Consider the following 71857-nt stretch of genomic DNA (forward strand, 5'->3'; position numbering starts at 1 on the left):
TGCTTCCAGGAACAATGGGAAATCACCAAGATAATAGTGTGTTTCTTTGGATTAGGATCACTTCTGAAATGTGAAGCGTTTGCCAATTCAAAGCCGCTTTGCTGTCTTTGTACAACTGAATTTCCTGAAAAGTTCTGAAATATTAAGAAGAGTTGACTAAGTAGACAAGAAGACAGAAAACGAGAACACTAATGGGCAGCCTGTGAGTGGCCCGGGCAGAGGAGAATTTCATATAGGCTACTTCCAAATAAGGGAAAACTTGGCAGCGTGGGCTTGGAATCCTTTCCAGTTTGTCTCTCTTCACAGAGCCCGGTATTATTTTTACTATTATTGCCTCTTGGCCTCATGGCCATCAACTGGAATATTTCCAAGGATGATATATTTTTGGGTGGGAAAGGCATCGTTTCCTTCAAAACGAGCTCATAAAGCGCACTGTAGTCCCAGCACTGGAAGCAGGCGTGTGCCCGTGGCCGTCACTTGCTCTGACTTTGGATGTTAACTCGAATCTAACACCACGGAGACATCGCTGGGCCAACCAAGGAAAGCTCTGTGCTCCATGGAGAGTAACTAATAGTGAGGGTGACGATTAGTTCAACACCAGGCATGGCAGTATATGCTTTGGGTGCATTATATTATTATTATTATTTAAGAATAATCAAAAAAAGATGTCTATGAGGTCGATTGTATTATTGCTCCTAATTTACAGAGAGCAAGCCTAAGGCTAAAGAGGGAAATGCAGGATCTAAATTCACATCACCCTGGATTCATGCTTTAAAATTTTGTTTTAATATGACCATTCATTTATTTTTCCTATCTCTTTTCTTCTCATAAGATCTTGTTTCCTGTTTTCTAAGTATCCAGGAATGTCCAAGTTTTGCAGTGGTCCCCTGTGGCCATCCATGCTCTAAAAATACTAAATGGAAAATTCCAGAAATAAACAATACATACATTTTAAATAACTTTTATCACAGTATATTGTTATAATTGTTCTATTTTATTACTAGCTATCATTGTTAATCTCTTATTGTGCCTAATTTGTTAATTAACCTTATCATCAGTTCATACAAATAGGGAAAATCAGAATATTTATAGGGTTCAGCATGAGGCTTCAGGCATCCAGTGGGGGTCTTGGAATGTGTTCCCTGCAGAGGAAGAGGCTACTGGTAAGGATGAGCTGGTTGGGGTTTCAAGCCAGAATTTGGAACTTTATCTTGGTGTCTCTCCAATGCATGGTCACACGCTGCTGTTCTCCGTGAAGTAGGTCAGGGCGGTGGGTATCCAGAGATGTTCCTAAATAAGTGAGGTATCAAATTCAAGACAAATGTGTTGTAGGCAGATCACCAAGGATCTCCCACTGGCCATTCAGTCCAGCTAACTTAACATTGAGCAGTTCAGATGGACGCCCTGTCTTGGCATTGTGCCAGGATGGTATTAGACAATCAACCAATGTCTGTGGACCTGCCATCCTAGCTGCACGGCCCAGTATACATATACCTACTGGTGGATTTTATTTCAGATCTTATTTTTTGAACATTTTATGATTTTCTTCGCTTATTTTTCATATTTATCCTTGACAGACCCTGCCTGAGCAGCTTTGAGCTTGCTATGGAACTGTTTCACCATTATGTTCATGGTAATGTTAACCACAGGTGTGTGCAATTTAAGTAGTAAAAATAAAATTATTAGATTTGCCCCAATAGTAGCATCTACTTGCCGTGTTTCATGAGCTATAATCCTTTCATTCAATTTTCTCTGCAAGAGGTTTTTAATAAAATTCATTCTCAATGATAAAATTCTCAAAATGAAATTCTCACTTTGACTGTTTTTATGGGACTTCGGAAACTGGGACACTGTCTCCTTTGGAACAGATGTGGCTTGGATGCATCACACTTGGACAAGCGCCATCTTTCAGTCTGGTGACCCTTGGGTTCCATTAATAGAAATTCACCCAATCTAGAAGAAAAACAGGAAAGTGTTTTACAAATCAGAACCAGAGCGAAGTGGGCATGTCAGTGAACCAGAAAGTTCAGCGATTCAGAATGTTCTTCCTCAAAATGTTCTAGCTCATCAAGTCCCATGCTGGCCCTGCAGGTACAGAGATGGGGGACCAGGGGCTTGAGCTTCAGGGAGCCTCGTCTATGCCTTTGGGTGGGCCTGCCTTCCGAGTATCTCGGTGTGTGCCACTGAATAATAGGGCAAAGATAGCAGTGACTGAGACAAAGCCTCCAAGGGGTCACTCACTCTTCAGTTTGTTAAAGATTAACTTCGGGTGGTTGGCTAGTCTAATCGCTGATTTTAAAGCAACTAACTTTCAATGGCCTCCACCACCAAAAAAAGGAATGCAGTAAGTCACTGAGACCGATGCCCACTTCCCTTCCCTGGGACTTAAGGCTCTGGTAGAACTCTTGTGGTCTCCCTGCTCTTATCAGCTTTTCCCCTGCCCAACTTGGTCTCCATCCTCCTAGTCCCCTGGAAGCCTGGTGAAAGTCCAAATAGCCCTGATTTCTGATTCTTCAGGTCCTGGCTGGGGCCTGGGGATCTGCATTACTAACAAGTTCCCAGGTGCTACTGGTCCAGGGACCACCCATTGAGAAACACCGGTCTTTGCATATGCTACTCAAAGTGCCAACGGCAGATATGAACTGGTTGTTCCTGCTCTGTGACAAGGGAAGAACAAGAAGCCACAGAGAGCTTGAGTGGCCCTGTTTGCTAAGCCATCAGGCTGTACTGCCTCATTGTTTAAAAAAAAAAAAAAAGGTCAATACACAAATAGTGAGGCTCATTCCTTCTCATGTAGTGTGGGGCAGACGGGAGAATGCAAAGGGCTGGGTCTTCACCAGGCACCACTTTCCTCTAAGACCCATGGGCAACTGACAGATCTGCAAAGACCAGGCTTGGTGTGACACCACACACAGGTCGGGTGGCAGGCCTGGGGTCCAAGGATCTCGGACTTCTTGGAGGTTGTAGAACTGGATGAAGAAACTGACCAGTCAGAATCTGAGATGTCCAATTCTGTGTGAGGATCAAACTGGGACAGCAGGGGTTGGAGAGGCTGCCCTGTGACATCAGCCTGGGTCTCTCAGTTACGGGCAGTCAAAGAGATCTGAAAACTGGAGGAGGCAGCTTGCCATTCCTCTCTTCACAAAAGGACCGAGGAAGCCTAACTTTACAAAGACAGAAGTTTTATTTGGGCACGCGATTCTGGAAGTTCATAGTCCAATGTTGGGTGGCCCCATTAAGCCTGGCCTCTGATGATGGTGTTCTGTGCTGCTAGAGTTTCAAGACAGTCTAGAGCTTCATGAGGTGACAGACAGGGAGTGGCATGTCTGCCTGTATCTCTCTGGTCTCTGTCCCTTCCCTTATTAATCCAACAGGACTTAGTGGTGGGGGCCCCACCCAATCCAATGCAATCACTTCCTAAAAGCCCCACCTCTACACACCAGAAAAATGGGTCAAGTTTGCACTCTCTTAGGACCATTAACCATTAACTCCTGATTTTTGTGAAGTGGGAATAGACATTCAACACAGAAGGTGTCACCTGAACCCCAGGTCTAGGCAACTGACTCAATGCTGGGCTTGGAAGCCTGGGCATGACTCAACCTGCAGGTGGAGGCCGGAGAGAAGGCAGGGCCTAAGCAAAGGCAGGGCTACACATTATTCCCTGGACCTTAGGCACTTGGGCTGGCGTTTTCTTTGATTGCTTTGAACATTTTTATGAAAATTCCCAATGACTTGATTCCTAATTATCAGATTCAGCTGTTCCCTGCCTTCCATTGTAGGGGCCTCCTGGGCTGGCTGGCAGGAAGCCCATGTGAACGGAGCCTCCTCCAAGATTCCAAAGCTTGATGAATGTGCCTCAAATTGACTTTGCTAACTGTCTCTTCAAATGGATCTCTTGATAGCGCTACGAGTTTACTAGCGGTGATTTATTTTTTAATATTTTGCACTTCAAGCTCTGATAAATTCCGTGTTCTTTCTAAGCACTTGTGCAAATTAGATTGCAGTCGGAGGAGTTTAGCATTTTTCCATGTTCAATACATCAAGGCCTGATAAGCAGCCATCGCTGCTGTCTGTTTACTCCTCTGGTCCCTGCTGAAGTCTGCCCTTTTCCACAACTTTTCCTGGAAGGAGACATCTCGGGAAGAGGATCCCGTTGCCGCATGCAGTAGCCCCCCTCCCACCCTTTTCCGTGCTTTTGTTTCCTGCAGCTTCGTTTACCTGCTGTCATCTGTGGTCTAAAACTATGAAATAGAAAATTCCATACGTAAATAATTCGTAAGTTTTGGATCACAGTTCTTCTGAGTAGTGTGATGAAATCCCACCTCATCTCACCTGGGATGGCAACCAGCCCTCTGCCAGCGTACCCACACTGTGTACACTGCCCACCCGTCAGTCATGCAGTCGACTTCTCAGTGATTGGATCGACTGTCTGAATAGCACAGTGCTTGTGTTCAGGCCGCCCTTAGTTAACGTAACAATGGCCCGGGCACAGGCGGGGTGGCACAGAGGGGTAAGCCGCTGCTTGGGACCCCTGCATCCCACGTCAGAGTGCCTGGGACTGAGTCCAGCCTCTGCTTCCAACCCAGCTTCCTGTGAATGCTCCTGGGGACAATGGATAATGGCCCAATTGCTTGAGTTAAAACCTTGCACATGGCACACCTGGATGGAGTTCCTGGCTCCGGGCTTTGAGCTGCTGGCCCAGTCCTGGCTGTAGTGGGTGTTCAGGAGTGAGTGAGCAGGTGGAAGATCTCACTCTTTCCCTCTTTGTGTCATGTCAGTGTGTGTCCCCTGTCTCTGTCACTCTGCCTTTCAAATAAATAAATAAATATGAACAAATAAATTAATTTTTAAAAATGGCCACAAACACAAGGATAAAGATTCTAGCCAGTCAGCTATGCCAGAGGAAGCGTGCTTCCTTTACGTGAAAAGCAGAAGTTCTTGACTTCATACAGAAACAGGGCATATAGTACGCGAAGGTTGCTGAGATCTACAGTACGATGAGCTATTTTGAGAGAAACCACATTCATGTAGCTTTTATTACAGTCTACTGTTATAATTGTGCTAGCTCTGACTTCTCTAATCTATAAATTAAATTTTGTCATAAAGAAGAAAATATAGTACGTACTTGTATAAAGTTGGATTCTGCCTGCGGTTTCAGACATCCATGGGGTCTTGGGCTGTATCCCCAAGGATATGGGAGGAAATGACAATCAGCCTCTTCTGATGACCTCCTGTCATTTGATCATTTGTTTGGTTTACTTGAGAGATGAAGAGACACAGAGACAGATCTCTCATTTTCTGCTCCGCTTCCCAAATGTCTGCGGCAGCCTCATGTTGGGGGCCAAAGCCAGGTGGGGCCTAGAACTCAGTTCAGGTCTCTTACATGAGTGACAGAGATCCGAGTACTTAGACCATCACCTAGAGCCTCCCTTAATACACATTAGCAGGAAGCTGGAATTGGAAGCAAAACTAGGGTGTGGGTGCCCCAACCAGCAGCCTAACCACTGGGCTAGACCCTGACCTTCTCCAGTCAGTAAATTGAAAGAGCGCATTTAAAGGCCCCCCAGCCATCGCTGGACCTCAACCTCCCACTCAGAGAATGAGCTGCCCCAGAAGGGCTGCGAAGTGGCCAGACGCAACTGACAAAGGGTCCATTTGAAAGCCACCAGCAAAGGAAGCCGACGGCATGACATGGGGACTTTGCACTGGGATCACACGGATCTGAGTCTGAATCTCACAGTATTACTTAGAATGCTTGTGATCACATGAAACAGAAAACCAAACTGGTTTCATAGTAGAGGGAGTTTAGCAGCTCCCCTGGAGCCAGAGCAGAGGAGGCTCCTGGGTTGACTGTTTCTCTGGGTTAATGAAGTCCGGGGCGCTTCTCTCTTGGCTGCTGCTTCAGCTGCACCCTCAGGCTGATTCCCCGAGTCCCTTCAAGGCCGTCCTCTTCCTCATTAGGAGGCAGTAGAGGAAAGAGAGGGACAACTGCTCTCGTTCAACCAGTGCAGGAGAGTCGCTCACCGCGATATGACTGGTCGGAAGAATGCCAGGTGATGACTGGCTAAGCTCTCGTTTCTCTGAACCAATCACCATCCAGGGGGGATAAGGTCACCATGACTGCTTGAAACCAAGGAGCCGCTCACCACAGCTGGGGTGAAGTTGACCGCACTACAACCAGAAGTGTGTCAAGCCTGAGGGGACAAGGGACGGATGCTGAGAGGAGGGGTACAGTGTGACGCTGCCTCTCCTGCTTGCATTCCCTCGCCCGGGTACTGACCTGCTCTGACCCTCAGCTTTCTCCTCCATAAAAGAAGATGCGTTTGCTGTCGATCGCCCCCGCTGCTGTAGACATTGGGAATAAGATCGGGACAATCAGGGGCTTGCATGGATGAGCACTCAATGCACATTATTGCAGAGAAGTTGAGGGAGGCACCTGTAGACGCCACATTCCTTCACAGATTGGTTTCAAGGAGATGTTTCTCCTTCTTGAATGCAAGTTCAATGACTGCAAAAGTCTTCATTCAGAGAGCTTTTATATGATGATGTATCAGGACATTATTTAGGTGAAAAAACTTGGGCTCGGTTGTCTTAACACAGACAAAGAGTATCTCTGAGTATCATGTTTAAAAAAATAATACTAAAGCCAAGATGAAATGCGGGCAGGCATTTGGTCTGGAAGTTAAGACATTCATGTGGCACATCAGAGTGCCTGGGTTAGATAGCTGCATCCAGCGCCTGACTCCAGCTCCCTGCTGATACAGACCCTGAGAGGCGGTGGATGATGGCTCCAGTGTTGGGTTCTTGCTACCTACGTGGGAGACCTCGATTGAGTTTCTGGCTCCCAGTTTCAGCCAGGGTGGGCATTTAGGGAATGAACCAGCAGATGGGAGCAGATCGGCGCATCTCTGACTGCTGCAGCCAACTAGGGAGTGAACCAGCAGATGGAAGACCTCTCTCTTTCTCTGCCTCTGCCTCTATGTAATAATGCTTTTCAAATAAATAAATAATTCTTAAATAAATAAATAAACAAACAAAACTCAGTGACGACTTCAGGAACTGCACAGCGTCGCGGTCCCAGGCTGACCTGAATTCCTCAGCTTTGTGTGGAGCAGGACTTTGCACTCTCTGCTCCGTCGGATGAGAACTGTGGAGCCACTAATGCCAGGGGAGGCCCTCAGCTGCAGGCAGAGCATGCTCCAAGGCCTGCAAGACGTGGAGGCTTACGCGCTGCCCCCTGCGCCCTCCGCCATCTGCACTTCTCAATGCCACAGTTTAATCAGGAGATGTCTCGGAGCAAAGGAGGCCAGACCGCCAGAGGTCACCTTCACCCTCCACAGCTCTACTCCAAAGCAATTGTTTCAGGGGTAAATGGCCGTGGGCAGTCAGAATCAGGAGTAAGCAGCATGAGTGGGTGTCAACGTTTACATTCTCCATTCTGTTCCATTCAACCAACCGCGCAGGGCAGCCTCTGCGCTGTGGGGATGCTGGGTGCTGGGGATGTGCCAGTGGGCAGGTGTCACAGTGCCCCTGGGGTCTGGTACCCAGGCCGGCAGAGCGGGCAGCTCCATACCGAGTACAGGCCTGTCTGGTCTGCCCAGGGATGTCTGAACATGGAGCTAAAATGTGTGTTAAATGTTACGTTTCAGCTGCGTGATGAACACTGGCTACCCCTCCATCCTGCCCCCCCCCCACCGTGTCCTTCTCCTACTCTCTGTCCTCTAATTACCCTCAAAAATTGCCTCTTCCCTCATGGATACCCCAGCTCCTCCACGATCCCAGAACGGGGACCACCACGTGCCTGCCCCAGCACCAAGTAGCCACCTGTTCTGCTTGGTCTGCATCATCCAGGCCCTAAAGTTGTAAGATAGTCTGAATGTCACACCTGAATAAAGGCACTCCCCTTGTACCCCCCGGAACTAGGAGAGTAGGGAGGGAAAGTCTGGACGCGCAGACGGGAGAGAGCCTCAGGGAAGCGCAGTGCTGGGACTCTGGGTGCTGCCTGCACTTCCCCAAAGAGTTCTCCCTGCACCCCTGCACCTGATCCTGCAGCCATCCTGCTCTGAGTGCCCCCCTCCCCCAAGGCTGTGACTTAGTACTGGAGTCAGCCAGCCGAGGGGGGCATAAATATGGGGCTCAAGAAGTCGGGAGCTACCTCCAGTGTCTTCTGTGTATGCTTTCGTTTTTGTAGAAATAAAGGACAGCAGAGACCTGGAGTCCTCTTAACTGACATCTGGAACTCCACCCTTCGGGATGCTTTTGGCTGCATGTAAAAGAACAAAGATCCAACCCGGCTTCACCAAAGGGAAAGGCAGGAAAGTCCAGGCCTCTTGTGTGACTCCCAGTGGTCACCCAGGTCCCGTGTTTCTCCCATGTCCATGCTGCGCCATCCTCAGCATTAGCTTCAGCCTCCAGCCCTGATTGGTGCAAGACAGTGAGCAGCATACAGACTCAGAAAAGAAAACCCCCGTGTGCTGGTGATACTCTCCTTAGAACGAGGAAATCTCGCCCTGGTTTCCCCCGCTGGTCTCGGAGTCAGAAATGGGCCACACGCTCACCCCTGGGCAGTGCCAGTGAAGGGACTGCAGCCTCACTGCTGGCTTTCTCTGTCGACGTGTGCTGGGTGAGGGATCCCACTCATGTCACAGAGGATTCTGCCCGCAAGCAACTGTCATGGACAAGCAGCAGTGACTGTTGCCAGAACCTGCTGCAGAGCAAGGTGGCATCCGAGTTGATGGAGAGCAAGATGGGGCACCGAGGCGTGTGCCTCTGGCCACCAGAGATGGAAAGGCAGAGGGCTATGGGGTGAGGAAAGCTAGTTCAGAATGCTAGTCCCACCTTGTGCCAGCTGTTTATTATTATTAATGTCTAAATGTCTAATTATTTAGACATTTATTAATGTCTAAACGCTGTTTGAAAATTTGGTATCTTAAAATCACTATCACCTATTTTTATTTATTTGAAAGGCAGAGGGACACAGACAGAAACACACACACACCCAGAGAGAGAGAGAGAGAGAGAGAGGAGAAAGAGATCTTCTACCCATTAGTTCACTGCCCAAATGGCCAGAACAGCCAGTTCTGGGCCAGACTGCAGCCAGGAGACCGGAGCTCCATCCTGGTTTCCCACATGGGTGGCAGGAAGCCAAGCACCTGTACCATCTGCTACCTTCCCAGGTGCATCAGTATGGAGCTGGATCAGAAGCCGGCCAGCTGGGACTCACAATGGCCCTCTAATATGGGATGCCAGCATTGTAGGTCAGCAGATTAGTCAGGCGGTGCCACCAATCTGGGCCAGGTCATCTGAGCTCATCTGGGCCTTCCAGTGTCTGCAGGAGCTGCTGGCCTAGGCTGGTGCCCACAGCTTCTCTCTGCTCCACGTGGTCTCTCATCCAGGCTGATCCATCTGGCAGCCAAGCACAGTTCTATGAAAAAGTGACAGTGTAGGAGGACCCTAAGGCTCAGGATAGCACATGGTGGGCAGATTCACGCCACTGACCCAGGGCAAGCCCTCAGGCCATTAGAAAGCAGCAAAGTCCCACCGTGGGCTATAGCTCCCAGGGAGGCCTCTTGGCTAATTAATATTTCCCCAATGACTCTGGGGATGTCTTACTTGAGAATTAAATGAGAGAATACAGGTGAAGCATTTCCCACCGAGTAGGTTATGTACGAGGGAGTTTCCCAAAGTGCATGGCAACTGAAATGAAAATTATCTTGGTGCTACAGAAAATTTGAAATCCATGCATAGCTTTTTCCTGGCATATTTTCCATGGATTTTTTGAAGACCTCACAGTAGGCATGAGCTTTTACGATGCTTGTATTCATGATCCTAACTGGTATTGCTATCATCAGCCTCATTTTTATCATAATGATTAAGATGATGTTGAGTGTGTGTCTGTTGGGTTATGACTCCCCCTGGGATACAACTATGAAACAGCTTCCCACACTGCAGACATGGTAGAATGCTCTGTGGCTGGTGATAGGGCTGCTGATCCAAGCAGGGTGAGCTTCGTGAGCTCCCATCTGCCTTCCCGTACTGTTTGATGAGCGTCATGTCCTCTGGGGTTTTCCATGCTGGCTGCTTGGAGCTCCCCAAGCTCCTGGCCTGTCCATCAAGTGGAACCTCCAAGAACCAGGGTTTCATTGGCCTTCCAGCGGGAACTACTCTTTTGGACGGCAGCGCCCCTTGGAGGAGAGGAGCCGTCTGCATTCCCGGAACCGCGGAATCTCTGCTCCTTTCCCAGCTCCAAACGTGCCCAGGACGGAGCTCTCTGGAGGGGCTTGTGGCCAGCTGGCGAGGACAGGAGAAGTCGCCCAGTCTCCTCTCCCACAGCAGAAGTCACCCCAGTTGGCAGTCTCTCGGAGAGCAGAACTGGCGTCTCCAGCCCGCAGCGGAGAAAGGGGCGTTTTGTTTTTCTTGGGTTTATCTTTAAACGGCTGTTTTGTTCACGGGGTCCCTGCTGTTTGCACCCCGTGAAGAGTCTAGGACCAAGCAGCCTGCTAATTTCATTTGCCGCCACTGGTTTCCCATCTGCTAGGGGACGCGCCCGGACAATTCTCCATGTATAATTCACCGTGCTTTGTAATTTAGGCTTACACACAATCAACAGCTTGATCAAGGCACCATGGCAAGGATTTCAAGGGCAACAGTTCCATTTTCTGCCCTTGCTTGAAATCAAAGCTGGCTGTTCTTTTGGGTGTACATCCTCTCTCTGTCTGTCTCTCGGTCTCTTTCTCTTCCAGCCTTGTTTCCTCCCCCCCCCCCCTCACCCCGGGGCACGCACACAATTCTTTGTCCTTCCCATTATCGAACACTGTATTTCTAACTTGCAAATGTGCTGGTCTAACCCGCGCGCCCCCACCCCACTCCCCGGCCCCGTGGATGACGGTTGTCTGGCGCCACCAGCTAATTGCAGCCACCACCCCCATCTCATCTGGCCAGGGCTGCATCATTTACCTCTTTCTCTCTGTGTTTGGTGATGCACTTTTGCATAACAGATGCACATTTTGCTGACAGTGAGAATTAATTTGGCTTGGGATGCTCAAAAGAGTTGGGGGCAAGGGGGCCTGGTTTATGTAAATTTAAAAGCCATCAGACAAATTTGCTCTCATCTGTTTCTGAGGAAAAATGGTGCAGGGGGTCGGCGCTGTGGCCCAGCAGGTTCAGCCACCAGCTGCCATGATGCCCCTGCTCCAAATGCTTGATTCGTGTCCTGACTGCTGTCACTCATCCAGTTTTCCGCCAATGCACATCCTGAGAGGCAACAGGTGATGGCTCAAATGCTGGGGCCCCTGCCACTCACAGGGGAGAGCCAGAGGGAGTCTGGTGCCTCGCTTCAGCCTGGCCTGGCCCTGGCTGTCGCATGCATTTGGGGAGTGAACCAGTGGATGGACGATCTCTTTCTCTCCATGTCTCTCTCTCTCTCTTTGTCATTCTGCTGTTCAAGTAGATGGAAATAAATTTAAAATAAACATTAAAGAAAATAACAAGTGGGCATTTGCTCCCAGCATTGGGGGGAGGCATTTCCTGAGAGTTGTTTGGATGACGAGTTCTTTTGCCTACAAAGCTTCTGTTCCCATTCCTTCAAAAGACAGGACAAGGGGCCAACGTCCATTTCAGAGTCCACTCATAAGCCTTTTGCTACGTTGCAACTATGGCTGAAGAGTATCAGAGCAGGGCGACGTTAGAGAGCGTCTGACTTCATCTCCCCACTGTGTAGAGAAAGACAGCGGGGCTCAGAAACAAGATGTGGCTTCCCCAGGCCAGAGCACTGCCTGCAGCTGGTTACAGGACACAGCGTCTTACCTGGCCCTTCCATTCCAGCCAGTGAAACAACATGTCTACAAGGAGCCACTATTCTAAGCTCTTTACATATGCTACCTCATTTAACTCTCATAGACTACCCATTCGTAAGACTCAGCGATACATCTTCACCTCACAGAGAGGTTGAATAACTTGCCTCAAGTCACACGACCCAAGGTAACAGAGCTGGGATCCAATGCCAGGTAGCCTGGCTCAAGAGTCCCTGAGCTAACCACCCTGCTCAACAGCCTCGTAGAGCTGCCCACTCTCACAGGGCAATGCCCAAGCTCCATGTTTTGCAACCCGAAGTCTTTAATGATTTTGCACCCTCCTGACTTTCTCAACTTTACTTCTGCTTCTTTCCCAACAGTCGGTGTGGGCAGTCTCCCGGCCCTTGCTCACCCACACAGGACTGTGTCCTGGGCCTTCCCAAGAGGTGGGAGCCACACACAGCCTGTGCTGGGCTGGTTGCATTGCACGGGAATGGTCTTTCCCTGTTCCAGGCTCAGGGAGTGCTCCCTAACCCTAACCCTAACCCTTACCCTAACCCTTACCCTAACCCTAACCCTAACCCTAACTCTAACATGATAGTGACCTCCTGGCAGTCCCCGGCTTCCTATAACCCAGGCCTGCAGGTTCTACCAAGTGAAGCGTGCGCAGCCACATTGCCTTTGTCTATACCAGAGTACATTCGCTTGGCCAGGGGGGAGTCTGACGCACTGCCGGAGGCTGGATCCCATGCGCACGCTCTCCTTGGTTGTTAGAGGGAATCTCTATAGCACTTCAGCCTGGTGTGCATGCGGTCGGTCTTAGCAGCCTCAAACCAGGCCTGGGCAGCACTGTTCCTTTTAGCCTTGCCCACACAGCCTCATCACCAGTGAATGGTAAATCGGTCTTGGCGTACTGGGGAGTCTCTTCGGCTGCTTCCTTCTCCTTTGGGCATGGTGCTGATATTCTTCTGGGGAGATGCTCTTGGCTCTAGGAGAAGGCACACAACTCCGGATTGGCCATATCCTGTTCCCAGGCCATATCCTGTTAAGAGCTGGGCATGCGATCCCATTAGAGCCATAAGCTGGATAAAAACTTTTGCTTTATTATTGAGAGAGAAAGCAAAACCCTGTGTTTTCCAGGAGAGGACCCAGAGGGAAGGAGCTGAGAGGTGTTGCCAGCCATCACGTGAGCTGGGGACGCCACGAGCAAGATCCCAGAGGTGAGACACATGGGGTCTTTTGGATACCGATCGCCTCAACTCCTGGGTCAAGCTGTGCCTGAAGCCACCACACTCTTGGTTGCTAAACATCATGAGATGTGCGTTTCCTTTGCTTATACTGCTTTGATTTGGGCTCTGTATCTTGCCATGGAAACTCCTGAGTGTTGGGCTTCAGCCGACCCAGCTGCTTACTCTCCCACCTGTGCAAGGCCGTCTCAAGCTGTCTGATCCTTGAACTTTCCCTTTTCCAAGCTGAAGTGCCAAGAAGAAGACACACATCAACCGCCCTGTTTCTTGTACCTTTCTCCCTCGTCTAGGATGTCAGCAAAAGGCCCCACGCGGCTTATTCTCAGCACCTTGAATCAGCCGCGGGACTTCATCGGTGAACAACAAATGCTGCCAAGTAAATAAAGGAACCCTACCCTCATTCTGCCAAGCAGCGCGGTTCCTTCCCCCATCTCTGCCTCGTGCTAAGGTCCCTGCTCCTGATCACACAGCCTGGCACTGCCCAGCTCACATACTCTCTTTCCGAAATGAGAAATTCCTTACAGAGCTGATCTTTCCTCTTTGAATTCCCTGTGCCTTGTCGAGTTCCAGGAATAAAGTAAGGGCCTTAAGCGAGGGTCGATAGGGGAATGAGTTAAGTCAGCAACCTACTTCCCTCCCTGGTTGAGGTGTGTCCTATCCCAGTCTCTGATGCCATTCGTCATCACCATATAGCATCCAGGTGACGGACAAGGGCGCAACCGACACCCTTGTGGTCAAGACGGGAACCTGCCTCCTTAGTGGATCACAGCAAGAGGGAAGGTCACAAAGCCGGAGCCAGCTACCAGTCCCCGGGTAGCCCTCATATTAGCAGCACTGGCTGTTACGCGGAACACCTGAAAAGTAACCACAGGAGGTCAAATGCAGATGTTTAATCTGCGTGACCGTGGCCTTATGCAGGAGCCCCTCTTGGTTCCCCAGTGAGCTCCAGTGCAGTATAGTTGATGCTGCTGCGTTCTCTTCCTGTCACCTTATTGCTCCTGTCGCTCATTTTCCCTCATTTCCTTTGTAACCCACGTCTCATCCCAGTCTTCATTCTTTATCTTTCTCTTGCTACGAAACACTTTATCCAAGCACGGGAAACATCCACACCTTGATAGGATCGCTCCTGCGACTGGGTGATGGGTATTCAACTAGACTTCTTCAGATGCTTCTCTCTTTTTTTTAATTTTTAATTTTATTTATTTATTTTTTTTGACAGGCAGAGTGGACAGTGAGAGAGAGAGACAGAGAGAAAGGTCTTCCTTTGCCGTTGGTTCACCCTCCAATGACCGCCACGGCTGGCATGCTGCGGCTGGCGCACTGCGCTGATCCGATGGCAGGAGCCAGGTACTTCTCCTGGTCTCCCATGGGGTGCAGGGCCCAAGGACCTGGGCCATCCTCCACTGCACTTCCGGGCCACAGCAGAGAGCTGGCCTGGAAGAGGGGCAACCGGGACAAAATCCGGTACTCCGACCGGGACTAGAACCCGGTGTACTGGCGCCGCAAGGCAGAGGATTAGCCTAGTGAGCCACGGCGCCCGCCGGCCCAGATGCTTCTCTTGCAAATGAGTGGCGAACAAGGGCTGCAGAAGAGGAAGGCTGCATGGAGAGAGGCCAGGAAGGAAATGCGCAGCCTGCTGCAGGGGGCCCAGGGAGGCAGGCACGCCTGGCCAATCACAGCTCAGGACATCTTCGTGCTCCGCTTCCTGGGTCTGGGCTGTTCCCTCTGAGGGACCCAGTGCTTGTGGTGGGAGGGAGTGCATTCAGGACACAGGCGCGCCTGGAGCTTAACCTGTGGGGGAGACCCGTGGAGATGAACCCATGCCCACCCGGATACATCTCATGCGTCTCCACTCAGCAGTGCTGCCCTACTTCCCCGGGGCTCGGCAGTAGCCATCATTCGTGGTGCTGCTGGAGGTCCTGCTCTGCATCTGAGCGTCTCAGGCTGAGACACTGAGAGAAGCCACCGAGAGGCTTCTCCCGTGGTTCCCACGTCTGCAGCCATCAGCTGGGCGACCAACAACTGCAGCTGCCTGCTTCCACCTGCTACTGCCTCCCCTCCCCACTGCCAGTGGCTCAGCTGTGCAGATTCTTTGTCTGATTGGATGGAGCAGTGGGTTGATGGCAGTGCCCTCCTAGCACAGCCATCACTGGAAAGTACTAAGAGGGGCAGGCATTTGGCACAGTAATTAAGATACCACTTGGGATGCCTGCATCCCAAATCATAGTACCTGAAGTCCTGTCCCAGCTCCACTCCTGATTCCAGCTGCCTGCTAGTGTACACCCTAGGAGGCAGCAGATGATGGCCCAAGAACTTGAGACTCCAGCTCTTGGCTTTGGACACACCCAACCCAAGCTGTTGTGGGCATTTGGAGAGTGAACCAGCAGGTGGGAGATCTCTGTCTCTAGCTCTGTCCTTGTCTCTTTCTCTCTGACTCTCCCTGTTTCAAATAAAATAAATAAATAGTAAATAGAAATGAGCAAAGAATATAAAAGAATATTTCAAAAGACGTCAGTGTTCCCAAACTACAATTCTCCTCTTAGCTGGAAGGACTCCTGGATTCTCTTACACCACCTCTGAAAACAGAGGCTGAAGCCATTTTGCAAGGAGCTCAGTGTCAGAGTCCCCTCGTGAGTGTTGATGGCGAAAGGAAGCAAGCTCGGGCAGGACAGGCTGCGAGGTGGCATCAATATTCCAGCTCTGTCACTCTGGGCCCCTGGGCCTTGCCGTTGCTGTGAAGGTGACATGCACACGGAGTTCCAATCTGCAGGCTGATTTACCTGCTGTGGTCTGCCCAGCTCTGTGGAACAGAGTCAGCTATATTTTTGGGGGCTTAGACGATGACGTTAATATTGCCTATATTTATCACTGAGAGGCGAGACAGACTTGCGAGCTGCGATTCTGAGATCTGTAGGTACAGAGTGGCAAGAGTGTGCTGTGTTCTGATGGTGAGTGATGCATGTGTTGAACTCAGGAAGCTTCGTGTTAAAGACTGCTTTACTCTCTGTTCTGTATTCCACCTTCCTTAACCTACTCACACTCACACACTCCAGCGTGACTCTTGCACAGAACTATTGCTTCTTTGTCTAGAGAAACGTCCCCGTTGGCTCAGAGAAACTCACGATTCCTCCCTGAACAGTACCCCAGGCTTGGCTTCTCTGGGGGGTGTGTTGGCAGGATGCCGTACTGGAAACTACTGCTTTGTTTGTTTGTGTTTGGTTTGCTTTGGAGCAATGGAGAGCAGCCCCTGCCCTTTCGCTTAGTGGAGACCCACAGCCTCAAGAAGAGATCTGGCCCACTGTTCCCAGGGTCTGACTCTCGCCGTGGAACCAGGGAGTCTTGCTTGTCATCTTTATGCACTCACTCATTCAGCAAAAAATATATGGTGTGCAAAGCCCAGGGCCCAGCATTAGGGAGAATTAGCTGTGTTTCATAGATCTTAAAACACTCGTGTTTCTGCCTTTTAATGCCTCTGAATTTGGAATATTTCCATGGCGATGTTTTGTTTCTTTCCTAGTGGCATGTAAAACGACTCTGTGTCTTACAGTCAAAGTCCTCTTAGATTTAATGAAAAAAAAAAAAAGCTACATTTCCAATGACACCTCTGCTGCCACCAAGAGAGGGACTGCACACGGAAGAGGAGATAAAACTGAAAATCAGCAGGCTTTTCATGCATTACCAACATTTGGAGCAAGACAAGTCTTTGAGCTTCTATGCTAGCGTGAGGAAGATCTGCGTGTTTCATTGCCCGAGAAGCACATCCTAACTGGGTGGATTGTCTGTGGTCATCCTCACCACAAATGACATTCTTTAACTGATATGGAGTGTGCATGTGTGCGTATGTGTGGTGTATGAGAGAGAGCTTCCCACAAAAATCTCATTGGGAAACTGATTTCTGATCATTGTTGAGGAGACTCTTCCTTGGGATATATCTATAATGTGTCGATAGAAACTGGTTAAAAATATTTTTATTAAGCAAAAGAAAGTCATTGTTTCCCTGTTTTCAACCAAACATTTATTGAGTCCTTGCGATGGATCCAATAGCACTGTTTGGTGCTATTAGGAGATAGAGTCTTCAAGGGACTTAGAATTAGAAAGCAGGTATACCTGTAGACCAAGTCTGCTTTTCTAAGTCCAGAATCAGGATCCATGGATATCTGCCTGAGCTCCGTGTTGTTTCGCAGCATCTACCTTTAATGTAAAAACTATCTTTAAATATATATTAGAACAAAGGCCACTCTCCCCTAGCCTTGGAAATGACTGCCCGGGAGAAGGCTGCGAGTAGAACGCAGGAGAGGGGCTTCACACAGCCTTCCCACGGCTGCTCTGAAGGCCAGCTGCTGTGCCCTGGGGCACAGCAAGGTCTGCACACTTGGACCACTTGACAGCCGGTTCCAAGCTCCCTCCCACCGCTGTCTTTGGTTCCCCGGGGTCTCCTGTCCTGGAAGTATCTGACAGCAACGAATCTGAATCTGATTTTTTTCCCCAGTACGTGTAATAGTTGATATTCCCACGAATGACAGATTGTTATGGGAATGGTCAATGTACCTGGAATTTTCAGAGCCTTGAGCTTCAAGCTACTTCCTCTTCTCCTGGTTTCCAGGTGACCAGTCAACCTCATTGAAGAGATGAGCATGAATGTGCTGTAAGGAATGGGAGGGAAGAGTCAGTCCTTTGCAAACTGACTAGTTTATTTTTAGTAATAGATTTCTTGGGACAAATCAGTTGGTGGATGCCCACTCCCCCAGTTTGCCCTCATGGGAGCTTCCTGGCCACTTAACCACTCCCACAGCAGACTCACACATAAGGATCTGAATCCAAACCAGCAGGAACTCTCCCTTCATCTAGGACCAGAAATGGCCCTGACTCACCCACGACCCACAAGACCTGTAAGGAAAGGCAAAAGCATTACCCACATAGGAAAACATCACCTGGGACCAGCGGGGAAAGCTGCCACCTGCAACGCTGGCATTCCATATGGGGGCTGCTTCATGTCCTGGCTGCTCCACTTCTGATCTAGCTCCCAGCTAATGTGCCTGGGAAAGCAGAAGATGGCCCAACTGCTCAGGCTCCTGCCACCCATGTGGAAGACCTGGAAGGAACTCCTGGCTCCTGGACCAGCCCTGGACCTTGCAGCCATTTGGAGAGTGAACAGGAGGATGGAAGATCTCTCTACCTCTACACTTCTCTCTCTGTAACGCTGCCTTTCAAATAAATTAAAAAAAAACTTTTTTAAAAGATCACCCACTCTAAATAGTTCTATTCACTTAAAAACAAAGCATATAAACAAAAAGCTTTATTTCTAGTACCCCAGGTTGCTGTTGCCTAATTTTTCCACCATCCAGTCTTGAGGACCAAACTTTGCTAACATTTTCTGGATACAGAGATGTGGACATGTCTGTGGGCTCTCTGGAATCCTGACGGAACAGGACATTTGTATTCTATCCGGCAATCTTCCCCCTGGGGACTGTTGCTTAGGGTTCACCAAACACTTGATACCCACTACTTCTTCTGATCAAAGGGATTTGAAGAAATAAGTACCCAGTGATGGAAGCAGTTCAAGTTCTGGGCAGTCTATCCAAGAGAGGGATGGGAGGGGAGGGCTTAGCATCTCAGAACATCGCAGTGCAGGCAGAGGGTCTCCCTGCCTCAAGAAAGGACATCGGTGCAGCTATAGAGAGGAAGACAAATGCCAGCAACAAAGCTAAAGATCCAGAGGGCAGGGGCATCTCCCCAGAGGGCAGTGGACACGAGGTGCAGGGCCCCCATGCTGAGTCATCCCAGAGAGAGCTGTATCTCTTCCATGCCCTTCCTCCTGAGCCTGTGGGAGAGTAGACATTGAGGCCGTAGCGTGGACACTCTGGAAACCACAATAACAAGCAGAGGCCCAGCTTGCTCTCCACTTTCTTCCCTCTGCCTCTCAGCCAGAACTTTCATGCAAGTTCTCGTAAAGCCGAGGCCAGGACTGACTGGTGGGAAACGGTACTAGGTGCCTTGATAAGCTCAAAGCAAAAGTGAAATGTGTGTGTGGATCATTTAATCACGGTATCTGGAATATATAAACATGGCACATATTATCTCCCCCCGCTTTTTTTTTTTCCTGTGGCTTCAAAATTTGATCCAAGTCTGGGAGTTAAGAAGTCCCATTTTGTGTAATCAGGTTCTGGTTGAACATGATTGCTGAATTATTTTAAATTGAAGACACATGTCTGGGGGTTGAGCCATACGTATTATTTCAGGATGGTGTCCATTAGGTCTTATCCACAGGGGCTATCTTCAACTTTTGCCACATTCAGTGCATTCTTTATACATCAGTATTTGCAAAATGGTGAATCTACGTAAGGAAAATTGGGGAGGGGGAATATGGTACTCGTTAAAGGGTGATTTTTTTGAAATTATCTCAAATGCATTATTCAGATCTGTTTTCAGTCTCCCCTGCTAAGGGTCCCACTGCTGGTTGGAAAAGTCCAGGGGAGGAAAAAGAAGAATATTTGAACAACAATAATAATGCATAAATAAATACAATCCCATGGTTGTGCAAGGCCCCTTGCAAGGCTGCAACCTTTGAAGGCTTCACAGTTGAGTCAACATTTACTTTAACTCCTTGTCAGCCCTAAACACTTTAAGTGTCGTAATTGCAGATCCAAATTGTTGCCACTGCCATGGGCTTTTCACATTGAATGCATTTGTCCCTGAACCAAGGCTTTGTCAGCCTTCACCTTGCCAAAGCAGCCAGTCTACTTTATAAATTGTTGCATGATGTCAAGGGCTCTGGCCCTGACGTGCGGGTCGCTCCCCCTCCGTGAGGAACAGAGTGAGAGAGACTGGAAGGCTCAGTCTGATGGCCCAGGCACCACGGACAATGCTCCCTCCAAAGATGCTCCCCTCCCTGTGATATGAGCTGGGTAGTTATGGTGTGGTTGCTCATTTGCACAGTTCTATAGAGGTATAAGTGACATAGTACAAAATTTGCTCTTTTGAAGTAGTGATTTTTTTAGTAAACCTTGAGTTATGCAGCTATCACTGTTATCTAATTTCAGAACAATTCCATCACTCACAAAGGCAACCGCATGCCCACTGGAAGTCACACGTCATCCCCAACTCCAGCCCTAGGTCATCACTCACCTACTTCCTGTCTCAACAGATACGTCATTTCTGGATAGCTCATAAACATGGAATCATACAATATGTCATCTTTTTTCTCTGACTTTTTTTCACTTAAGCATTAACTTTTTGAGATTCATCCCTGTTTCCTATTTCTGCCTGTATCAATACTTTTTTTTCATAGCCCAGTCATATTCCATCACACAGATACACACAACTGTCCACTTAGACATTTGTCTGGATTGCTTCTGCTTTGCAGTTGTCATAGAAAATTCTGCTCTGAACTTTTGTGTGCAAACGAATATTTTTAAATGAATTTGAGGTAGGATTACTATTGTCACTCATATTAAATTTTAAGTTGGGTTTACTTTTTTTTTTTTTTAAGATGTTACCCGCGCTCTTGTTAGAACTGTCTATTGGAACATTCCAGAATAAAGTAGACTGTTGAGAGCTTTCAGAAATAATATTTATCAGAGTGAGAACTCCGTGTTTCCAGGGCATGAAGTGGTTAAGAATAGAAAGGGAAGAGCGGGAAGGAACTTTCACAACAGAGAGAGATGAGAGGGGCAGCCGGAGCCCCTTCCACACCAGTCAGAGCCAGAGTTTAAAGAGCCGAGACCCACACGCGCCTGGCGTGCAAATATTCCTTCTGGCAGCCTCGGTACACGCTGCCTGCTTTCTGGGAGTCCTGCTGACTCAAATAACATGGAGGCTACTCAGGGAGAAGGCAAGTTGGAAGTGGCAGGGGAGGTGAGCAGGTCATAACACTGGGAACAGAGTTGTCAGGCTGTGTTTATTTTCATGCCTTCTAAGGCTTCAGCGACTGATAGGAGAGGCCCGGCCGGGCTGTCATCGAGGGGTGAGGGCTGTACCTGTCAGGGAGGCAGCTCTATTGGAACATGCCCGGCCGCGTCGCCCCAAATCACCCACCTGGAGCCGGGAGAAACCCGCGTCACCAGAAACCACGATGGAGAGAGAGCAGGCGTACGCGAGGCCAGGTGGCTCATGAGATGTGTTGGTGAATCCAGGGGTTCTCTTCCCAGCCTGGCCCTGACCTTGCCTGTGGCCGTGGCTGTGGGAGGGTCACTCAACTCTCCCGGCCTCCATTTCCTCCTTGAGAAACGAAAGAAGTGGACGTCATGATTCCCGTCTGAGGCATTTTCCCAGCTTCAGTTTTCTGTTTCTCTGCCAACTTTAAAAATGTACACTTTCAAAACCCACATTGAAAGTTAAAACAGGGGGCTGCCGCACTGGCGTAGTAGGTTAAGCCTCCGTCTGCAGCACCGGCATCCCATATGGGGGCCCGTTCATGTCCCGGCTGCTCCACTTCTGCTCCAGCTCTCTGCTAATGTGCCTGGGATGGCAGCGTAAGATGGACCACATGCCTGGGCCCCTGCACCCACGTGGGAGACCTGGAAGAAGCTCCTGGCTACAATTAATCCACATTGCCTGAGAGCAAAGAAAATAAGCATTGCAGAAAAGTAAGCCGCCGGGTAAAAAGAAAAGAAACTTCTCCCTGGAAAAAAACCAAAGAAGCCTTTCCCCCGGTCTTTGCTTTATGGTGTGGGTTCTTGAGAGGAAGGTGACATTTGGTTTGGAGAAAGGGTGTGGGGGGTACCGGTTCTGTCACCAGTGAGGCGGATGCATGTTCCGTCTCCCAGGAATTTAGGGTGTTCCTGTGGAGAGAATGTCATCACATCTTTTCCTCAGTTGCCCGTGTCGTCCCTTGCCCGTGGGACAGCTGACACCTCTTGACCAGGCTCTCAGACACGCAGCCTATACACGCTTTCATGAGGATCTTCAACACCGTCTCTTGCTGGGAGCCAGCAGACTCTGCATGGCAAGAACCTGCCAGGGAGCTCACAGGGACGCCTGCTCCTTGGAACTCCAGGCGTAGCCCTCCAGAGCCCTGGCATGTTGATGGTCCTCCAACGCCAATGGCCATCCTGTCCTGGTGGTAAAAGACATCTGGGGACAGATGGCACAAAATTGAAATCACGTAATGACTACCTTTGCCCAAATGCCAGCCTGTTGTTTCGGCCACTCTCCATAAAACTCCACACACTGATCTTGCTGGAGGCTTGAACATCAAGACTCAGGGGAAGGTGGTGCATTTGTGTCGTGTGTTCCTGCATGACTATGCGTGCCTTGGTAGAAGTCCACGTGCCACTGGACAAATGACAAAGTCTCTTTGCACTTACAGACCCATCTGTTGTGAGTGAAAAACCATTCTAATGTTGGAAGGGAGCCTGGTGCTTGAGGGAAAAAAAACAAGTGGTAGAAAAGTCTTTTTTTCTGATTTCTTATCTTTGAATTCAGCTAAAATGTATCTCCAAAAAAAAGCCAACGCATGGCATCCAGGGAAGGTTCCAGGAACTGGACTCACTTGTGAACTGGAAGTGCCCACATCTGTATCATTGGACTGCCTGGGCTGCATTCGTGTCCATTTCTGAGGCTACTGAATGGGGTATGGAAGAGGTGAGAACAGGAAGGGCCCACGGCACACCCGGAGGGGAAGCACTGGTTCCGGACACACCCCGCCCGGTGCCTGAGCCTCTTCTTTGTCGCCAGCTTCCCTGGATGCCAGCAGCAGCGTAGGGAGCGGCCAGGATGCTGTGGTTGGCACCAAACCCTAGCCTGACGGTGTTAGTTTATGTTCATGGCAAAGGGCTCTATTCTCTCCTTTCCTAAATATTTCAAAATGGTGTGAATAATGTATAAACCCATAAACATAGGCTACTTGGGATCGTTCAAGCAAAGATTTTTAAGAATACACAAAATGGCATGTTACATTTTTCTAAATTTTTATGCCCAACAGCATACATGGTTTATTATAAGATGTCTTTCTTATTCTGAAAGGAAGGGAGCAACCTGGAATTTGATGATTTGTATTTAAAAATTCCTGCTCCACTGCGTATGGCACTGCTGACTAACAAGAGTCTGCACTTCATTTTTCTTATTTGCAAAAATCAGCATGATAATAATAATAATAATAACAACAACTTTAAAGGATTATTGTAAAAATTAAATGCTTTTTAACTTGGAAAGTCAGAGACGGAAGTTAGTCATTATCTACAAGAACAACAACAACAAAACCCAAAAACAGTAAATTCACCAAAACATCTGGAAAAGGTCTGTCTCTTGTCCGGAGGTTGTCATTCGTGTGAGATGTGGAGAAAGAAAAATCTGGAACTAGCAAGATGAGACGTGAGGCAGCTTGAATGACTTCCTGGCCTGCAATGCTCTCTTTCCAGCTATGCATGCAAAACGCCCTCTTCCTGGGCCGACTGCTCTACGCTTCCTGCTAGGAGAGACATCTCTGTGAAAAGAACTCAAAATCGCGCGCGGTCCCCTGCCTCTCCCAAGCCCCCTCCACGGGAGGTCACACACATTCTCCTGGCAGGATGTTCCTACTCAGGGGTCGCTTTGCAATTTCCTTCAACTTCTGCAGGCCTGCAGAGCTATGCCTTTGTTTTAGGGTCCAGGGAACGCTCTGGAGGATGAGCAAATGGAGTTGGGTGTGGACGAACCGTGTGCGCAAACGCTGGCTTCAGTAATACCATCTCCTCCACGGGTGGCTGCGATGATCCAGCAGTGTCTCGCACAGGGAATGGTTCGGAATACCGGGCTCCTAAGATTGCAAATGGATAAAACCACCTATCGAGAGCACGCGTGTTTCCTGTAACAGTGGATTGACCCTAGGATGGTGGTCAGGGGCCAGAGGACCTCCACTCCGAGCCGGGGCGCATGGCGGGGTCCGCTGGGCTGACTCGGAGCAGGCAGGTGCAAGATGGCAGGAAGTTCCCAAGACCCGGGCCTGAGTCGGCGGTCGCTGCAGCCCCGGGCCTTCTCAAGTCCACCCCAGCCGCCACGGCTCTCTCTGCAGAGTGTGGCCCTTGAATGGCGTTGGCCACCCTGATGGGCCAAATGCTTTTATAGATAAAACCACTCATTTTCCTCTCGCTGTTGTAGACAGTCCCCGTGCTGCTGGCGAGGCAGTTGGGACGTTTTTGGGGGAGGCCAAGGACGACTCTGAGCCCCTGCAGAGCCCCCTTCCCCGTACAGCGCCCCGCACAGCGCCCAGAACGCACCCACGCACGCACCCACCCACACCCGGAGCCCCGGGGGACCGCGCAGCCACTCCCACCACGCGCAGCATCGCTGGCTGACAGTGGTGACCCACAGCGACTTTCTGTTTCCAAACCTTTTCAGTCGCCAGCGCACAGAGGACAGACCATCGCCTCCTTATCCATCGTTAAATACTGTCAGGTTAATAAAGAGTAAAAGTAGTTTCTAGAAAAAAAAAATCTCCTCAATCTTTGAATTCCAGGGTTCTTCATTTTTTTATCTATCTGCTTATTTAATTATCAGTCCTCATGGCAGCGAACTCTGAGAGCAAAAACAAATAGGTCAACTCAGAGGAAAACCCCAGTCAAAGAAATCTTAAAGAAAGAAAGGGTGAGGAACGCGGTCATTCTTTTTTGTGGAAAATGGATCAGGACTGAAGCGCTTCCGTAAGAAACACATTTTCCACGCAAATGAAACCTTGATTTTATTTTTTTTAATACGGTAGCATATATTTTTTGATAATGATGGGAGATTTAATAAGCACTGTTTATACACCATTTCACTGAGAGACAGCAAAACTCTTTTATACAATACATTAAAAATACAGAGATCTTTTACCAGAGGTTTTTGCTTAAACAACTTTTTAAAAGATAATATTGTTATTCTGAAATAATTATACAAACACACTGTGTTAATAATTTTAAAAGCATTCAATATAAAATAATCATCCATAGGCAAGTTCAACTTTTTTATCATTTCAGTTGTTTGAAATTAATTTTTGAAGTTTGACTTGGCTATAGATGTTTTTGACATTTTATATGAAAATATATTTTTGTTTCCTTGATGATATCACCAGGTAAATTGGAATACTAAAAATATGGGAGCCAAGGTGCTTACTTATGCTACAAAGTCTCCTCAAGTTATTTCCCAAAGAAATAAGAAAGAAAATAACTAGATACAGGTAGATTATAGGGGTGAAAACATTGTACAAATATATTTGAAATGGAGACTTCGGATGGCTCCTCTCTCTATAAAAAAAGCCCATAAAATGTATAATTTATAAGTACCCTCTTCTGCATTTGTAGAGTGAGTGTTTCATTTTCAAAATTACAGATGTATTAAAAATCATACATCTTTGCTTGTGAACCATCAGGAAGCTTTCTCGTGTTCTGTAAGCCTACACGCCGGAGGCCGATACTCACAAAATTTAATGATCTCACTACTAAAAAAAGAGAGAAAGAAAAAGAAAAAAGAAAGAACTAACTTCTTAAAAAAGAATATGGAAAAGAAACAAAACATATAGCAATCCTAAGTGTATTATTTCCAAACTTCAAAAAAGGAAAGTATGTGACATTACCAACTCTATGTTTTTATTGGCTCATGTTTGTTGAAATTAATTATATTTGCAGGAATAAATGAAAATGTAAAATAAATCCTGTGTGCTCATCCCATCTTGCCTTATCTTGTTTTGAAAGTCAAGGTTTTTCAGTGTTTATAGAACAGAACAAAAGAAAAGAAAAGAAAAAAAAACCAAAAAGCTGTAACTACTCACTTTCTTTTAAATATGTGTTATATTTAAATTGTGGGTATTTCGTTGAACATCCACAGTGTACACCTTACAAATAAGTCCTACGAGGGGACTTCAGAAAAATCATGGAAAACGAGCTAAAATGCAAAATCTATTTGGGAACAAAAAATTTAAGTCCACGCATAATTTTTTCCATAATATATTTTCCATAAACGTTTTGAGAACCCCTGAGTTTCATGGATTTCTATTTCTTTGGCCTCAAAATAAATCTATCTTCTAATTCCGTTTTCCACAAATTTTTGGAAGTCCCTTCGCGTGCTAAGTTTCTCTTTCGTTATCATGGAGCTCAGTGCATTTGCTCTTAGGATCAGATATTCCTCCGGGTGGTTGGGACGCTAACAGGCTGAAAAATTCAAAATCACCCATAATTTCACTTGCTTCCTATCTGAGTAGTGTTTAAGCAGCAATCAGCCATCAGATAAAATATAGAAAAATGCACTCTGCGTTTCATCTCTGGGCCAGAAACAGCCCGGTCACTGCCGTCAGAGGAGCAGCTGGGGTTGGGAGGAAGGATAAGAGGCCGGCTCAGCTTCCGTCAAGTCCAAGAACCCCTCAATTCTCTAGTATTATTTTTTTAAAGGCAAAAATCAAGGAGGGCATTTTGTCTAGTGGTTAAGACGCCCACATCCAATATCAGAGTGCCTGGATTCGGATCCCAGCCCTGCTCCCCATTCCGGCTTCCTACTAACACACATCCTAGGAGGTACTGGTGACGGCTCGAGTGGTTGGGTCCCTGCACCTTGTAGGAGACCTGGATTGAAGTCTCAGTTCTTAGCTTCAGCCTGGCCCATATCCAGTTGTTACAGGTATCTGGGGAGTGAACAAGCAGATGGGATCTCTCTCTCTCTTTCTCTCTCTCTCAAATAATTTTCAAAAAGACAAAATTGTGACTCATGTACAATGATTAAAATGAACTCATATCAAAGATTTTTATTTAACTCATTAATTCATGAGGGACAAGTAAAGTGTTAACATCACATCACAGAAGAATTCAGTAAACCACATCTACATGGGTAAAATGAATACTGAAATGAATTTATAAAGAAGTTTGAAAGACTCTGTCCACAGGGCAGTAATCAATTATATTGCACCAGACACAACAATTATACATTCCAACAGATAAGACTGATTTTCCTCATTATCAGTTGCAGAACTATAAAAGAGCTGAAAAACAACAAAAGGTGGCGATAACTCCAATAACCCATTGGCCAGGACACTCGGTAACTTTCCTTTTATCTGTTTCAAAGTGATTCATAATTTCCCTTGGCAACACCTTCAACCAAAGAGTCAATTCAGGCCAATCACTTCCCTGATGATATGAATAAGGCAGGGAACACAGAATTCCAGCACCCCACTGTCTACTAATAAAGACCATCCCAGCGTTGTGTAGTGGACGTATATCACAACCACACATGTAATTTAAAATGTCCTAGTAGCCGCATTAAACGAGAACTAGCTGTACTTAAACTCAGTGAAATATTTAAATACATATGCAAAACATCATCTCAACATCGGTATGAAAGAGCCATCAGTAAGATATTTCACGTCCTTTTCTCCACTGGGCTTTTTCCCAAGCCCCTGTATGCTGTGCACGTCTGAGACGTTGAAATTCAGTCTAGCCACATTTCAAAGGCTTTACTAGCCACAGATGGCCAGTGGCTACCGGACAGCATTCATGAGCTGCCTAAGATTTGCACTGTTTCAAATACTGACGAGAGCATCTTCGGTCCAGCCCAGCCCCTTCCTGCACCTACCATTCCTTTCAAGGTAGCCAGGTACTTGGAAATGAAGCGTGGCTGATGCCCAGGGAAGCTCTAACTTGAGACGACTGTGCCGTGTGGGCTGTGAGCGCTGTTATTAGTAGTCGGTACTGTTGTCTTTTCCCAGGGAGCCTGTATTTACTCCTGTGATGTGAGTGGGGCAATGAACGCGCAGGGACATGAGCAGAACCATAATCGTAAACTTGATATTGCTGTGGCTGTCACCTGGGTGTGACAGCGCCCATTGTAAACATTACCTTCTCCTCTCCATAGCCGCCTTGTGGGGTACACAGAGGAGGGATAGTCCTCCTACGTCCTCTTTCACAGCAGAATGAGAGGCGTTTTGCTTCGTAGCAAGGGAGTCACTAAGGTATGATGGAACTTCAAAATATATGTGGAAAAGTTTAGTTCAAAAATTAGGATTTGGGTGCAAACATTTTTGAAATCCACGCACATGCGGGGTCTTCAGAAAGTTTGTGGAAATGTGTATTACGTAAAAATTATGTACATGTTTCAAAAACGTTTGCAGCGTTTGGCCTAAGGGTTAAGACACCCAGTTAGAGGCCCACATCCTACTCTGAACGCCTGGGTTTGATGGCCAACTCCAGCTCCTGATGCCAGCTTTCTGCTAATGCAGCCCCTGGGAAGCAGTAATAATGGTTTCAAGCCACTGGCTCCCTGCCACCCATGTGGGAGACATGGATTGAGTTCCCGACTCCTGGCTTCCCCTTCCCCTGACCCCTTGGGCCATTTTGGGCATTTGGGGAGCCAAATAAATAGACCCTTCCTCTCACTCTCTTAAATAAGTAAACAAATTTTTAAAAAAATCCTGCATCAATATAGACTTCTCTTTCGATCCTTTTTCCCACATGTTTTGAAGTCATCCGCTGGGCACTGGCAGACAGCGTGCAAAGCCTCCTGCTGTGCAGTGGCCCTGGCTGTGCCGAGGGGGGAGGCGGACAGAGGTGAGCTGCAGGGGCCAGGGCTGGGACAGCTCCGGAATCCTCTTTCTTCAACCAGCTTCTCCGAATCTCTGTGGCTGCTCACCACCCCTCATTGTGCCTCCTCCTCACAGGGGAGTCTCTCAGAAAAGGATTCAAGTCCCAACTTCAGACAGCCTACTGGGGTCGCTAAGACAAAGTGAGTTCAGGGGCCAGCACTGTGGCGCAGTGGGTTATGCCGCTGCCTGCAATGCTAACATCCTATATGAGTGCCAGTCCTGGCTGCTCCTCTTCCTATCCAACTCCCTATAAAAGCACCCTGGAAAGCTGTGGGAGATGGCCCAAGTGCTTGGGCCACTGCTACCTGCATGGGACACCCAGATGAAGCTCCTGGCTCCTGGCTTCGGCCTGGTCCAGCCATGGCCGTTGTAGACATTGGCATCAAAGAGAGAATCTCTCTCTCTTTCTCTCTCCCCCACTCCTGTAATTCTGCCTTTCAGATCCATAAATAAGTCTTCTTAAAAATTATTTCACAGAGTTCCAGGATAGCACTTGGAATCCTTCCTTTCTTGTCATTTTTCTGGTGTTTTCCATCATTTAAGTGAGACCTTAGGGCCGTCGTGTGTGTAAGAGTGAGTGAGCAAGTGTTGAGGGCTGGCCCTGGACCCAAGACACATCCCTCTGTCATTTTCTCAGGCCTGTGGCTAAAATCAGTGCTCCAAGGGCCAGTGGTCCACAGAGCAATGTTTCAGCCCCTTCCTTGCTCCACAGCCCTCTTCAAAGCACAGGGAAGTCACGCTGCCCCCACCCACCCAGAGGTCACGCTGCTCCCACCCACCCAGCCAAGTCTGCTGCCTCTGGTGGCCACCATTCCCCAGCGCCGCGCCCTCGGCGTGAATGGTGCGTTCAGCACCTGAGAGACACAGGCGTCCCATTCAACCAGCAGCCTTGGTCTGTATTTGACATTAGCTGTTCAATAATAACCCATTGAAGGACGGGGCCCAATAATGTTTGGATAAGCAGGGGAACAGCGAAGAAAAGACTCCGTGTGCTGAATTCAAGAAGGGGGCTATTGCCTCCCGACTATAAACAGAAATGATTATAAAACCAGAACCCAGCAGGGGCTCCTCACCCTTCACTTTGGCACCGGGGGCTTTCCTCTCTCGGCCTGGCCCCCTCTTTGCAAGTTGACTGCTCCAGGATTTTACTGCATTCCAGGGAGGGAGATAGAAACCAAAGCAAACAAAGCGCCCCCAGAGGACTCTCCTCCCTCCGCAAGGCTTCTATGTTTAATTCTCTGCAGCTTTTAAAACAGTCGAGTGGGAGGTTTCCGCAGTCTGTGGTGGAGGAGAGCGCCCGCTGTCTCTAAGGACCCCACTTTGGATAATCCCAGCTGGCAACGGGACCCCAGGGCTGGCCCGGACTCGCAGATTTTCTTGGCACGTTCTGTCATCACAGAGCGAGCTGCAGCCACTGTGTCTTCCTCCCTGCAAATGAGTGCGAAGCAGAGTGTGCAGGTCTTGCTCACTGCCTGCGAAGAAACCTGCTTGCCCCTCCAGTGTCGGGCTCTGACTTCACGGTGCTCAGTGCCTTCCCTGTGTGATCCACTGGAAACCAGGGGTTCCCCAAGCTGTCTGTCACATTCACCCAACATTCACCAGGAGGCTGGCAACAAAAACAGAAGGATTTATTGGTTTGTTTGAAAGGAACAGTGGGAGAGAGAGAAGCAGACAGAGAGAGAGAGAGAGATCTTCCATCTACTGGTTCACTCCTCACCTGGCTGCAACAGCCACTTCTGGGTCAGGCTTAAGCTAAGAGCCAGGAACTCCATGGGTGTCTCCCACGTGAGCGGCCAGGGCCCAAGCACTTGGGTCACCATCTGCTGCCTTCCCAGGCACATTAGCAGGGAACTGGATCTGAAGCAGAGGAGCCAGGACTCAAACTGGCACCCCAAAATAGAATGCTAGAGTTACAAGCAGCAGCTTAACCCTCTCGGCCACAACGCTCGCCCCAGGGTGGCCATTCTGAGCCCATGTTTCTTAGGTAGGGAAATGGGGCAGACCCACACAACATAGCAAGTTGTTTTCCCAAGCGAGTTTTGGAGACCGTTCACAGCAAAAGGAAACATTCCTTCTGTGGCTCTGTGTGGCTTGTGGCCCTGTGGCCACGCTCTCTCAACCACACCATGCCCAATGGCATCCCCATGGGCATCTGGTGGACATTTCTTGACCAGCTTTGGGGACCTCCACTTGGGTAGGCAGGTGTTTCTTTGTCCTCTGCCACACACCATGCACCCTACTCCCAGAATTCTGCTGGGCCCCCAGAGACGCTGCCCAAGGCAGCAGCAGCCTTGGACACCTTTCTCACAGGGGGCACGGGAGAGCAGACTGCTTAGGACCCAGGCTGCCTTTGTAGAGCTGTCTGGACGTGTGCCGCGTCACGTTCAGCTGCTGCTTGAGATACCCACAGCCCCTTTAACAGTGCTGGTTCAAGTCCTGGCTGCTCTGCTTCCAATCCAGCGTCTTCTGCCTGCTGGGAGGCAGCAGATAATGGCTAAATGATTGGTCCCTGCCACCATGTGGGAGACCAGCTTCAGCCTGGTCCAATCCTAGCTATTGTGGGCATTTGAGGAATGAACTACCTAATGGGCATGTCCTATCTCTCTCGCTCTCTCTCTCGCTCTCTTTCTCTTGCTCTCTTTCTCTCGCTCTGCCTTTCAAATAAACAAGCATTTTTCAAAAGACATGTTTAAGGCAACTGATTGTAGAAAGCACAAGACCCAGGGCTGGCACCATGGCTCACTTGGTTAATCCTCCGCCTGCAGCGCCGGCATCCCATGTGCATGCTGGGTTCTAGTCCCGGTTGCTCCTCTTCCAGTCCAGCTCTCTGCTGTGGCCCGGGGAGGGCAGTGGAGGATGGCCCAAGTGCTTGGGCTCCTGCACCTGCATGGGAGACCGGGAAGAAGCACCTGGCTCCTGGCTTTGGATCAGCACAGTGCTGGCCATGGCGGCCATTTGGGGAGTGAACTCACTCACTGTCTATAACTACCTGTCAAATAAAAAAAAAAAAAAAAGGAAAGAAAGAAAGCACTAGACCAAGTAACCTTTCAGGGTTCTAAGGACAGGACTCGCAGCCTGGGGAAGCAGTGCCGGGTGCACTGCAGGTGTGGAGGTGCTGAGCCTCGCGGGGGACAGCGATGCAGCCCACACTTCAAAGTTATTTCTACCTCCTAATGTTACAGCCATTAAACCAAGAATTTGCATCTTTCGCCAAAATGCCCTGTTTCCCAACACAGGGTTCTTACTTGGCAAAACCCTGCTTATAACGGTGTCCTACTCTTTCCTCTTCTTTTCAGATCTCAACCACAGCCCACTTCATATTAAAGAGGGAACACAGCCGTAGAACCACAAAGAACAAATGTGTGCTGGTCCATCCCTTTGTCTCATTATGTCTTATCCACTTTGAATCCAATAAAACCTAATAATAATTCAGCCATGAACTTGGTGACTCCACTGGGGCAATTTGGGCCATATGGTTTCAATTCATTTACACTTGACTCATTAAAATATGTTGGTGCGAAGAAAAATACTATTTCACGTTCAAGGAATTGTTTCCACCTTTTGAAATAAACCTTTAGAGTCTTTCGCGGTTCGACACCGGAAGCTGTAGAAGGCGAAGTGAACAGGAACTCGAACCCAGCGAGGTTCAGGGACGGTTCAAAACTCAGAGCCATGAATCTAGACAGGGTTCAAAAGTTGGCAAAGTGAACCCTCTCATCCCTACCCACAAATAATAAATATCACAACAAGGAAAAGGAGAGCGGGGAAAGCCACCGCGAAGCCGTAGCTCATCCTGTCTCCAGCCTTACCGTTCTCTCCAATAAACCAGGAGTTCTTTGGAGAGCTTAGGTTGCGCTGCCTGCAGGGAGCTGAGCTCGCCTCGGGTCGTAAATTACCTTGCTTGGGCTAAGCTCCTCCAGGTCCAACAGACAGGCAACTCTGCAGACCTGTCCCCCAGCTCTGCTGCTTAAATTATACCGCATCTGGTTGTGACATCTGAAAAGCCAGAGGGAGGACAGGCACCCCAAGTCTGACCTTGCCATTCCACTCGGTCTTTATATACGTGCAGGTAGGAAAATGACACGACTGCATTCTATTTGCAAAGACAACCTCAGGAGAAAAGAAAGCTTTCTATATCCTTCTCCAAGTAACAGTACAATGTTTTCAACCTTGCCCCCAATAAGGCTTTTTTTTTTTTTAATTGCATGTAAGCATAAGTCCATTTGTCAACTGAGATAGCCACAGAGAAGCTTAAAATCACTGAACACGAGGGTTACAAGGAGACTTAACTTTCCCCTCCTTTTTTTTTTTTTTTTTTTTTTTTTTTTGACAGGCAGAGTGGACAGTGAGAGAGAGAGAGAGAGACAGAGAGAAAGGTCTTCCTTTTGCCGTTGGTTCACCCCACTGGCCGCTGCAGGCGGCGCACCGCACTGATCCGATGGCAGGAGCCAGGTGCTTCTCCTGGTCTCCCATGTGGGTGCAGGGCCCAAGCACTTGGGCCATCCTCCACTGCACTCCCGGGCCACAGCAGAGAGCTGGCCTGGAAGAGGAACAACCGGGACAGAATCTGTCGCCCCGACCGGGACTAGAACCCGGTGTGCCGGCACCGCAAGGCGGAGGATTAGCCTATTGAGCCAGGGCGCCAGCTACTTTCCCCTCGTTTCTTACCCTGCAATCAGCAATCTCGCTTCAGTTTTCCAACCTATTCACATGGACACCCGGAGACAGACCCGTGCACACAAATATCTGCGAACCCAGAATACTTCAGTCAATGGCTGCCATGCCTTGAAATGTGATCAAGCCTCTAAGAGCAAGTATCAGGCCAAGAGAAATAACTCTTATCCGTAAAAAATTCCATAATAAATCAGAAAGCCGTCTCTTCCCCCATGTCACCTGACATGTTTAATTTGTCTGCTTTGACAGAATTTCGGCAAGCGGAGCTGACCGTTGGCACGATGAGAATGGGCCTTTGTGAAAAGCGCAGGATCTCAGGCACAGAGGGCGCCATGAGGGTGCAGGGCTGCCCCTGGGCAGCAGGCATCTGTAGATGGAAGACGCCAAAGGAAAAGAGATTTCAGATGTCACAGGGTCACGATGCACCACGCCAATGGGTAGACACAGGGAGCAGATGCAACAGCTCCCTCGGTTTGCTCCCTTGAATTGCAGCCTTTGTCACTCTAGCGGACAGGAGAGACACATTCATTTTCACCCCAGCGCTTTCCTTAAACAGCACCAGGGTTACACTGTAGACAGGCAAAGGCACTCCTTCGAACGTCTGCACCTTCTGACCCAGGGAATGCCTGCCGGTGGATTTATTGGCGTCACTTGGCTCACCTTCCGTCTGGTCATATAATTTGTTCTCAAAGAAAGCACCTTTTCCGGGAGAAGGAACATACCTTGATTGTGCCAACAAAATGGCTCTTCAATAACTACACTTTATTTTAGAAGAAGGGTCACGGGTACGATGTGGGGATCTCAGTGTTCCCATCCCTGCTCCAGCTGGGACCCCAAATTATCAAGGCTTCCATAGCATTGAAGAACAAATTGTCTTCATTATGCTTCTAAAGCCTTAGGTAAGTTAGGTCAACTATTCTGACTTTGTGAACTAGGAATCCACTATTCCCATTTTACAGACACGTAAACTGAGACATGAATAGAAATCAAGTAAGTTCCATGAGTTACAGATGTTTTCTACAAGAAGAGTATTAATGAATTCTCAACTGATATTCAAATTACGATTGGTGGGGCCAGCACTGTGGCATAGCAGATAAGGCCACTGCCCACAGCGCCAGCATCCTAATTGGTGACGGTTCAAGTCTTGGCTGTTCCACTTCCAATCCAGCTCCCTTTTAATATGCCTGGGAAAGCAGTGGAAGATGGCCCAAGTCCTTGGGCCCCTGCACCCACATGGGAGACCTGGAAGAAGCTCCAGACTCCTGGCTTCAGATCAGCTTAGCTCCAGCCATTGCAGCTATTTGGGATGTGAACCAATATATGAAAGACCTCTCTCTCTCTCTCTCTCTCTCTGCCTCTGCTTTTCTGTTACTCTCCCTTTCAAATAAATAAATAACTTTTAAAAAATTACTATTGGTTATATACATACGCCTTACCTCTTTATTTTAAGTTATTTTTCACATACATTTTTCTATTTTGATATAATTCAAGTGTAACACATGTAGGGTGGTACTTGTGAAAATTCATGGAAAATAAAATTAAAAGGTAAGTTTAGTTGGATGCCCAGTACTTTAGAGATCCAAGTGTTATTTTTTTTCCCCAACACACATTTTCCATGAACCTTTTAAGCATTTTGTGAATGCATGGATTTCACAATTGGCACCAAAATAAACTTACTTTTAACTCCATTTGCCAGGAGTCTTTTGAGGCTCCCTGGCATGTACATTTGTAAAGTGTTCAGTGCCATGAATTTTCTACAAGATACAGATAATCCAGCGCCCAAGTCAGGAACCAGATCATTTTTGACCCAGAAGTCTCCTCTTGCGCCCCCTGCAGGCCATTACACTCCCACTGGCATAATACTTGGTTCTGAGTTCAAGCCTTGACAGCAGACTGCCTGGGCTGAAGTCCCACCTCCACCTTTACAAACTGTGCATCTTCTACAAGCTGCTGAACGTTTCTGTTTTCTGACAGTTTTCTCAGAGATGCTCATGGAACCGCACCTACCTCGTGAGTCACAGTGAAGATCAAAGGCAAAGACGCACGTAGAGACCCAAGACGAGGACAGCTAGGAAACCTAGGGAGCGCCAGCTGTTGTTACATGCGCCACTTCAGCCCACTCTCAGAGACTGCTCTAGAAAGACCAAGAAAATACAAAGACAACGGAGCAAGGCCAGGGAGAGCCAGGTTGTCCAGTTCCAAGCAAGCCTTGATTCTGTCCCAGCCCAACAGGCTGATGAGGCGCAAACAAGAGAGTTTCTCAGTGGCACAGACACGTGTGTCCAACTGCTATCTGCAACATCATGCATCTTCTCATCCCTCCTATGTGGGCTCCATCTGCGTGCGAATGTACATGCTAACGACACGTAGGCACAAATGCCCTTCCAAATAACCCGTGAGCCTTCTTCTCCCCCTGGCTGCTAATCGTCCAGGACTGGAGGCATACCTTTTCATTTTTAGCAAGAAAAAGGAAGGGGTGTGACTTGTTACCCATTCAGTTCTCAATCTAATTCCTCTGGCCTCTTACGCTTCATTAACCTGGCCTTGTTGACCATAAATGCAAAAATCTCCACTCCACTTTTAAATAGAAGAGCTTGGGGCATCTTTCAAGTCCTAGTTCTGTGTCACTGGGTACACTTTGTACCCACATCACTGAGGACTTCTCAGGGTGCGCTGCAGTGGAAATCCAAAGAGAAAGCTCCTTCAAAGCACAGATTCTGAGAACCCTCACGAAAGAGAAACCCGAGAGAGCAAACTCGCTCTGCAGTTAGCTGGTTTCCCCCGGCTGAAAGGATGTGTTTACGAAGACATCTTTTTTATGTCTTCATGTTTTATGTAGATGTCAAAATATTTAACCAAGTTATCAACCTTAAAAGAGAAGAGAGAGAGAAGAAGGAAAACATATTTCGAGTAATATCAATTACTCAGGTAATACCAATTTGAATAATAAGTTGACAGCAGCAAGGAATTAACAGTTGAGGTTCCCAATAGGTATCGAATAGGTTGAGCCTTGATGCACTGATTTAAGTAATAATTGGATTTAGGAAAACTCACAATGGATAGGCAAAGAGGCTCATACTGCTTCCTTCTCTCTCTCTCTCTCTCTCTCTCTCTCTCTCTCTCTCTCTCTCTTTCTCCCTCTCCTCTCTCTCTCCCCCCTCCCCGCCCCTGCCTTGTCCCCTCTCCCTCTCCCCACCCTCATCCCACAGTTTTTCTTTTCCTATTTGTTGACCTGAGATAGTATTAAGCTCCAACACACAGTGCACTCCCCAGTTCTAATAGATCTTTTTTAACGTGGTAACGATCACGTTACTTACAGAGCTTGTCAACAGCGTGCCATATGGCCGGCCAGGCCCTCTGTCTAAAAGGAACAAAACGCTTCCTTCCTGGACAACTTGGCTGAGGGCTGGAACAGTACACGATGTCCGTGATAAGAAGACGGAAGTTCCAAGCCCTGAGCTTGTGCAGTTTCACCAAATGAGGTAAACGAAGAAGTGGGAAGACAGTGCGAAGCGCCTTATTTGCAGCGTGTGTCGGCGCCAGCGCAGCGCCCCTCGTTTGGACAGCGTCTCCCTGGATCGTAAGCAGGAAGGCCTTGTCCCAGCGTCTTAGCTCCACGTAAATATAAATATGAGATGGGGCTGCTTGCTTACCTTTTAGGGATATTGTAAATACCAAAGGGATCATTGCAAAGTGATTCTTCATGCCCTTGAGCTTGCTGTGAAAGACAAGGTAAACTGAATCTGTATTTTCCAGGCTGGTGGCTATGTCTACTCGTGTCTATATCCAGCCACTCCTGTTTGACCCCTTAGGTTCCTGCCACCATTTGTTCTGCAAAGGGCCATATGGCTATTTCTAACATCATTCGTGGGCCCTACAAAACTATCCACTTACAAATGAGCCTGCTATAGATTTATTGAGTTTTTAATTTTTTTTTTTTTTGAGTCTCCTCTGCAGTTAGCTTGACAAGGCAGCTCCAGATGATTTTGTGGGCCTTATATGGCTTGCGGGCCGGAAGTTCCCCACGCCTGCTAGGCAGTGGAGCCCACTCTGCATTGCATGCTGGTGGTCCCCTGGACCATAACAGCCTCGAGACTTTGCCACGCACTCCCAGCATTCCCACCTCGGCCCAGGAGGAGCCTCCGAGCCTCAGGTGCCTGGTCTGTGGACCGGGGATGTCAGCAGGGATTTACCGCCTCGTGGGGGTGATTCTGCTCTGTGTCTGCGTGGGTCCAACCTGCTGCAACCTGTAGGTGAGCACACACATCCGGGCACATTGGCTCTGTGACCCTCAGCAAGCTCACCTTCTGCGTCTCCACGTCCCTGACTGTGAAATGGGGAAGTAAGACTGACCCTTTAGGGCTGTAAGAAGAGCTCAAGGGTGCAAAACTCAACAAATTCCGATTAGTGTTGACTCCTCGTGATTTGCCTCTCCTTTGTAGTCTCCCTCCTGTTTATAGAAATCTCGTGGGAGCCAGGGACCCCCTTGGCTGTAGCCTTGGCCCTCCTCTAGGGACAGGATTTAAATTCTCTCCCTCTCAGGTCAAGGGGCTCCCAGCAACTCAGGCCCCCTCCATCTGGCCAGAGCTCACATGAGCCAGATCACCCCCATGAGGGGATGGCCCAGTGGGACATGGGCTGGCCTCAGAAGCCGTCATGAAGTGAAACAAAGCTGGTGTTTCTCTCTGCAGGCCTGAGAGCCCCCTTCCTGACCCATTCCTTATCCTGTCTTCCAGGGAGGTGCTCCCCCAACCCTGGTTAGTGTTTGCAAGCCCTCCATTTTGGTCCAGGCACCAACTTAGTTTATATATTTATAAATTGTACACATAGAGTGTACAGCTGATGTGTTGAGGGCATTCTGAAAGCACATGCACACTACACAGATTTAAGAGAAAAAAAAAGATTTTATTTGAATGGCAGAGTTACAGAGAAAGAGCCAGGCCAAGAGATTTTCCATCTGCTGGTTCACTCTCCAGATGGCCACAATGGCCGGGGCTGGGGCAGACGAAGCCAGGAGCCAGGAGCTTCTTCCATGCCTCCCACATGGGAGTAAAGGCCCAAAGACTTGGGCAATGTTCTGCTGCTTTTTCAGGCACATTAGCAGGGAGCTGGATCAGAAGTGGAGCAGCCAGGTCACAAACCAGAGCCCACATGGGAGATTGGGTATTGATTGCAGACTCTGGGAGTCAACAGTGATGGCTCAACTAATTGGGTTCCTGCCACCCACATGGGAAATATGGATTGAGTTCCCATCTCTCAGGCTCAGCCTGCTGGCTTTGCAGGAATTTGGGAAGAGAGTGAGCAGATGATTCTCTCTCTCTCTTTCTCTCTCTCTCTCTCATTCTCTGAGAGAAAGAGAGAAAAGATAAGTCAATAGAAAAAAGAACTTGGTCATCTTCTTCCTGTACCCAGCAGGTGGCCCTGAGCTCCCCCTGCCATCTCTGATGTCCCTGGCCCCAAAGGAACAGCATTCCCACGAGGGATCCTGGCCAACCCCGCCTTTGGGAGAGATCCATACATACCAGGACCCGGGAGGGGCTCCGTCTGCAGGATGCGCCTCCATTCCTGGCATGGCAGCACCCGCCCAGGCCAGGGTCCTGCGCAGCCCTGAGCTCAGAAGGGCTCCATGCTTGGTTGATTCTCAGATAGCACCACCTTAAACCCTTAATAACTGTAGCCTTGAACACGTGCTTTGTGGGGAAGTCCAGTGGGTTCATGAGGCATGTATGTCGCTGCCCCTGGCCACCCATGCACATGTCGCGCTGGTGCTGCCGCGTGAGCTCCATGATTCTGGCAAAGGTCCACGTGCAGAAGCTCAGCAAGACTCCAGGTGAGCAGTGGGTAGGCTTGCTGTGGGAGCCCTCTGCTCCCAGAGTGTGGTAGAATGTGCACCCCTCGAAAGCTGAAATTAAAAAATGTGTTCTTATGCAGCATTCCCACTGTTCTGGTAAAACACAACCACCTACGCATGTATGAGCTACAGGAACCAGATTCTGTCCTTTCAGGGATTCTTCACATGTGCTCCTATATTTACATTTTTTAAAAGATGTACTTATTATTTATTTGAAAGGCAGAGAGAGAGAGAGAGAGAGGTCTTCCGTTCACTGGTTTACTCCCCAGATGGCCACAATGGCCAGAGCTGCACTGATCCAAAGCCAGGAGCCAGGAGCTTCTTCCAGGTCTTCCATGTGGGTGCAGGAGCCCAAGGACTTGAGTCATCTTCTACTGCTTTCCCAGGCCATAGCAGAGAGCGGGATTGGAAGTGGAGTAGCCGGGACTCGAACCAGCACCCATATAGGATGCCGGCACTGCAGGCCGTGGCTTTATCTGCTATGCCACAGCACCAGCCCCTTATGCTTACATTTAAAACCGGCAACATAAAGATGGGTAGAGAACACCGTGCTAATAAATTAAAACTTTGATGCTTCATTCCTTAAAATCACAGCCAATAGTAAATAAAACGGACCATGATGAGTTGAGAGAGAGAAAAATGGAAGAAAGGAGAAAGTTTTGTACTGCAGTAATGTGCTTTTAATGTACTTTTTCTCCATGCATAAGGCACAGCACATTTTTATTTTCACTGTAACCAGCTCTGCTCCTGGTCCTCCAACCCACCTCCAATGGACCAACACATCTCCATGAGGAGTAGCTCCACCCCACGCTCTTCTTGCAACAGAAGAAGATGAGAAAACACCATTGTGCCCCAAGAAGAAAACCTGTCCTTTAAAGACCATGGAGTTGATGTTATGTTTCATGATTCATTCATTCATTCATTCATTCATTCAAATGATGTATGTATTTTACAAATTTCATATAGAAATAACGTAATGTTCCACACTTGTTCAAGAGAATGGGTACCTATTCTACACTGTTTCTGACACAGCAGACAACGCCTGCCAAAACGTGTAGCTCTCAATTCAAAAGAATCGTGCGACTGAAACTTGACGGCTAAGCCGGGGAGAACGACGCTTCAGAACGCTTCGCCCACGCCCAGAAGCTAATGATTTCCAGAGGTGGCTGCAACAAAGAATTCACTGCAACACTGGCCATTGTGTCAAGGATCATGTCAGGAAAAGGAGGTCACCAGCTCCAAATATTTCAGAGGTGAAAGGTCATTCGTGTAAGTACCGTGTCCTCCACCCCCGGCACGCTACGGTACGTGCTTTGTCACGATTTGGTGAGCCACCGGCTGCCACCAGGGCAGACAGCATCCGAATGAGATGCTTCAAGCACGCCAGCCACATGGTACTGTTCCATCTCGGCTGACACTTTCTTCCAGGGGTGGGTGTGGATCGGGTTTTTGACTCCCAAGTGGACTAAGTGTAGTTTCGGGGACCTGGCGGTGCGGGGTGGGGTGGGGGTGGGGGGTCCTGAGAGCCTTCCAGTGAGTTCATGCAGCCAAAACTCTTTTCCTATCAATACTGAAATATTATTTGCCTTTTTCACTCTCATTCTCCTAGGACTTACAGCACCATTTTCTAGAGCCCATGGGGCAGGAAGATTTCATCATTCCGATGACTTAATGGGATGAGTCTTCTTATATTTTGAAGTTTTCTCAATTCATGATCTAGTGTGACTAATGTTAGACGTGCAGCCCAGGTAAACATAAGTTCTCTGGGGTCATCAGTAGTTTTTGAGGATGTAGAGGGGTCCTACGACCCCTATGAGCAGCAAGTCTGAGAAGTGTGGACCGAGTGAAGTGGGTACCTGTCACCATTCCCATTTCTTCCAACACAAATCCACCCTCTCCTTTCTCACAGTCCCAGCCATTGCAAGTGTGACTCTTCCAGTTCGCTAAGGAGATGGCCAGTGACCAAGGGTAGATGACTACAATGTAGCCTTGGTTACTTTGGCAAACAAAAAACTCAAGGGATGCACCTACAGGGCTTCGCCAAGTGACATAGGCACAAACTATCTTGTGTGTAACTAACAGAATTTCCAACAACTTTGCATGAATAAGAAAAAACAATATACATCCATGTTGAAAGGACATTTTTAAAATGTTGGTTGGTCTTCCTCAAAATATTGGTTGGTCTTCCCAGGCCAAAAAATAAAAATAAAAATAAAAAGAAGTCAGTTGAATAAATTTCAACTGACAGCATATCCTTGGGAAAGGAAATCACCACCATGTCCTTGACAATGTCTTCACTACACTACACGTACACAACCCTTCATGGGCACGTACGGTACTGAATATGTCCCTGGGACGGAACAACCCCTGCTCTTACCTCCGCATGAACCGTGAGTCATTCCTGTGCTCTAGAGAGGGTTTTCTGAGCTTCGTAAATATTGATTATACTCCCTAAATTCTAACAGGTGGTTTCCTCACGTGCACACAACATGTCCAACCTCAGCCCTATTATCTATAGTCAGTCGCACTGTTATTTGTTGACTACCGGATAGCAAAGCTCAGCCCCTTCAAATCCCATCATTCATTTGTTTGAAAACATTCCCCAAACATGAACCAGGGATTGTGCTGGGCCCTAAGAATACAGCACAGTCACAAAGTAAGGAAACTCGGCCCTTAAAAGAGTCCACTCTCTAATGGACATTTTATCATAGAGTTTGTCCTGAACTGTATCCCAGTCATCTTACAAGTGCATAGGTGAGGAAAATATTAGAAATTCTAATTTAATCTCGATTTTGATGTATGTCTTATGACATCAACAACTTTTTCATTCACCTACATAAATTATGAATAAGTGAAAATACTCATCTACTGCGAGTGAGAACCCTGGCCCTGCTCCCATGTTGCTGATCAGTGGGGAGTTAAAGCAACTTAGAGGCACTGACTGGACACAGTCAGCTAAGGAGGAGCCGGGCAGTCATCCCATGAACATTGCAGCTGCTGGGAATCCATCAGAAAATGAGAGCTCGCCGGCAGCAGGTCCAGCTGCCAGCGGATTTGCAGATGTTGGACCCCAAGCCTTTACTCTGCAGAATGATCGGGGCCCAGAGCAATGTGCCCTCTCCCAGCCTGGTGAATGCGTCAGCAGCGATGGTGAACAGGGGGATTCTGAGTCAGCGTCACCGTGGGTGGGGCCTGGTGGAAATGCAGAGTCCCAGGCTGAGGGTCTGCCCCTCCCCCCCACGAGGGTCCGCCCCCCCCCCCATCATTTCCCAGAGGTCACCGGTGGTTCCCAAGCATGGCAGCTCAGAGGGCTGTGGGAGTTAGACTCCGCCGATTGGGCCGAGTCTCCGCCCCTCCAGGCTCGCTCTCCTTTGCACGTGCCCTCTCTGCATGGAGAGCAGGAACTGTGGTCTTTGGGACCCCAGCGACGCCCTCAGGGCTTCCAGATGTGCAGTGCAGTCTGACCCACTAGCGACGGCTGATGACTGCTGATTGTGTGCATTCTGGTACCGCGTTCTAGGGCCTTGTTTTTATCTCTTGCTTTGATGTCAGCTCATTTGCCATCATTGCTTGCTGCCTTCCGTGTGGTCACTCCTAATCTCTCTTTCCGCCTCCCTCCCTCCAATTTTCTGCTATTAATTCATCCTGGGCTGCGAGACTCAGTAAATGGGCTTGCTAGGAGTGCGTGTTAATTAAGAGGCAATTAGACCTAGTTAAGGTGCCTTGCTTTGTGACTGGCGTTTCCGCTGCTCCCAGCCTGTTTTGCTTCCTTTCTGCTTCCCGAGCTGAATTCCAGAAGGCTGAGGTGGGGGGACGTCTGACCTCTGGTTAAGTGGGGCACTAGGATATTTACTTCCTTGTCACATTTCCTTGCTGTCAGAGCTCTGAGAGTCTGCTTGGCCCCGGAGGAGCCCGTGTGCTTAATGGCTCAGGACACCTGGGTCTGACTCGCTCCTCCTCCCTTCCTGCAGCCTCAGAGCGATTTACAGGAAGGACGGGAGAGCGGACAGGATCCAGGAAGCAGGAGGCAGGGCGCACTCCCCAGTGTGCATCAAAAAGTGGGAACCGGCTCTGCTGAGGGACACGCTGATTTCCAGTTTGAGGAGGTTCTGGATCTGACGCCCCCCCAAGAGTCAGTCTGGGGAAGCTAAGTGGTGGGTGGGCACGAGAGGGGGCGAAGGGCATCGCTAAGCTAGAAGACATACTCAATGGTCTTAACTCTAAAGTTCATTCCTTGCGAAAGTAAAAAAAGTAAAAACCTTCAGCGTAGAACAGTTATCCTTAGAGACTAAGCTTTATTGGTCTGTGATGCCACGGGTGTGACAACAGGGCGATCATGACGATCATAAAATTTTATTCCTCATCTTGTATTGGGAAATGAAAACTAATTGCCTGGCAATGCCCCAGGATCCTTCACCCTTCCATCATTTTATAAACATACAATCTTTGGAACGGAGAGCGCTCTGTCTTCTATCCTTCCGACCAATAAAACGATGAACATAAAAGCGACCAGGAAGCCATGGTTAATGGTATTTGATTTCATGGGGCTCTGTGCTTCTTGTGAGCTTGTGCCTCCCCCCACCCCAGAGGAGTGTCTTGAGCTAATATCTCAGACTGGGACACGCGTGCCGGAGGATGGAGCGCGTGTCGGTGTTCAAAGAATGGGAGTTTGAGAAGAGGCAAAAGGTACTTGTTTGTCTGCATGCAGGGATGGTCCTGATACATTTCCAATGCTTAATTACAAATCTGCTGCAGCTAATTTCCTTATTGTGCCCACAGCTGCTGTGCTTTTGTCACCAGCTTATTTTTCCTTGAAAATCTGAAAGGCATCAAGGCTCACCCTGAAAGTCGTCAGAAGCAGAACGAGGGTCCCAGATGCCTCATTACGGGCCTCGTTGGCAGGCCTGTTTGGTTGTTTATGTCTTGCATTCAAATCATTTATTTTGCTCAAACCCTCGTGTGCTTTGAAAATGATTTCAGAACACCGGACTGCTTTTATCACTCACCCGTTTGCCTTGCCTGGTAAAAGGAACATCATGGTTTAATCAACATCGCAATTTCCCAGTAATCTCTGGACAGGCCTTGTTTAGTAAATACCACAAAGCTGAGAGCTCTGAAGACTCTTTGGCCGTGACCCCGCGGGACTCAGTGTCTCTGCTGGGGAGCGAAACATGTTGCCCTGCTGAAGTCATCATGATTTTGGAAGGTTTTCATGCATACATCTTAATGTCATATGGAATGGCTTGAAACTTGCAAAGGCTTTGCTTTCTCAGCCAAGAAAATTGGCTGCTAAACCCAGTCAAGGTGATCAGTGGGGTGGGGATCAGCTTATTATACCACAGTCAGCATGGCGAAAGCCGAAATGCCTGTTCCCAAGAGAGAGGAACCTAGGTTCAAATCCTGGCTGGGCCAAGTGACCTTAACCTCTTAAGCCCCAGGCCTCCCCAATGTAAAAGAGAAATAAATGCATGGCATCTCCTTTCTGGAGTTGGAATGAGACTGACATCAGCTAACGCTTGGAAAACACTAGGCAAGAAAGCAGGCCTGCAGCCAACTAAGAAACTAGAGCTATTGTTATTACTGTTATTTGTTTCCTGGAAGCCAGAGAGCTCATTGTGTTTGGCTGAATATTTTTGCTCCATTTTTGGTTATGACAATGGAAGCTGATCTCAAGTGAAAATTGCTATATTAACTGCTCTCGTTGGGGACGACCATACAGTTTGTAGTCCAAACCAGGACACTTTGAGAGTGAAAATGCACACTGTTAATGATGATGCCAGGACACCAGGCGTAAATCAGGACCATCCTGGGAAAACCATAACATACTGATCTCCTTATCAAAGAAGCACAGACAATGCTCCAATTATAGATACAGAGGAATTTAAAAAAAAAAAAAAAACGGTAGTGCCATGAAGTAACTTACGCAAGGACACACAGCTGATACCGGAAAACCAGGGTCTGGGATTCCAGTCTTTCATGACAGCTCCAGTGCCCACTGCACACTGTGGCTCTGTTTGCAAGCATCTTAGCAAGGCTGGGGAGAACTCGCTTTATTTTTCATTCTGAAAGAGCCCCGAGCCATCCTCCCTTTCTCTTTTCCTGCACCTCACACCAGGACAGACGATGACTGTACAACACAGTGTTATGAAAAGAAAACTCACCACTTTCCAAACGGAGTCCCTCGTGCTGGTGTTTCATGGCACTTTCTGTCCTCAGCGGTGGGGAGAGGGAGAGGAGGAACCACTGTTGGCTCCCTTTTACAAAGGGAGTTCTCTGAGGCCACTCTTACTACTTTTGTTTTCCTCTGAGCTGCAGTCAGTCCTTAGCCAGGATGCCCATTCAAAGGGTGTTTCCAGAATACGTCACCAGGACACACTGTGTCTAAGCCCCTGGAAACACACCTGTGAACGTACATCTTTTTTTTTTTCTTTTTCTTTTTTTTTAATTTTTTGACAGGCAGAGTGGACAGTGGGAGAGAGAGACAGAGAGGAAGGTCTTCCTTTGCCGTTGGTTCACCCTCCAGTGGCCGCCGCAGCCGGCGCACCGCGCTGATCCGAAGGCAGGAGCCAGGTACTTCTCCTGGTCTCCCATGTGGGTGCAGGGCCCAGGTACTTGGGCCATCCTCCACTGCACTCCCGGGCCACAGCAGAGAGCTGGCCTGGAAGAGGGGCAACCGGGATAGAATCTGGCGCCCCGACCGGGACTAGAACCCAGTGTGCTGGCGCCGCAGGCGGAGGATTAGCCTATTGAGCCACGGCGCCGGCCGAATGTACATCTTTAATCTCTGTTAGGTACCCAACATATATAGCATTGTCTTGAACAGACCTCTGCAGCTCTCATTTACCACGCCCAGGCATGCTTTAGCCAGGGCAACTATTTCCAGGATTTGATTTTAAAGAGATCCAGGAGCCAGATGATCAGAAATTCACCCCCAAGCTGGGCTTCCCAAGGTGTATCACCAGCCTGTCTTTAATAAAGGCCGCATTTTATAACAGTGCTCCCACGCAAATGCAAATTTACGCAGATTGCATTTTTAGGCTGGTGCTTTTGGACATCAACCTCTGTATCCCCCCCCACCTTTTGCCTTGAAAGAGATAAGGCAGGTAGTATCTCTCCTGGCTTTGTGGTGTGGCCTGCCGGAAAGATGACAGGAGGTGCATTTCACAGGCAGCAGCTTTCTCCTCCCCAGGCCGATTCGTGCTGGAGCGGATGAGGCACCACAGGGAATGCTATGGCATGAGGCCCATGCTTGCCCCCTGGAGGTAGGCTTCAGTGAGGAGTGAGGCCACACCCCCGGGTCACTGAGGCCACACCCCCGGAAGTCTGGGAGCTCCCAGAGCCCTTGGGTGAAGTGTCCACTGAGCACCCTGGAAGTGAACCTGACCCACAGCATCTCCATTGTGTCTTTGTTATCTCCAGGGGGTAAAAGACAAGATGATCTTTCCATATTTCTGGGTAAAAGCCCACTTTTGGAAGAAAGGGATAAGATGTGCAGGTGTCAAACTGCATTTACTGAGAACTTTCAGAAATAAACAGGAACTCAGAACAAGGCATGCATAGAGGACAGCAGCTTAATGAGAGTGTTGAAGAGAGTAACAGTGTGTCCTGATCAAGTTCAAGCCCTGACTCTACTGCTGTGTGACCTTGGACAAGTTACTTAACCTCTCTCTGCCTCAGTTCCTCATCTATAAATTGGGATCTACCTCAGAGGATGGCTACGAAGATTAAACATGAAAGGCACTTAAGTCACGAGTGTAGTGATTGTCCCATTGGAAGAACAAAATAAACTGTAGCAGTGATTTCATTTTTCATACTTTACAATGCAAAAAGGAACCGTGTGTGTGTGTGTGTATTTTTTCTTTTAATAGAACTCAAGAATTGGGCATCAAAGAAGTTCAGGCTGTGGGTAAAGCCAGCAGATAGTAGGAGGGTGACAAGGACAATAATTCTAGGAACTGGTCAGCAGGCACAACAGGCGACAGAGACAAATGATGCTGTGGACCAAGGACTCCACTTGGTTGAACAAGAGCAAAAGGGCAGTAGGAGGGAAGAACGGTTTCAAAAATGCCAAGATCACCAGGAACGTGTCACTTGACTTCCAGCTCAGACTTGCCTCTCGTTTGATCTAGCACCCCTATCTCCAAAGCTAGACCTTGGAGCACCCTGGGGAAGGGTTGCCTGAGGCTCTGCAGAGACCTAGGCCTCCGGAAGCAAGGAGGAGAGGGGACTTCTCCCAGGACCTGCAGGCTTCCCTGCATGGTGACATCAGTAAGCAGAATGTACCAGCCTGAGCATGCAACATGCATGTAGTCCCCTGTGCCTTCAGCCTCAGAGAAACTGCAGCCAGTTTATGGAGACCCAGGGCCCCGGTGTAGCTGGTCTCCAACCACAGAGCTGGAAAGCAGAGCCGCCTGCGCCATGGCCCATCCGTCTGCACCGCAGCCAACAGCGAGAAGCCTCAGAGCAGGCTCGAGTTTCCCATCGGGCCCAGAGGCCCTCCAGGTAAATTCCAACTGGTCCATTTCGTGTGAAATCTGCCAGTTTGACCCGGAGTCGCTGACCTTGCGAGCAGCCGTGTAACCTCCATTACTTGGTGTATATGGGTAATATTTACACTGGGAACTTGATTAAAGCTGACCTTTGCAGAAGATGGAATCCAATCTGTATTTGAAAACCTTCTGCCTTCTTTAGCTGCTGTCAGGCGTCCTCTGGTTCCCTTCCCCCTCCCTGGCCCACCGGCCTCACTGTGCCTGTATCGTGTGTGGGGCCTCTCTTTGGGCCTCACCTGCACATCTGAAAGCTAGCCAGGCTAGGGGCTGCTACATGGCTGAGGTTGAGGACAGAGCTGGTCTGTTGTGAGTAGCTCCCCGTCCTCTCTGCTCCGTAGAACCTTTCTCAGCATGCAGTGATTCAGACAACTCCCACTGCCCCAGGACCGCTGAGCGCCGGATAGGGCAGGCTGCAGCCCTTGGCTCCAGAAGAAACTCCTGCTGCTACAGGACAGTTTCATCCCTATTGCTTTTCAGATCAATATGTCTGTGAAATTGAAGGGGAGGCTGCTTGATGACATGCTGATTGGCTGACGGGTCCAGAAATCGCTCTTTCCCTTAGCTGACTCGGTGCAGCAAATATTCGTCAGTCACCTCCTGCACATGCTGGGCCGCATGGGAGCCATACACCTGCAAGGGAACTTTAAATTCAAGGGGTGGGTGTGTGTGTGTGTGTGTGCGTGTGGGAGGGGCGGGAGGTGGGGCAGGTGTCACACATGCACATTTGAATACACAGACATTAAATAAGCCTGTAAGACCAGATGAGGAAAAGTCTGGGTTATCAGGGAACCTGGATCTACCATAAGCCAGCCTTAGAGCCCTTCGTAAGTGCCATCCGGTAAAGTAGTAGCCTTGGCCCAGACGGTAAATTAGGTAAATTTCTGTTTAATACACTGTGACTCCAACAATATAGAACAATAACATGGAGTATCCCAAGCCCGAGTGTGATGAAGTTGCAAACACATGGTTGGTTCAGATGACGGGGACATCAGGGGTCCTGGCAGACGCAGAGAGGAGCCACCGGGAACAGGCAACAGTCTCAGGCTTACAGCTCGGGGTGCCGCTGTGCAGCCTGAGGCTCAGATGCGACACTCTTCCCCGTGGCATCACCTTCCTTCGGCAGAGATCCAGGGTAAATAAGGCTTTCAATCCTGGAACGCTTTTCCTAGGTCTCAAGCCTGGAATCTCCATGCAAAAGATTTGGCAATGCAGGCATCCTTGGAAATCCCTGAGCCGGGCACAGGCCTGGCACCAGGGTTCTCCAAGGAATCAACTCACAGATACACCAGTTTGCATTCAAGGAGCTGAGGTAGGGCTTTTAGCTCTCGGTCTCACTCATCCCCAGTACCACTTGCTGAAGAGAACAAAAACGGACACCTCCGCTCAGGGCAGGGCATGCTGGGTGCTGTTCACACCACGGTGCTCGGCTGGCCCTTTGGAAGCTGGGAGCCAAAGGCCAGATTCCGAGTGCTGGAATCAAGATGGTACCCGCTTAGGAACGGGCTGCAGGCACTGGAAGCCACTCCTACACACACCCAAAGAGAACAGCAAACTATTGGGAACAGTGTGATGAATTAAAATTTTTGTCCAAGATAATGTTCTTTTTTTTCTTTTTTTCTATTTCTAGCCAAACAATCTCCTTCCCCTTATCTAAACAATCAGAGGATTTGGTTTTCTCCAATTCCAGCGTCTCTGTCTGTGAACGTTATTACTGGCTTGGTTAAACAAAGTGCTTGTTTATAATAGATATAATAGATGACGGAGCCGTTTTGAAATTACACAGTTGGTGTAATAAAACCAGTTAAAACCTTATTTAAAAAATGTCACAGTTGGTCAAATGTATTAATGGCATATGGTTCAGTTTTCTCTCATTTTTTCCCCCAGAACAACATGTGCATTCTCGATTCACAGTGAGTCGAGGATTAATGGAGCAAGATAAACTTTCTCCTGGCTTTTCTTCTAGCCAATCTACACTTTTATTAACTGACCCGAGCTTTATTGATCCCTTTCTAGGTCTCCTCTTCTCCTTCTTGCTTTTTTTCTTCCCCGTAGCACCCAGTTACAGAATTCCTAAAATTCTGGGTAATGCAAGAGATAAATATAATATCATAGAGAGCATGTTTTAGAAGGAAAAGTCAATGCAGAAATTACGTACTACATAAACAAAATGCCCACAAGTGGCAGACATAATTATTTTTTTCTCCTGTTGATATTACCAGCTGTAACCATAAAGGAAGAAATGTGTTCCTCAACATAATATTTCAGCTGCGTAGTCATCACCCCAGCAAAGAGCATAATTGCATTATTTGTCTCCTCTGAACTTTCTCACTCATGGCTCTACCTTTCCCCAGATTTCCTATCAGAGAATGACTTGGTTGTTTTCAAAGGTGCTGAATGCATCGACTGCAGTTTGAAGTGCAGTTTGCCAACGCAGCTGGACCTGGTCAAGTGGTCATCTCAGGACTGCGCCTGGACGTGGCCTGCAGCTCCAAGGTGCCATCTCTAATCTCCAGCCCTGCCAAGAATTTGTTTTTTGTCATACATGAAGCATGGGCTGTGCTTTAATTTTCCTCACTGCCCTCTGTCAAGTAATAACCATAAATATTGTCCTGAATCATTAAGTCACAACCTGAAACATGATCCCGCCCAGCTCCCAATCAGACGGCCATCTGGAAGATGAAAGCGGTCTATTTGGGTTTCGGAATGATCCAGACTCTAATTTGTAGTAACAGTCTTAACAGGCTGTTTCGGAGACATTAACCAGCAACTTGTCTCAGGTTCTCAAGGAAGGCACATTGTCCACAGTTGGAGGCATTTGCTTCAAGCAGAACTGCGAACTGTAACCGTTGGAAAACTCCCAGGCTCGCTGGCTTTCAATCAAATGCCACATTCTTCCATGGACATTGGTTTCTACCCAAGGGCAAGAATATATGCATAGAGCCAATGCATACATAATATATCTCCAAATATTCCCCATGTCATAGGGAAAGCAAACATTTCAAGAGAGGAAAACAAATTGCAGCTTCTACAAGCAAACGACAATGCAATGTGATAGATATATAATTTTTCCTATCACCCTGAGGTTATACTTTTGCAGAGAAAATAAATTGTACTCTGATTTTTCCATAGAAATAATTTTTGTAAACACAAAAAGAGAAGTCATTATCTGGAAACATGTGTTTAAACACGAGTATGCTTTTGATTAAAAGGACTATTGGCCAAGCGATTGCTTTAAATATCTGAACTTCTTGTTCATTAGAGAAGCAAACAATGCAATTCGAGGTGGCTCTCCATTACCCCTTGATTTTGGATTGGAAAACCAATTAGAGAAAATAACAGAGGAAGCTCGTGTTTCCTCTCCAAGTTATACAGAGCATTAAGCTCTGTAAATTAAGGGTGTTGGATGTAACGTTGGAATATTGTAAATATGGTTAAAAATAAAATGAAGGCATGTATGTACTAATAAGTAGCATCTTACGCAGCAAGCGTGTCTGGGGTGACCCACAGCAGAACTGAACCAACGCCGCTGAGCACAATAGCTTTTAATTACAACTTTCACAGAAGGACATTACATACTAGCTTTCAGAGACTCTCTTGCTTTGTCTCAAAGTGTGGCTCAACAGCTCTCACTTTAGGTAATTAGAAATATGTACTAATTACTCATAACACGGATGGCATAAAAAGATTAAAAGAAGCTTACATGTATCCCATGGGTTTATTTGATCCTGATTTGAGTGAAGCAATCATTGAAAAAAAAAAAAGCTATAATTTGAGATAACTGCAGAAATATGAACATGGGCTGGCTACACGATAATATTGGGAAATTAGTAATCTGGTTAAATGTGACGGCATTGTGATAATGGCTTTAAAGTCCTTATCTTTCACAGATAAATATTTAGGTGTTTATGAGTGAATGACACGTGTGGTGTCTGAGATTTGCTTGAAAATATTCCAGAAAAATAGCAAGTGGTGCACGTAGCAGACAAGGGAGGCAGATGAAATAAGGAGGAGTGGAAGGAGGTGGATGAAACAAGACTGACAAAGAATGAATCATTAGTGAAGAGGCGGGGTGCGTACATGCGCTTCCTTTCTCTCCTTTCTGCTCGTATCTATGCCTGAAACACTCTATAAGACATTTGTGAGTATAGATTAAAAGCACAGAGCAGTGGTTCTCAACCAGGAGTGAGTTTGCCCCCCACCCACGTCCGCCAGCTTCCTTAGGCATAGTCTGACATTTTCCATTGTCCCTGTGTGGGGTCCTGGGGGTAGGGGGTACTGGCTCCTTAGGATGCTGTTACACCTCCGCACATGCACACCATGGCCTCCGCCCCCAAGGAATGATCCAGCCCCAAATGTCAGTAGTGGCAAGACTGGCCTAGATTATGGCCTGTAAGGAAAGAATTGCTAGCAAGACAAAATGCAGCAGTCAGTGCTTTCGCAGAGCTGAGTTTTCCAAAGAGCGCAGGACAAGAAGCCAGACAGCTGTCCTAAGGCGCGGTGGACTGCTGGCTTCGTCACTGCGGTCCTGCAGTCCTGGAGGGGGTGGGGGTGGGGCAGAAGACAGACTCCTTGTGGGGGGCTGGTCCAAAGCAGGTGCTTTCATTACCTACTTGCAGCACTAACCTCTGAAAAAGACTTACAAAGTCTTCACTGGGAAGTAATTCCACGGGCTGGGTTTTAGATGAAGACTGGGAGGAGGATGTTGCCTGTAAACAGAACCTGAGGTGTGGAGAGAGGATTCCGCGTTCAGTGGGCGCCACGCTGGGGAGAAATCCATTACGAGCCTGAAAATGGGTCTCAAGGGAAGAGGCTCCAAGACTCAGCAGCAGAGCGGGTGCTAGTACATTCCGTGTAGAAAAGTCGCCTGGTCATCCTTTCCCTCTCACGCTGCAAACATGTCTCTCCATCTCTCCGAATGTGGATGGAGTGATTAGGGCTGGGGAAGGGGCTTGCATGTGCTACTGAGGCCTCCATGCATATAGAGAATCCACAGGTAGCTGGATTGTTACCCCAGACCCCAGAGCACGGAGGCCGCTGGGAGCAAGCCACCTGCATTCCCTTGCAGCTTCCGGGGCAGATGCGCATAAGGGCCAGGACAGATCTTCAGGCAGAGGTGGGAGTGTGAGCATGGTGGGGAGGAACCACATCCACAGGGGGTTGTCATATGCCTGGTCCTGTCCTGGGCACCTTGCCTATAGCATCACCCTTAATTCGTAGGAGTCAGGTGGTATTAGCCAGCATACAGAGACCCCAACAGGCTGAGGAATGTGGCTTTTCCCAGGGTCCTACAGCTCCCAAGTTGCGTGTGTGGGATTCAGAGCCAGAAGTCTCTGATTCCAAGGATACATGGCGAGCCTGGCTTCTGCACCCAAGCCGTGTCCATCAGTAACACCACCAGGGACAGTGAGCGGAGGTGCCCCAGACGGGGAGCTCTTGCTGGGGAGGTTGGCAGTCCTGGTGAAAACCCACCTAGGCTGAGACTAAAGAAAAATTGCCCAGCAGAAAAGAAACAGGCACTCCCCATTGAGGCCAGGGCTGTGGGAACAGGGGTGGGCAGCTGTCTCCTGTCTGAACGCAGGAACCTGGATACTCCAAGCAAACCCCAACAATGCTCTGGTCTCGGTGCTTTGAGGGGCTTATGACACTTAGGCATCTGGCCCAGGGGAATTACTGGGAGGGCCAGGAAAGTTGCCAACCCTGTGTCAGGGCTCCCAAGTGAGCTCTGGCCTGGGAGCAGTTTGGGTGGTCCAGAATCGGTGTCTTCCCAAAACAAGCAGGGGCGCTGTATGTCCCACTCCCCACCATTGCAGCCCTCACGTCTGGCACCCCAGGCCCCTGCTGGGGCTTGGAGACCTCATTAGTGTGCACAGAACGGAAGCTGGTCACAGCTGGGCAGAGCAGGGTGGAAGCGCAGGTGGATGGGAGGAGACAAGCTGGCAACTCCCCGTTCCAGGGCACGCAGCCGAGCCAAGTGAGGGCAGGGGAAAGGATACTGGGGTAGAAGGCAGGACTGGGTCCTGCAGAGGCCGCTGTGTGCCGTCAGCAAATCGTAAACACTGTGTGGGCCGACTGCAGTGCTCTGAGCAAGGGCTTGGGGTCAGTGGCTCCGACACCATGTGACTTGGAGTAAATCACTCTTTCCCTCATTTTCCCTCTCAACGAAATAGCAAGAAAACAGTACCTTCCTCATCGGGCTGCTCTGGGGAGCACACAGGCCATTATTCACAGAATCCTGGGCCCAGCGCCCCACACACTAGCCAGTGTCCCACTCAATAGCTGGCTGGTTTTATGGTCATTGCCATCCTCCTGTGGCTCATGCCACAGGCCTTGCTCTATCTCAGCATGAGGTTCTTTTAAATGATCCGTGGGATACCATCTAGACTTGTGAAAGAGAGACTCGGGACAGCAGCCAGTGGTCTGGGCAAGGACGTGCTGCCTCTGACCCCTCGGCTTCTTTCTCGGGCTGAAGGAGATGCCCATCACAACACTGCACCAAGAAGGAGCAAATCCACTGAGGTTAACCACCTGTCTAGGGGGGCAGTGACTGCGATGAATTATCGCACGGTCGGAGCAGTTCGGTGCCATAGCCAACAGCAGAGAAGAGCCATCCATTCATGCGCAGGGTTGGTGTTGGGGCCACTGGACTCCTTGGTCCATAGCTTCTCCCCCAGCACCTCCAGCCTGGCTTCAGACATACTGGTTGGGGGAGTGATTAAAAAAAAAAAAAAAAAAAAAAGAAACATTTGAACAAACAACTTGGGCTTCCTGGAGAGCCAGGCTTAGCATGGTGTGTGTATAACCTTCCCCTGACCCCAGCCCTGGGAGGCTCCAGGGGACACGGTGAGCCAGCCGGTGATGGCTGCCTATTTACTCAGACCCTCCAGACCTTCCCAGTCTACCAACCGCAGGGAGAACCTCCAGAGAATAGAGACCTCGTGGACTGTTGACTCTTGCCCGCTTGCCTCTGAGCTGTGTCTGAAGACAGCCAAAGCCTCGCGGAAGCTGGACGGGCGTCGAAATCTGGAAAGAACCGCCACAGTGATCTGAAAATTTCATCTTTTCAGTCCACTTGTAGTTTGGCTTAGGCTTGGGTTAAAGATCAGGTCGATGTTGAAGTGCTCCCTCCCAGGGGGTGCACCCCACGCTGGGAAAGGCGCCCTCCGGGTCTCCTGTGATATGGCCACTGCCAGTCTCCTTGTCATCACCCTGTCCCGCTCCTTCCGAGGCTGTGCTGTGAATGTTTTGATTCTGATGTTAGTTCAGCCCTGTGGTTCTTGGCCCCTTATGGCCCTGCCACGTCTGTCTTTCTGTCCTACACTGGATGTGTTGTCCATTTCCCACTTCCTGGCTTGTCTCTGGGCTCGCAGCACATTGAGCTCCTCCAGGAGTGTGAAAGTGGTACCCGGTGAGGCATTCTGGGCTTTTCTTTCTTCCCCCATGGAGGTGATAATGGAGAAAGCATTGTCTCCCTAGTTACAAAGAGCTGCCTGGTGATGCTGCCATGAGAGCAGCCTTGCCTACAGCTGGGCTAGGGGCCATCTGGGCTAGGGGCCAGAGAGTCAGCCCGGCGGCCTGTGAGTATGGGAACCCCCCACACACATGACTCAGCTCTCGGCCTTTCAGAGCCTCAGGGTAATAGCCTGAATCATGTTTCCACAGTGCAAACCAGAACCTGCCACCTCCATTTTTAAACCCAGCTGCTCCTCAGCACACTCTTTCCAGGGCTACCAGGCTCACTGCTCTCAGTTCTTCATTCTGTCCCTTAAGAAAAGTTCACACCCACACTCTTTCATGGCTTCTTGTTGGAAAGCACATAGTTCTCCACTCCGTGACCTTGAACCTGGCTCTGTGACTCCTTTGATCAGTGAGATGTTAGCAGAAGCTTGATATGTTCTTGCACAGCTTGGCATCACCTGTACTCATCCGTGAGCTGCTGTGTGGTGCCATGTCCTGGTAGATCCTGGCCCGAGGAAAGTGCTGGGACACGTGGACCAGATCTGAACCCAACTCAGGGCCTGGAGGGCACCCACAGACTGCTTCGTGGGTGTGCAACCTGGGCAGCCACGCAGGTCTCACGCTTGTTTTCATGCTCTCCTGTTATTGTTTAGAAATTCTTAATCTTATTTTTTTAACAAAAATGCTTCAAGGTCATCTTTGTTCTGGGTCCCCAAATGACCTAGCTGGTGAGCAAGCACAACCATGGGCTTGCTATTATTATAAGCAACTGGATTTTGGGTGGTTCCATTTATAGTCTTTCCTCATGGCATCAATGAACTTCTAAAATTACCTGCTCACTTACTTGTCTACTTCCGTCTCCTCCAAATCAAGTATAAACTGCCTAACAGCAATGCTCTGGTCTGTCTTATGTGTCCTTGTAGACCCAGGGCCTGGTGCATCATGGACTTCCAATAAATACTTGTCAGATGAATGCAAGAGCAACTTCAGCCTCTTCTAGAGCCAAGCAAAGAGCTCTGAGAGTTTCATGGACAGAAGCACTGGTTCTGCTCAAAGAAAGATTTACAGAAGAGCCAATTCTCTCTCTAAAACAAGTGTTCATTTATTTGAAAGCCTAAGGGACAGAGAGAAAGGGAGAGATGAAAAGAGAGATCCAGCCACTGGTTTACTGCCCAGATCTACCCACTACAGCCCAGACTGGGCCAGAGCAAAGCCAAGAGCCAGGAACTCCATCTGCATCTCCACCTGGGCGGCAGGAACCCAGGTGCTTAGGCCATCAGCTGCTACCTGCCAGGCACGTTAGCAGGAAGTTGGATGGGAAGCATGGACCTCAAATCAGGCACTCCAAGGCGGGGCTCCAGCGCCCATGCAATGGCTTCACCTACTGTGCCACGAGGCCCACCCTGGGATGATCCTTAAGTTTGTTCATCTCGCTCACTCGGCCTTTCCTGTATTCCACCCACGCAGAGTGCGCAGCACCTCAGCGAAATTCAGACTTTCTGTAAAATGAGGTTTCTCTACATTCACTCTCTAGAAGTCCCACTGAAGAGGTAGACAAGAGAGGCTCCTTCCCTGGGCCACTCCAAGGATACAATCACTAGTTCCAGGGGTGGGCAGACCCATCCCCCATTCCCCCTGAATTCATTCTTCCCAGCCATCCTAACGGCATGAGGCTCAGAGTTGGATTTGAACACCAAGCACTTGGCTCGAGCCTCCCTTGCAACTAGTCATACCACGTGACTCCTTCCAGCCAGGACATGGGCAGAAACCCCCTTGTACAATAACGCTTGCTTCGCGGAGCTGCTGTAAGACTGGGATGAGCGGCCATAGCACGTGCCGGATCTGCAGCAGTGCACGAACAGCAAGCACTCAAGAACTGCCACTCACAGGTATCACGCCCCTTTGGCTCTCCAAGTCTGCACCCATGGCAACATGACTCAGTAGGAATCTTCCGCTGTTCTCAGAGCCGTGCGGCATCACGAGACTCATTACTACTTCAGAGGCGTGTATTGTCCTTTGGTGGAATCTCTTATTGTCCTTTGGAGGAGATGTTTCGCTGGAATAGCTAATCAAGCATCTCCTCGACACACTGCAGTTCCCACGGGCAAAGGTCTCCTTAGGGCTTCAGGAAGACACGTCCCAGCTCAAAGCTGACGGTAGCGCTCAGTGCTCCCCAGGCGGCTTTCCCCAGGTGTTTCTAAGGACGTCCACAAATGCCACACGAGGAAGTACAGGCTGGAAGCGGGCTATGCTTTTGAGCAATATTTAATATTAATTTGCAATATTCCAAAAACACTGTGCCGCAGTCTAGAACACTGGTCCAATTTTATGTGACAAAGAGGTAAGAAAAAAAACCCAAAATATTTCCCCCTAGAAAACAACTGATTCTGGGGCTGTGCTGTACATTCACAGCCCACTCTTGCATCTTTTTGGCACGGCTGTAAGATACAGAGTGAGCTTCTATGAGCATGCGGCCTCCCCGGCTCCACCCTGCGGGCGGGATGACCTTGGGCAAGTGCCCATCTCACCAAGCGTTTAAGTGTGGAATGATGATGCCCGTTTCACACGCATGTGGTTTAGTTCGGGAGTAAGTAAAATAATGAACGCCAAGTTCTCACAATCCTATCTGGAGCACGGCGGGCTCTCATGGCTACTGCTGTTGCCTTGTCCACCAGTAACTGGGCCCAAGTCACCTTTGCCACTTACCTCTCAACAGAGCTTCCCAAGGGCAGAGCTGCCTCTGCGAATCACCCACAGTTAAAGGTGCCAGTGGGCAAATCGCTTCCATTCCTCTACAGAAATTTCAATCTCCTATTGTCCTGGCCATTGACTGAATCCCTAACGGCCTCCTGCTCCCTAAATAGAACAGGCTCGGGCTCATTTTAGCTCAGTCTTTCCAGCCGGGACAGTCTTCGTGTGGGACGTTCCCATCCTGCATCTGCCAATTTGGAGTCTGGTTCAGGGCCTTGGGAACCGAGTCATCCGTTGGTTTCTCACCGCAGGTGGCTCTCTGGGAAGAAGCCTCACGCAGGGGCTCTGACAAGTCTCCTGAGCAGAGACGGGAGCCATCATTATTTTAGGAAGGGCAGCAACTTCCCTACGAGCTGCAGAGGCGATGGCAAAGGTTCATGAGAAAGTGCTTAAGTACAGGCGGGCTCAAGAGACTCCTTAACTCAGAGGGGCAGGAGCAGAATTCATGAGAAAATGGGATAGGAATTCAGGCCTCAGGCCCCACGGCACTTTCAGATATTAACACCCTTGCCTTCGTTTTCTCCCAGATAGTAGTAAAAAGTAGCATGGGCCCCCTACGTCTCATGGAGCCCAGGCTGGACAGACAGAGCCTCTCTCATGCCCCATTATGGACCTGCGCCTCTTGGCAGCATGAAAATATCCGGAACAATACGATCGGGGTATAAACCATCTCATGTTCTACTGGCCCCCGTTGTTCCATCGATAAAAGTTTTCCATTTTAAATATGTATGCGGCTGTTCTGAAAATCACGCTCAAAGTGTTTCTTAAATGAGTCAAGAATATTCCTCAATCCCGTGGACTGCACCATCCAAAGAGAGTGAGAGGAATCAGGCTCTCGCTTGGACAGAATGCGGTTGTGAGTACGAGGGTCTCAGTGGATCTCTCAGCATTCTCCTCGTGCAATAATGAAGGCATTAAATTACCGGGTCAGAGGCCCCAATTCACAAAGAAATAATATCAGTTTATTATTTCTAATCTTATTAAGTTAGAAAATAGTCTTGAGATATAATGTCATCCCAGAATGGCTAAAGTATTGATTATGTGAGGCTGCTCTCATGGATAATTCAAGGAGTCTGATTTCATTTAATTTCAGTAATTTTTAAAGCATTCCAACAAATTTTCTATAAAGCAAATAATCCTAAATTACTCCCATAAATAATGTAGATATATGGTCAGATTTGCTTAGTATTTACCAGTTACACACTTTACATTATGAGTTAGAAAAAAAGGATTATTTTTTAATCCTGTTTTCCCAATCCCTAGTGTCTTCCTCCAGGCAAATGGGCCTTTAAAAGAATTGCAATTTTAAAAAATAAATATGTATGTTACCAAAATAGGGCTTTGTGACAATCCTTTGATGCTGTCATTTTCTTGTAGCGCATCCAAAGCAGAAACCTGAATACTCTACCGTTTGAGATAATGCGAGGAAAGGCATTTACAAGATCGACCCGCTGCAGCCAGACTTACAGGGAGCTGTTAGTCCTGTTAGAGCTCCATTCTTCCCAGATTTCTAGCAAAGCTCTACCCAAGGTCAGGCCAGAAAGAAATACCAGTCTCTCGGCCACAAGCCACATTCTCCCCCTCACATTTGAGCCCCAGCCTCTGGTGAGTGGGCAAGCCCACCTCCCAGTGTCCACAGTTTAACCCCATATTTAGTGAACACTTACTATATGCCAAGACCCAGGCTAGACCCTGAGGACATAAGATGAACTAAATTGCATTTCCTTCCTTCGAGAAGTCTCCAACTTGATGTGTGCATGAGTAATGACAGGCTCAGGAAACAGACGGCTAGGCTGGCCAAGGGTCTCTTCTGCACGTGCAGAGACTGCCGGCACTGAAAGGTCACCCCCTCTTACCACCACCCCACATAGGGCATTGCGTTCAGTATCCTTCTTCCCTCTCACATAGGCATTTGTCTGCTCACTGTGCGAATAATAACACCTGCTTTGGTCCAAGTGCTACTATGGGTATGATGACTACAGCCATCAGTGAGATCCAGCTTGGACCCTTGAGGGGTCTAAAGTCCAGAGAAGAATACAGACAAGTCAATGAAACCAGTCCACATAATACCTCGTACTTGGTTCAATAGACCATGGAAGACTTTGTGATGGAGGTGACATCCAAGCTGAATCTCAAACATGGGAAAGCGGAGGTGGGAATGGATACAACATTCTTTGGAGAGGACGCCCACGTGCAAAGGCCCAGAGATGAGAGAGGGAGGAAAGCACCCAAGTGCCATGTCTGGGGTACAGGGTGCCAGGCAATGAGAGAGGCACCCAGAGACCAGTTCCCAAAAGGCATGAGCAAGGCCACACGGTGTTGGCATCACAGTTGGCTGGCCTGGGGTCAGCCTCAGCTCTGACCCCTCCAGCGGTGTGCCCCCTTGGCCTGTGTCTCAGAGGTCCAAGAGCCAGCGGTCTCCCCTCTAGCTCTCACATTCCCCCAGGGTCGGCCATGAGACTTCTCGTATCCCCCTTCCAGCAATGGGTGAAGTGCCTTCACACCAGTAATGAGCCTGGAGTTACCGATCTAAACCTGAGACTCACGCCTTCAAGAATGCTTCTTGGGATATTTATTAGCTCAGAAGACATGTGTGGGCAGACCATGTTATTTAGTGACCTGTAATGCCTGAATAATGATCACAATAAATCAGACCTCATTATTATGTGCGGCAGAGCTGCATGGCCCAACTGGCTAGGTAATGAGGTCTAATTTAATGCCTTTGTGTTGCTTTGCACGTGTCTGCTGGGAAGTGAGGGGGCGGGGAGCAGTCTCACGGCTCCAGATGCCCTGGGATGGTCAGCACTTACCTGGGGAAGCCAGTGGCCCAAGCATCTGTTAGGAGTCAGAGAAAGAGTGTGGTCAGCAACGTTCAGGTCTCCCCACTGCGTTCCAAGACCTGGGCCTCTCAGCCAGCTCAGACAGGAAGAGCTGAGAGTCAGAGCAAATTATAACAAAGAGCAGCACCCTGGGAGCCGTTTCTTAGAAGTAAAAGGCAAATTAGACAGGCAGGAAATGCCAGCACAGAGAAATCAAAATCTCCATCAACTGTTGTGGGGCTGGCTTCATGAGCCAGGCCCTTGGGTCCATTCTGTGACGGACTCTGCCCAGAGCGTCTTGGGTGTGATCAGCCCCAGTTATTTCTCACTTCCAGGAGCTCTTTGCTCCAGCAATCCATTATTGTGCTTTTTCATTCTCCATCCACAGCCTTTTCTCACTGATTACCTAACATCCTTCGTTTGGGCCAGTCCCATGCAAAAGTCAACGGAGAAGTCAATCCTAACCAGAGGGTGAACAAAAATTTGTTCTTAAAGCATCCAGAAGGGCTGGTGCTGTGGTGCAGTGGGCTGGGCCTCTGCCTGGGGCACCCGCACCCGATATGGGCACCAGTGTGTGTCCAGCTCTCTGCTGTGGCCTGGGAAAGCAGTAGAAGATGGCTCAAGCCCCTGGGCCCCTGCACCCACATGGGAGGCCCAGAAGAAGCCCCTGGCTCCTGGCTTCGGATCGGCTCTGCTCCAGCCGTTGCGGCCCTCTGGGGAGTAAACCAGCAGATGGAAGACCTCTCTCTCTGTCTCTCCCTCTCTCCGTCTGCATCTCTATCTCTCAAATGAATAAATAAAAATATTTTTATAAAAAACAGCATCCAGAGATGGAAATCATTTCTCTTTCCCCCATCAACTTATAAACGGTTTCTAATTAGTGGTGGCCGCTAAGAAGGAGCCAGCCCGAAACCTTTGCAGGGGTGGCCTTGGTTAGATTCCTGTAGGGATCATCTATTAAATCCAGCACTGGATGGCAGCCACAAAGTGTAATATCCGCGTGCAGCATCAGCTGACCCCGGCTCCAGGCTCCACACTCTATAAGCTAGAGCTTTCTCACGCCCTTCTGCATCCGTTTTCCGTCCCCTCACTCATGCCAGTGGGGGATCCAACAAAGCATTTCGACAGAATCATCCTTGAAACTCACTTAGGATGCTGTTCACTGGAGGCAGACCTTCTGCCTCTCAGGAAACTCAGTGCCTGAAATAGATGAGTGTGTCTTCAGGCCAGTCGATGTGAAAAACGTGTGTCTGTAAAGACGAGAGTGGCACGGACTGTAAGAGACACTGAGGCTGTGACGTCATCTGCAGGAACAGCAGAATCAGGCCTCCCTCCTCCTGTGACCGTCAGCCCCGCAATCCTCCAGCCACCAGCCCTCTCAGAAGCCCGGGAGCCCCCCGCCCCACAGTTCTGACCCAGGTCTGAGTCCCTAGCAGTCCCGCTGGCCCAGTGACCAGCTTTGAGAACCCCTGTTTGCTGCCATCCCATCCCGTGGACTGATGATGGGAAGCACCTGCCGCCCTGGGCACCTCCCTGGGTGGCCACGCTGCATTCCTGGTACGCTTGGAGCCACACTTCCACTTTTTCTAGTCTCCAGGAAATCATTGTCCATGACCATAGTTCCCACCAGCTGGGCTTCGTTCTGGGATTGCTCTGCTTTCCCAGGTTGTGGGGGAATGCACAATGCCCCTCAGAATGCCGAAAGAATTCCACCAGTCGTTAATTCCTTGCTGACATTGGCCTTCAGTTTCCATTCCACCAACCGTGCCTGGATCGGCCAGAACACTCAACATTGTCACATGCAGGACAATATTCTGTTTCTTTGAATGGAGTCAGACATTCTCACACGCACACGTTTTGTTGGCCATTATGGGCCAAAACCTACTCTAGAAAAGGAAGCCACAGCAGAGTCTATAACACGTATCCAAGGGGTACTCAACTTGGGACAGAGTCGAAGCACTCCCGGGCTGGCACACTGACCATTCACTGGGCCACACCAGGACTCAGAGCACATAGCCAAGTGCACAGGAGTGTGTGTGTGTGTGTGTGTGTGTGTGGTGTTTCAGAGACAAATACTGTCAAAGGCTCTTCACAGGTAAGACTTTAATATTAAATTCCTACTAAGAATGGATCACTGAAACCACATTTTTGTGTCTGTGATGAATTTCATTCAGTGTGTTTTCCCATTGGCAAGGTAAATAGAGGTAAATGGATTAAGGTAAGGAAAAGAGGAAAGTTGGACATCAACCTCACATCTGGTACCCGGCCTTCAGAAAGTGACTTCTCGAAGATTCTCTCCCAGGCAGCCAAACGAGCCAGTTAATGTCAATTTACATGGACAAGTGACTAAAAACAGCTTATTTCACCTGTGACCCGCTCAGGCCCAGAGGAGCCTCTTTCTCAGAATCCAGAACTGCTGAACCTAGGAAGCCAGCCAGCCAATTTTCAGCTTTCACCTGGATACATCCAAGACATTTTGGTTGAGAATAGAGTTTTGTGCTTAGCTGTTTGAATGTTTTCTAAAATAACATACAGGCACTCCTTACATGTCTCTGACATGAAGTTTAACCAGCACACAGGGTCTGAAGATACTGGATTATTTCCCTTTGTGTCTGCCCTTCCTTTTCTGTATCAGAGGCTGGGGGCAGTGAGGGATTCCTGCTACCAAATTAATGCCACCACTCATAGTGACTAGGTCCATAAACACCATCTCAAAGGAGCGCAGTGGCCTCTAGCAAACCATCTTCCAAATTCAGTCCCATTTCTGGGTTGCAAAGGGACACACCCAAAAGCAAACTGGGGCTAGCCTTGGGCATAGAGGGTTAAGCCATTGTCTTCCGTGCCGGCATCCCATAAGTGCCGATTTGAGTCCTAGTTATTCCATATACAATCCAGCTCCCTGCTAATGCACCTGGAAAAGCAGCAGATGATGGTCCAAGTGCTTGGGCCCCTGCCACCCACATGGGAGACTCAGAGAGAGGGCCAGGCTCCTAGCTTCGGCCGGTCCCAGCCCTGGCTATTGCAGCTATATGAGGAGCAAACCAGCTGATGGAAGATCTCTCTTTCTCTCTCTCTCTCTCTCGCTCTCTCTCTTTGTCTTTCAACTAAATAAAATAAATCTTTAACAAAAAGCAGGAAAGACTTGAGGAATGCTCCACAGTGATGCTGTCAGAGTAATTCAGGTCTCTACTTTCACAGCCATGGCCGCCTCCTTTCAAAATGAGGAACCTGTCTCAAGGCTTTGCAAAAGCGTCACTTCTTCCTCTTTTCCAAGAATACCCCACCCCACTCCAGACCCCGCAGCACCCTATTCTCTGTACTGTTTATTTTCTGCTCTTATTCCACAATTAAAACTGCTCAGCATTCAAAAACTCTCTATGGGTTCCAGTTTCGTATGGGTAAAAGGTTATAATTCTGGGACAGACCTAATTACACATTCCAGTTGCAAGGTGCTCCAAGAATTTTACAATCTGGAGCTCTGGCATTTCCCAAGGGAGCATCCACAAGTATCGCTGTTGCCTAGCTGCCTGGAGAGATGTCTGTCTCTCCCAGCTACCACCGGCATTTCACATTGGGGGAATTTGTGGTGGGCCTGACGGGTCCACACCATTCATTATTCTGCTCTAGATGGTATTTTGTGAGATCAGGGATTGAGGAGGATTTGTGGTTCTTTACGCTTCTCCCCCCATCACAAGCACTTTCTCTGGCTCCTGCAGGTTGTCACTGGGCTGCGTGCACTTATCTTTTCCTTTCTGAAAGTCCCAGACTAATGCTTGTTATTCTTCAAAGTGATATTAACTGCTTTTTTGGAAGAGAGCCTCGAAATCTCAATGGTTCAACAGAAGGAAAGTTTCTTTCTCACTCACGCCATGGTGCAGAGAGATTGTCCCGAACTGGAAGCTTCCCCTTAGTATCACAACGTGGGGACCTGGACCCCTTTGGGTGAGGATGTGGGGACCCGGACTATCAGAGGCCTCCTAGAAATAGTGTGCACCCTCACCTGTGGACGGGGCAGTGAGCATGGTGGACATCAGTGAGAGGTTTCGCAGGTTTGGTGGGGCCGGAAGCGGTGCCACTCAGCACCACTCAGGGGTCCGGGGCCTGAGCCCAGTCACTTGGCCACTTCATTGCATTGGAGGCTGGGAAACGCAGTGGCCAGTGTCAGCCCAAGGGCGGGCAGGGGAGGCTGGTCTTGGAACTTGTCCAGCAGCCTTTGCCTCAATGGCTTCTGCAGTCATTTTGGTCACTGGTGTGACATGGAGAAGGGACAGATATAGGAGGAGCCTTCAAACAGTTCGTGGGGAATGAGTGTTAGGGAGAAAGCCATGCATGGACTTCGAATTTTTCTGCACCCAAATCGGTATCTTTTAATTCCATTTTCCTATGAACTTTTGGCAGTGCCCTCATACACCTGCAGATTCTCCTATTTCTGCTTTGCAGACTTCCTTGGTCGGGGAAAGCCTGGGCTCACCCACAGAGAGGGTCTTCCCGAGGGGAGGAAAAGAAGATATAGCACAAAATGAATGACCGAGAAATCACAGTTCCTTTGTTACCATGTGTGCGTGCTTCTGAAACAATTAGGCTTATAGAGACTTGACGGGAAGTGAGGAGTGCGCTCTGAGAAGCTCAGAGAAGTAACGGGAAGTCCCTAACTTTTAGCACCTCCTTAACCCACGGCTGGGGCTGTCCTTTTGCCACAGACCAGCCGAGTCACTCCTGCCTGTACTGTCTCTTTCCTTGGGCCCCATCTAAGCAGCTCGACTTTTGCTGAGTTGGACAAAGCGATCTGCAGGTGTCACCTCATTTGTTAGCAACTGTGAGATGTCTGCACCACACAGGGCTGGCCCCAGGTGGCACACGCATGCCCAGATGTGCAGAGAGAACAGATGATAAAACGTCCAAGGAGCAGTGAGCAGGCCTCCTTTACAGTCAGCACCACGATGCAAGAAACCCAGCAATTAATACTCACCGAGGTCCTGGGATTAATTTGATTTTTATGGTAAACCCTGGGAGAACGTTTTCCCCCTACTGTTCCTATTTTGAGTGTAACTTTATTTTGTTTGCTTTTATGGATGTGAAGGGCTGGAAATCTTTAGCACTGGGAAAGAGTTCCTGGTTTTGCAAGTCCAGTGTGGATTTTGGGATCCCATAGAGATAAGGATGCGGAAGCTGGGAGAATACAGCAATGTACGAGCGCCACTTCCCAGACAACACGGCAAAAGCCACAGGAGTGGCCGTGGGTCAAGCAAAGGACTGTTTCCACGCTGGATTCTACTCCCCTAAAAGAGGCCACCCTTTGTAGGTTCACTCCTTATCCCTGATCATAGAATGATCCAGATTCCAAAAGAGACCAAGAACCAGACGCACCTCCCCTCTTGCAGATCCGGGGGCCAATGGCCTTCTGCCACCACAGAAATATTTGGTCTTGATGCCGACAGCCCCCGTGGGCCTTCTGTGTGGTTTTCATGATTGGGGTGCCTCATGTCCAAACCCTGGGAAAGATTTCGCGTGACAACATCACAGTGTCCTGTGCAACTCAACTGCTCAAGATCCATCGGAACATTTCCCGCACCTCTCACCCTGCTTCCTCTCTCCTGCTCTCTGGCCTCACATCTCGTGTTCCCCTCCTGATTACTATTTCACAGCCAGTGGGTGGGATGGGGGATTCAAAGCAGCTCCCTCCTTCCTTCCAGGAGTGAAGGGGGCCTCCTCCAGCTCCCCCCAGAGTTGCTCCCCTTCCCCCCAAGAGACATTAGACACCATGTGGATCACGGAAGCCTGGATTCATGGTCAACCCCTGTGTGCCCACAGAGGAGAGGGAGAGCTGGGTCGTTGGTGACGAGTGCAGGGCAACTGTGGGATTTCAGGGAGCTCTAAATTACAGCAGAGAGTCCCTCTCAAAGGCAAGCGGAGGTCAGCCATGGGTGGTAAGGCCGCTGGGCTGCAGCCCGGGGCAGAACGAAGGGACCACCATTCTCTCGTCCCTGCTCAGTGTTGTAGGCCAAACGGGAGCCCCATCTTGCCAGATCTACTGATTTTCAAGAAAAGCTGAGGGGAAATATTTCTGTTTGAATCATTCCAGTTCTGCAATGATGAGAACTGATTGATGCTTTCAAAAATCCTTTCACAGCCCAGCCAAACACATCTGATGGTGGATGGCCACGGGGCCTGCAGCCTACAGCTCCTGCAGGCCTACCCCTGAGCAAACGATGGAGGACCAGCTCTTACTGGGACGTTCCACTTGCCCCCTTGCACATTTCCGGCTCAGAGAATTCCACGTGCAGTGGTAAAATAAAACTATCCACACTGAGAACTTACCACTGGGAATACAGGTGACCAAAACAAATTCATGCAACACGGAAACATGCAAAGCTACTCCACCTCCTCATCGAAGGACAGACTTTTCTTGGCATTTTTAATTATTCACATTGTGAGATATAATTTTCATGGAAATAAGAAGACCTTAAAAAGCCATTAAAATCCAAGAATTGGGTCCTTAGGAGGCCAGGCCACAAACATTCCCCATCAGGGACATTAGGCAGGGGTAGAGAATTCCTCTCAATTAGATCTCCAGAAAGAGCTGTTGAATGATTGGGAAAGGGAGACTCACTTAAATATGACCTCAGGGAGGGAAGGAAGGTGCTGAAAACCTGAGACAAAGCAAAAGTCTGCAAATGGCCCAGGGAACAGAGCAGACAGGCCTGCCTGGCTTCCAGAGGAACACGACCCGTCCACAACAGGGTCCCATGAGGGACAGGGCAGGCTGTCGACAGAGACAACTGGTAGACCACAAGGAGCTGTAGCTGTATGTCCCTTTGGCTGAAGCCCAGTCAGACGTCTCCAGTGTTCGGGGATTCAGTGTTTTACACACAGAAATGCAAGCTGGTACGTTCACCTTCAATGGAAATAAAAGTTGCCCTCATCCCCCTGTCGGCTCATTCGAGGCTGGGAATCGCTAACCTAATTAATCACCCTGAATTCCGTCGCTGGACAAGATTATTGCACATCAACTGATTTTATTATCATTAAAAAAAAAGGTTTTTTTTTTATTCAGGCTTTAATAGACTGCCCTTGTTCAAATCAAAACAATAAAAATGAAACTACGGAAAGCTGGGAAATAGAAACAGAGAAATGGACTTTTTTTTAAGATTTATTTTATTTCTTTGAAAGAGAGTTACAGAAAGAGGTAGAGACACACACACAGAGAGAGAGAGAGAGAGAGAGAGTTCTTCCATCCACTGGTTCACTCCCCAATTGGCCACAACGGCCAGAGCTGTGCTGATCCGAAACCAGGCACCAGGAGCTTCTTCTGGGTCTCCCACATGGGTGTAGGGCCCAAGGAGTTGGGCCATCTTCCACTGCTTTCCCAGGCCATAGCAGAGAGCTGTATCGGAAGAGGAGCAGCCAGGACTAGAACCGGTGCCCATGTGGGATGCTGGCGCTTCAGGCCAGGGTTTTAACCTGCTGTGCCACAGTGCTGGCCCCAGAACGGTTTTTAGTCATCACAATTTCAAGATAATTGATTGCTGTGAATCTCTTTGATAGAGAAATGTGAAATCAGCCACACACAAAAACAATCCAGTTCTCCCAGCCCTTATGAAATCTGCCTCTGAGTCTCTTTATTTATTTATTTATTTATGGAAAACTCCTTGTTTGTATTTGCCTTTTGATCGCCATGGAGTTTGAGGGTCTGGGAAAGCAGAGCTCCTGGGAGCCGGTGGAGCGGGGGCTGCGAGTGGAGCCATCTCAGCGCCTGGGCACCAAGAGGCTGGAGCTTGCAAAGTCAACAAGATGTTTGCTCCTCCTCTCACTCTTCTCATTTGAGAGATCCGGGAGTACAAATCTTACAAAGCCTGATATGGGGTTTTTAATTATGTAATGAGAAATAACTGCAACAGAAAATCTTTTCATTTATTTATTTGCAAAAAGACACAGAAAGCAAAAGAGAGGTCTTCAATCCACTGGTTCATTCCCTGGATGGCTCAACAGCCATGGCTAGGTTAGGCTGAAGCCAGGAACCAGGAGCTTCTTCCAGGTCTCCTACATGGGTAGCAGGAACACAAATACTTGCGCCATCTTCCACTGCTTTCCCAGGCCATTGGCAGGGAGCTGGATCAGAAGTGGAGCAGCCAGGCATGAACTGGCACCCATATGGGATGCCCGCATCACAGGTGGCAGCCTAATTTGCTATGCCACAATGCCAGCCCCAACTGAAAATTTTTAAAGTTTAAGTCAGGGTAGGAAACACAAAGTAATCATACCAATGTAAAAAAAAAAAAAAAGCCAACTCCCTCAAAAAATGTAGAAAATATAAGAAATACGCTGACTTATTTATGGTAATTTTCCTTAATCATGGGAAATTTTAGTCTTCTTTTGACAACCAAGAAATCAAAATGAATTGTCATTTAAGCTAATAAAGAGATGTTTTTTCCCTGATTATAAAAGCAAAGACTGAAAATTAATTAACAGCAATTAGAGTTTTATTGGGTTCAACTTGTCTACGCTGCACATCATTTCTTTTAATAGTTACAAATGTGTTTTAGAGTCAGGGCTTTGGTCTAGCGGCTGAGTTTCCGGCTAAGACCCCTCTGTCCCGTTCTGGAGCATCTGGGTTCAGTGCCCAGCCCTGGCTCCTGATTCCAGCTTCCTGCTAACTTGGACCCTGGGAGGATCCTGGCTCAGGTAGTTGGGTTCCTTCCTCCCATGTGGGAGACTTGATTGAGCTCCAGGATCCTGGCTCCCCGCTGTGGCTCCCTTGCTGTTGTGGGCATTTGGGGAGTGAACCGTAGAATGGGAATATTCTCTCCCCCTATCCCCCTTCCTGCCTGTCACATAAATAATAATTACCTTATCTTATTTACACCCTCTTAAATGTAGGCAGTGCAGTGTCCTTGTCGCCTGGCCTCAGTGCATCGAGTGTCCCCACGGTCCAGTCCTCAGTGCTTAGAGCCTTCAGAGACTCGGACACTGGACATGGGATTGCAGGGGTCAGTATGGAGCCACAAGGTCTCTGAGGGGAATGCGTGATAAGATCATTTCCATCGCCCATTGCTAAGAGCCAAGTTCTTGATTTTTTTTGCGGCGGTGGGTGAGGGGACTTAGCATACCAAACTTTCATCTATCATAATTTAGATCTCTGCATTTCTGGGGCTGTGATTGATAGCCTCCAAACACATAAACACTCCCCACCTGTACACAATGCACCAGGGGCTGTGCTCTCGTAACGGCGAGATCAAGGTAGGAGGGAATGAAAGTCTCAAACCCACTCTTTGGCGGAGCCCCAGGATTGGCGTTGGCCATGGAAGGGGACAGTTTCTGGATGCTGTTAGTCTGCAGCAAATTGAAGTTTTGTAGTTTTATCTATGACCAGAAAAGCCCTCCAAAGAAAAAAAAAATGTGGCCGGTGTGGGAGCAAGCAGGAGCCCCACCGTCTCATTTTTAACAAGGACCAGCTGAAAAATGAAGGCGCACACCACACAAACCATCCTGTGTCTGCCAATTCATTTCCTGGCCCCAAAAGAGGGGAGGGGGGGAACCCTCGTGTTTCCTCTTATGCAGGCCAAACATGGCAAAGCACCAAGGGAATTCTGAATGGAATCAATTGCACTTGTTACTAACTGAGTTTTCTTTTATTCTTATATTACCAAGGGCTGGATACTCAGCTGCAAGCAATTATAATGAAGAGTTACTGAGTAATGGTTTCCAGACTGCTCCACGATGAGGCATTAATTGAAAGGGACAATTTAAGAGCTTAGGCCATGTAAATGCATTTCTTATTCTGTCAGATTGAGAAATTTCTGGATGCAATAGGCCAAAAATGCTCAGAACTGATAAAGACTTAATAACACCCATTTAAACCAGCATTTTCCAAACGAGCTTCACGTTTTTAAGAGACGAAATATAAAATGGGGAACCGGTGAGCTGGTTCGTTCAATCTGGAAGATGTTCTCAACAGCACATTTGCATGTGGCACTCGAGTGCAGATATGTTCTATACAATGCGACTTGATTCGTCAGTTACACTCTCAAGTAAACTTGTATTTTCCAGGTTGCACGTTATTATAAAGCACCAGTGCTCACCGGCTCCCCAGCTCTTTCTCTATATGTGCCATAAAATTTTAAACAGCATTTAAAAGCACATAAATGAGTTTTATATATGTGTGTGCAAGATTTAAAATTTAAAACAGCATTTAAACAGATTTGTATGCATATAAAAATGGACCTCCATAGAAATTAACTCACGAGTCCATAAACAGAAATCTTTCTGTTGCCTTTGTGAAAGTCGACTTTCATTTCCCTGAGCCCCGGGAAACAGCAGTATTTCCAAGGAAGTTCTGAGATGTCATGACGCGGACAAGTATCGTCAGAGTTAAAGCCAAGTGAGGAAGAGAATTTCCACCCCGCTAAAGAACAACAATAGCCATAATAATAGTTGTTAAGGTCTGATTTCATATTTCTGCATGAGTGCATTAGTAGCAGCAAACTTTCTGAAAAGGAAGAGATAGAAGACGATAGGGAAGAAGAGAGAGGGGAGGGTGAATGATGGATGGATGTAGATGGACGGATGACAGACAGGTAGATATGACTGACAGAAATGCAGATATATTTTAAGAATTCAACTCAAAGGAGGAGAGATGGCCACCACTGCTCTCTCTGTCTTCCAAATCTGAATTGCCATCCGAGACTTGAACTTTTACCCTTCCTTCTGCCTTTAAGCCTCTCTCTCTCCCAGTCTGGATTTGCCCAAAGGAGCTGCAGCACTGACGATGGACTTCTCGTAGAGCCTTTGACACAAACCATGACATGGGCGGCAAAATGGGCAGAGGAGAGGAGCTGTCAACCCCGGTGAATTGAGCACGCTAATCAGAGGCAACAAGAGGAAGGGGCTCAATTTCCCACTGCTGTGGTCCCGTATTCATTCAACGAGCTAGGATGCACCTTTCCCTCCCCGGCTATCGCCTCCAATGCCAGTTAAGCATAAAACTAGAATGAGAACCTCTTTACTCTCCATGGGAATATCCTCATGTATCAGGCAAATCCTAGAATATCCTATTCCTTGGATAAAATCTTCTTTCTTATTGGCGTGTTCATTTGTAGAATAAAAGCCTGGAATATCTGACTCTTGACTTTGGACTGTTCTTTATTTGGCAACAGTGAAAGCAAGTTCAATCAACAGAAAGTCTGGTGGTCTTTTCTGCTC

The 71857-nt window shown here is 48.6% G+C and overlaps 1 long non-coding RNA gene across 1 annotated transcript; it reads right to left on the minus strand.

The window, feature by feature from the left end:
• Positions 1-1767: 1767 nt before the first annotated feature.
• LOC108177215 (uncharacterized) lies at positions 1768-36800 on the minus strand. Its single transcript, XR_007922110.2, has 7 exons — positions 36551-36800; positions 35241-35367; positions 33228-33305; positions 27554-30165; positions 17588-17682; positions 17147-17230; positions 1768-1953 (listed from the first exon to the last, which is right to left on the minus strand). It is a non-coding gene; the product is annotated as an uncharacterized lncRNA (long non-coding RNA).
• Positions 36801-71857: the final 35057 nt, after the last annotated feature.

Source organism: Oryctolagus cuniculus, chromosome 16 (assembly GCF_964237555.1).
Source record: "Oryctolagus cuniculus chromosome 16, mOryCun1.1, whole genome shotgun sequence".
In the NCBI taxonomy this organism is placed as follows: domain Eukaryota; kingdom Metazoa; phylum Chordata; class Mammalia; order Lagomorpha; family Leporidae; genus Oryctolagus; species Oryctolagus cuniculus.